Consider the following 72,089-nt stretch of genomic DNA (forward strand, 5'->3'; position numbering starts at 1 on the left):
AGGATATGTCCAAAGTGGGGCTGGTGGAAACATATGAGGAAAATATTCACCCAGTGGAGACATCCCGAGTGAGTCCAAGTTGAAAGACACTGGGTTCAGGACTGAGTGGTTAGGTAAGAGTCTGGTCTAATATTTTCCTCAATTTGGTTACCTCCATTGAATTTTTCAGGATAAAAGTAAAACTCTTATGAGGAAACTTTCAACTCCAAAATTCGGAACATCCTCCTGGCTGGTGACAGCTTTCTCGGGTGACAGAGAGTCTTCCAGGAGTGGTAGAGACAAAGACTTCATGCCACAGAGTTGTCCCTGTGGGAAACCTTACTAGCAAATTTATTTTGAGAACCCGACCTTACAATGGGGAATAGAACTTTCAAAAAAAAAAAAAAGAACAGAAAAAAAAAGAAAAGAAAAAGAAAGAAATGACAGATTGCCAGTCTCCAACTATTACCCCAGCCAGGTTTATGTACATACAAAACTTACAACATTAATTGGGAATAAGGAAAAAAAAACTTACTCTGAAAATAACTAACCAGGCCTGATAAAAGCATTTTTTGGAATTCTGAACTTATAAAAACAAAATCCCCTTTAGGGGGAACTTGGATTTCTCTTCCTGTGTCCTTGAAATGTAAATGTTTTATCTTTCTCTGGGTGTTTTAAGTGTGTGTATGTATGTATATGTATGTTTAGTTTATTTTTTAAAGGAAACCTTGGACTCCGCCATACAAAAGTTTCAAGTATTGTGTACATATGGTGGCCACGCAAATAAATTGGGATTCTAAGGAATTCTTTGATTGTACCAATTTTCAGATATTTTGTCATCTTAAACTTTGTTGCATCAGCTTGGACCACAAAGGCTTTTAGCTTTTGGAGAGTAAACCTTTGAATTTCATTTAGGCAACACCCCGACTCTCATGTGGAAGGGCCTCTTCATCTTATTGGTTTAAAATCAATATATATATATATATTTGTATATATATATATATTTGTATATAATTTGATGGCCATATGATGGATTTTTTAATTTGGAAATACTTTTTAATTGGTGAAAGTTTAAAGTGATCTCATTATAAACAGCTGTTTTATTGGTATCTATTAAAATCAAGTTTAAATGTAGAAAAATATATCTAATGGTTAACCTAAGAACTTAGTTAAAAAAATAAAACTGGTTTGAAAAGCTACATTTGTGTTTTTCCTTCCCGATAAATGTTTCTAGATATGCTAATAAAAATTTAGGATAATTAATGTTAATTAGGTTGAATAACTGGAAAAATGATTGTAAAAATGTCGAAAAAAAATAAGTGGCTTATCCCAAAAGGATAAATATTTTTATATGGTTATTTTGAATCAAATAAATAAAATGGACATTTTTGGATTTACAAACAAGGTTTTGATACTACACAATGTAAAGTTAAAAAGAAAGGGCCAAAGAGTTCACCTACCCCCCCCAAGATTAAAGTTCAAACAAGTCAATTTTATTTACCACAGTTTAAAATATATGTATATATAGACTGAAATACTTGATCAATAATTGGGATAACAGACCAATTAATGAAATTAAAAACTGAGAAGTGCCTAAGCTCTTTGGCTGAAACTTGGGCATCCTAGAGACTGTTCTATAAAATTAGATACAATGCACAAAAAAAAAAAAAAAAGGTTTCTTGCACTCCTTCTAGAAATAAGAATTATTGATTAAACTTAATAAATATAAAAATTAAAGGTATAAGATTTAATAAAATTGAGATAAAAGTTTGTGAAATTGGTATATTTAAATGGTCTTTATACAAAACTTTTGCTTATGTTGTGGGATACATATGTTTCAGAGGAAAAACGCTTCCCCTTCTTGGTATTATAAGGCTGGGCACATATCTGTCCCTCTGAAAATATTAATTGAACAAATTAAAATAAACCAATATAGTTACATAAGCCTTCCAATATAATGTAAAACTAAAAACTAATTTGAGTGGCTAATAAAAAAATACAGGTTTACCCTGGGTTTAACTTATAACACAAGGAAAAGAGACCTTACTAAATGCCTTATGCAAGTTTTGGAAGACATAATTAAGTAAACCTTAAAGTTTTAAAACATGGAATTCTTTGTTTACAGCTCTTCTCACTGATACAAAAATGCCAATTAAGGAGATAAAATACGGCCTGGGTGACAGAGCAGTTATCTGGGGACCTGGAAGTCAGTGTCTTTGTCTTGCAGATCAGAAATATAAATACAACAAACAGTGACCTAGAACTGAGCCTAAATAGCTCAACGAAATAAAACTTAAGGCCAAGAAATTTTTGGCATATTAGAACTCAGAACTCTGACGGGTCCTTCAGACTTTGTGAAGAAATTTTAACTGTCTGTTTCATAAATAGTAAGCCTTAGTGATTTGAGCAAGCAAATTCAGCTTACTCCAACTATTATTATACCTATCTTATAAGTAAGTTTTAAAGTGAAGCTATGAGATCTCTAGCTTTTGTCTGATTATAAGCCTGTGTACACATTATAGAAGTGAGATATTTCTACTGCTAAAGAAAAAAAATTCAAAGTCAAAGAGCTCTGCTTAATTGACATAAAAATATAAGAGCTTAAACATTAAGTATTTTTAAAATAAAAACTGAACAAATTGACTTTCAGAGTCATGTGAATTGGAAAATATTCAATATTAAGATAATATTTGATATTGTTTAGTTTAAGTATGTTCTAATTAATATAGACATCTTTAAAGTCATCAATATTATGTATAATACCTTTACTGCACCTAGGTTTAATGAAAGTCAAATAAGATCCTGTTATATCTGTTTCAGATTTGTCAAAAAAAAAATAAAAGTAATGTGCTGTGGTAAAATTTTAATTAAATTAAATGCAAATGAGCTGAGAGCTTTGGGTAAATATTTAAAATATATTTTTAAAATGTGTGCTTAAGATAATCTCTAAATGTTTGGTATCTTTAAATTCTAGTGTTGTGCTAAATTAAGTTAAATTACAAGATTTTATTAAATAGCTATGCCATTTTCAGATAAAATAACATTGAAATACGAATTACTTAACATTTAACTTCCTCTTACAGTGAAACTAAAGGTGTATAGAAATATTAATATATGGTTGGTGCCACACGGAAATAGTCTCTATTAGTAAGGGAATGATCTCAGTATCCTAGGAAAGTAATATAAATATGTAAAGGAAGATATAAGAATGGAATTATATTTTGTTAATGAAAAATAGTGACTTTCTCCTGAACCTAGTTACTTCTGAATGGAAGAAAAATAAGGGACACACTAATATAAGTATAGAAAGCTGTGGAAGGCTTGTGGAAAAGGAACCCCGAGGAAAGAGTTTTGTACATGGTCAGAATTGGCTAAGTTTAGAAACAAATTGGGCAACGTAAATGAATCTTAGAAGTAAGCTGGTACAAGATTAGAATTGTTTTTCTCTCTGTTAAGAGGAAAAAATTTTCTTAAAATGTTAATCCATCTTCAGTAACAGATTGTAAAACTTCTTATACCACTTAGCTGATCTGTTCTGCCTTTACATTTGACGTATTTTCTTGTTAATGAATTAGTACTACTTTACAGTGATCTATATGTTTATCTGACCACGTGTTCTGAAATCTTTCAAAAAGCTCCCAAATATAAAATTCTAATTAATTAAATAAAAATTAATTTAATTAATTAAAATTCTTTTAATCTCCAGTTAAGTTTGGGATGCTACAGAATGCCCCTGAAATATCCCAAAGAGAGATTTTAAACTATAAATTTTCATTTGGCATTTTAAATAACATGGAATTGTCAAATGAATCATAAAACTTCTAAGGTTATATTGAATGAGACAATATTATTAATATAGATATTGTAGAAATTATATGGACTCCCTAAAATTCTGGTATATCTGAAATGTTACCAATGATAATTATGGGTATAGTGAACATGTTCCTTTATTGATTATAGTGTAATGGTGTTTAACCATGCTTTTAAATCTTTTGTCATTTATAGACAGTTAATTGTTTTCTTCTGATGGTTTTGCAAAATGCTTTCTCTTCAAGGAGATTTACTGATTTCTAATAAATTTCAAACTATAGCACTGAACTAAACTGGGTAAGACATTTTAAAGTTCTAATGAAAACTCTCATTAAAAGAATTAGTTACATGGGACTGAGTAACCTGGTGAATATGGTTATAATTTTTGATATTGTTTGAAATACTACTGGCTTTTAACCTGTTTCCCAGACATAAAGAATCTCTTCTCCTTAAGCTAGTTACGGTTCACAGCAATTTGATAAATTATACCTATGTAATCACACTTGGAACAGTTATCTTTTCTCTCTATCTGATCCCTCAAGAGACTAAAAACACTTAGGTCCCCAGTGGCTTTATCAAACAAATTAGGGAGATCATCTCTTAACAGATATAGGAGTATAAAGGTATTTTAAGGATTTTAAAGAGAAAAGAATTTACCTAAATCTGTAAGGCAGAAACCCATGAAAAGCCTTGACGTGGCTTTCTTGGCCTTAGCAAACCTTAACATTCTACCTTGAGACTCCGTATTAAAACTTCCAACACAGCCAATTTAAAAAAGCCTATATGATCAAATAATCAGACTTAACTTGTAAAAAATTAATCTTGATTTGGCTATATTTGAGAAAACTGAGGGTAACTTAAGAGAGAAGAATAATTATATTTTAGTGGATATTAAATTCTAGTTTTGTTAATTGAGGTCCATATTTACTAAGACACTTCCCAGATCATTCCTTGCTGTTATGTCACATTACTGTACAGTTTAATTGAATTATGAAAAGGATACTCTAGGTTTGTTCTGAAGCTCAGTAATCTATCCTTGGGTAAAGTTCCAATGCCTCATGACCTGCAGCCAGGGGATTATACATACTGCAACAGGCATGACTTAAAGAACTGTCTCCAACCTGAATGGAAGGACCCTTTTTCAGGTACTCTTAACTAGACCATACAAACCAAAGCTGAAGGAAACGGAGTCTCGGATTCATTTCCTATCAGAAACATCCCCTGCAGTGCACTGGCCTATCGAGCGCTGCTCACCTTAAAACAATGCCCAAATGGAGAAAAAGCTACCAGACCAGGATGAGAAGAAGACGACATCTGAGCTAGACAGCTGACCCAAGACACCGGACCAGGCCTGTATACCAATTACTTTGATAATTTCTCCAACCTTTGATTATGAACTACTCCACTTGTTAAGTTTATGATAAATTACCTATGTCTAGTACTTCTGTGTTACCTTGGTGGGTTTCCCTACTCCAAGGCTCTAACTAGATAGCCCTCAGAAACGTTATTCTAAAAAGAAATTATAGTTCTGTTTAGGCCACTGTTGATCTTACAAGGTGGGAGATTTCACCTGGCCAATTAATACCTGCTCTGACCCTGACCATAAATATGAACTTTCTCATAGGATCAAACTCAGAAACACAAGCAAAATTTTTACCCAAAAATACAACTTCTCGACTATTAAATTCTTACTCGTGACTTTATTAACATTACTAGCTGTATTATTTATATCCTGTCTATTTTATAAAATTGTTGTCTGTTACATTTCCCAATGTGTAACTAGGCCCACAAGATTGATGATGGCTAAACATCTTGAAGAAACAGATAAAATTTATAACCCTGAATAAAATAAATATAATAGTGTGATTCTAGGTATGGAAATGAGCAAAGAAGGGTTAACACTTTCTGGATCATAATAGACTAGTAAGACAGGTGATCCAGATAACTTTTAGTTATCAACAGGGCCTGATAAAAAAAATTACACCTTGAATGGCAACTCAGAAGATTCTTCACCTGAACTAGGAATGAGCCATCTTAGCACCGTGGGACAAAATTGGTCATGAAATGTCTCTCAAAATATTGGTCGAATTTAGGACCAAACGGGAGCACTGTGAATGAAAATACTACAATGTGAATGAAAATACTGCATCCATGACAGTAAACAAAAGAATGCTGAATCCAAGTCATCAGCAGCTGCTGCCAATCCCCAGCGAGTACATGCCTGCAGCCCGGCCTCTCAGCCACTCACAGTGGTGCCCTCTGAGCAGACTCAGAGTAAGAAAGGACAGGATACTGGCCCTAGATAGCCAGGTGCTTGCCAAAAAAATGAATTCAATGACCCAGATATTTGCTTCTCACCATACATAGAAAAGCAGTAAATACTTGAACTTGAGATATCTGGTTTTCTTTAGATAACAAGCAATATTTTATTGTTCCAATTACCTGGTCCTTGTTGTATGCTTCTATATATCCTAGCTCCTCCCCTACCTCTTGGGAGCAGTCCCTCAGAGTGATCTGAGAGGCTGTCATCCCGGCTCGAGTCCTCCAGCCAAATTAAAAAAAGCCCTTAACATTTAGGCTGAACGTTTATTTCAATGACGTTCCAGAATAGACACAACTCATCAATTCTGTAATGGAACACACTGAATCAGGAACCAAAAGCGTGTTTTAGTCCGGAAAATCTCCAGGTTCCTCTTTCTTCCTGTCATTATACAATCCCTCCAGAACTCATTAATTTGCTGTCTGCTCCTCTGGCAACCAAACTCATAGAAGACTCAACTCAGCAGAGCGCCCTGCTGGGGAGAACACCCCGCAGAAGCACTGCAGGCTGCCTGCCCTCCTGCACGCTCTGCTCACCCTTGGTGTCCTCCGTGGAGACCAGGCCAACAGAGCTGTTCCTAACAGCTACAAAGTCGCACACGTTAAATAAATCATTTTATTTTATATGATATTTTACGTATATACACATCTCTGAAAACAGCTTTGCAGAAGCTCAAATCTTCAACATCAATCCCCAAAGGCAAATCCGGTCCCCAAGGGGAAACAAGACTTAAGACGACGCTAAGGCCTCCAAAGTCCTCTCAAGGACCGTCAACCAAACTGCCTGCAGGTCTGCAGCTGCAGGCGGTTACATGTCTGCTTTTAAAGCAGCCCCTTCCTGCCCTCGGGTATTACAATGTCCCTCTAAGCCCTCCCGTCTCAGGGTAAAAGCAGCCGTTGCAGAACCTTGCAGGGAAGCACTGACAGGACTGGACAAAGAGGATCAGAGCTAAGCTAATACTTCTGATGACACGACATTGTCACTGTGTCACTTTACAGATGAATATATATAGAGAGAGATATGGGGTGATATTGCTCAAAGTCACACAGCTAATAAGTGGCAAAGTCTATAACTCTGTTCTTCCCTTCGGCGTGACACCCCAGCTGGGACGCCCACAGGGTTCTCTCATGCCTGCCTGAACAGTCCTCTCCTGTCACTCATAACCCACCACAGGGTCTGACCCTAGCCTGCCTTTTCAGCATCTATTCCCTCCAGTCTCTCAGGAACAAGGCCGTTTGGGCCACTGTATGACTTCCGGCTCCCGGAAACCTCATTGCTCAGGCTGGTCTTGCCTGTGCATCCGGCCCGCTGCTCAGAGGCTCTTCCTCCCCTGCAGGTGTAGGTTTCCAATCTCCGCAGGGACACCCCCTCAGGGGAGCCCTCTTCTCGCTCTCAGCACGGCAGGTGTCCCAGGCCACATCCCGAGCTGCCCCATTAGGACAGTGTGCGCCCAGATCTGTTAATCAGACCAACAGCATCAGAGCCAGGGATTATGCCCGGGCCACCCTGCAAAACTACTGCCCGCCTCACAGCCCCCAGCCAGCAGGTCACCTGGAAGTCACAGCAAGTGCCCCACCCAATCCAGAAGCCTCTTCATTTGCCAGCATCGCTGATGACTGGTTTCCAAACTTTGGTCAGTTTCGCACAAAACAGCACCTTCAACTGTGAAGCAGAGGGTTTCGCTTCTGCTCCCCATCCTTACTGGTAATGTCAAGGAAAACAAAGAGGCCTTTTCTCAACACTTTTATAAAGACACCCTCCCACCCACAATACTCATATGCTCAAGAGCTTTGGATCCACGTGATTTTCTTTCTCTTATGATAAACGGCTCAAAACACTGCGGGATTCCTTCTATTTAGAGGGTATTTGTACTCAGTTTATCGGCTTTAATCTGTTTTTGTCTCTCTCTTCAATATCCCTAGCAGTTGCCACCTCTTAATCCCTTCAGCAGCCTCCCTCCCAACATCTACTCTAGGAAATCAGCTGTGATGAAGGGCCCTGGGGCAGTCACAGACGATGCAACTAAGGCAAAGAGAGGGTCCATAATTTGCACGAGAAGATCAGCTTCAACCCCCAACAATGTGTGTCACGTCCCTGTGTTTAACTCTTATGCTAAGCAAGATAACTTTTTGTAGATTATGGTTATACACAGATGAGGTATAAAAATACATACAAGGACACATATCTACTCTAAGATGCTCACTAACTCCACTATTTTGTTTCTACTTATTTCTATTAAAAAATATTAAGAACCTCTGCAGTCAGTATAGCAAAATGTTACTGGGCTTTAAATCCAGAATATAGAGGTGTTAATTGTGTGATTACTCATACTTATTTGTATGTTCACAAGACAGAATTATTTGAAAGTCCCTCTCACCTCCCCCTATTCACTACTGGCTCTCACCTGAGCTCCCAGACCACACATCTAACAACCTTTCACTTTACCCACAGCTGAACCCATCAGTTTTCCGCAGAACTCCCTCTGCAGCTTTCCCTCCTCAGAGCACAGAAGGACCATCATTTAACTCATTAATCCACCCAGAAACCTGGGCCTTACTCCATCCTGCATTCACAGACAGCCTTCATCCTTTCCTTTTTACCATCTAAACATGCCTTCAATATGTTCGCTTTTAAACACTGACCGTCCCACCGCTCAAGTGGAAGCCACCAACACTGCCCACCTGGACTCACGAGTTTCCTAAGTGGCCCCACAGCCACTCTCCCCTACTTGAGACAAATGGGACTGTGTCACTCCCGCGCTTTTTGGACTCTTTTCAGACCCACTCTTTTTAGAAGAAACCCCAAGTTCTTCACCAGGTGAAAGTCTTTGCCATGAAATTGTCACCTCAGGGAGGGCAGGACCCGCCCTCTCCCCTCGGCCCCGCCCTCTGGCAAAGCATCAGCTTGGGAGGACCTGCTGAGCTACACCAGCCTCTATTCTAAACCTGGTCTGAGTTCTTAGCAAACTGCTTCACTTATCCATACAATTCCAAGGTAAATTAGAAAGATTTTAGATGTTGAGCTAGACTATTGATTTTGGGATTTTGCACTGGCAACTTGCAAGTATATGTTCTAAAGATTCTGTCTTCTTAAAACCACACCCAGGTTAAAGGAGTATTTGTGGAATGTCTTCGGAGGAAAAGGGACTGTACTTTTACAGGCTTTATGTTTTATAACATGAACAACCCGGACAGTGTCACAAATGGAACCGCCTCACAAGTGACAGAAGACAGGTGAGAGGCACAAAGCAACAGGTCACAAAGATGATTCTCCAGCCCCCCCAAAAAATTCCTGAAACAACCAAAAATTCTGAATTTTAAAAGTAAAAGAGTATCATATAGAGAAATGAAATAAATAATGCTCTTCATCAGGGTTTCAAGATCTCACTCCAGAGTTTTTAGCAGGCCATACTGAATCCTAGCACAGAAAAATCAAATGGACTTGTAGTGAGAAAGTTCCAGGAAAACTGCAGTAATTCCTCCACTTGTGTAAAGACATACACTCACCTGCTGAAGGTGAATGTAGACCGCATTCTGGATAAATTCGGAAGCTTCCAGGCTCCGCTTCTGGATGCCAAGGACATGGACAGCTTGGAAGCATGCTTCTAACTCAGTCACCGGCATTTTTAGACTGCAGGGGAAACGGAGGCACCCAGTCAAGGGCAGAGATGTTCCTGTCTGTCTCACAGTCCGTGTCTCGGGGATTCAGTGCCCTGCAGCAGCCCGGCCCCAGGCAAGGACCAGCAGCGTTTTCCACCCAAGCAGGAGGGGCACTGTGCTTGAGAAAGCCCTTCTCCGATGGGGGCAAGAGGGGCTGGTGGGGTTGAGTGAACCTATAAATGCCCACAGAAATATGCCTGCATTCATTCAAGTGATGCAAACAACTGTAGCAGGCTATTTAACAAAATTTCAACTGTCAGTGGAAATTTTGCCATTCCTTTCCGCTTGTCCACTGCACTCTGAGACAGGCTTAGGCTCTCTTACACCTGCAGTTCTGTGCAATAGTTGTGAAGTCATTTTACTTTACAGATACCACGGTTTTGCCCAGGGTGATATCCAGCCCAGAGAGGTGGCCCAGGCCAATTTAAAGCTATGTGGCTTGGGCGCGGGGACAATTACAGGAGCTGGTTCCGGAGCCAGGCCCCTCCCCACCTCTGCTCCCCTCTCTCCCGAGGCCCCGCTGCCAAGCACTCAGGCTCCATGATCTTATGTCCTACTCTTCTACTCTACTCCAAACCCTTTTCCTTTTCTTTTTTTCCCTAATTATTCCCAGCTGGAGTGATTTTTCAATCTCAATATCTGAAAAAAAATCCTGCAGCCGAAAAAGAGGTCTCCAGAGGTCAATGCCCATATGCTGGTTCCTGAAGAGAGCCCCTGGCTACGGGGACCCTCACCAACATTCACGGGGCATCAGAGATGTTGCAGGGTCGGCCACCCCCAACAAGAGTTTGCTGTCACCCCAATGCCTGCACAGCATCCCTGCTCACAAAATATAGTTGGTCCACTTATCAGTTATTAAGAAGCAAAAATACAAAATTGCTCATGTTTCTTACTAAAATTATCTATGAAGCTGGAAAGGGAATTGTAATAAAAAATAACTGTTTTTACCCTATGTTAGGTCTGTTCCTTTGGGTTTAAACCTGTGCCCTGTTTCCTAGGCTCAGACTTGGTATCTCTGCACCATTTGAAAAAGAAAGTTGCCTTTAGCCTGAAATCTACAGGAAAGCCTATTCTCCTGGCCCTGATCTTTAAAAATGTTAGCTCATCTGCACTTCTGTAGAGATGGCAAGTTGCATACTAGAGAATAGCCTTTGTTTTTTTGGAGGTTTTACAGGGGTACCATGATTTGATCCACATGGACAGCTGCAAGAACAGCGGATTCAAAGGACAAACAATTCATAAAGCAAGAAGTATGTATGCAACAACCAACCACAACCCCGCCCCTTTTTAGTATAAAAGGAGACTGAATTCTTACTTGGGGAAGATAGTTCTCCAGGACATCAGTCTGCCGTCTTCTGGGTCTGCCAGCATTGCAAGTGAAGTCACTATTCCTTGCTCCAACACCTCATCTCCCGGTTTATTGGCCTGTCATGCGGCTAGCAGAACGAGTTTGGACTCGGTAACAAAATGACTGCATTGGAGGTAGTATGTCTCCAATGTTTCCTTGTTTCCAATATGTAACATGCACATCATTTATGATCTAGTGCAAATAATTCATCAAAGATAACCACAAAAAGAAACTATACTCACCTAGCTATCAACACTGAAGTCACAACCTGTCAATTTTATATGCTGTTGAACAACACAATGGAAAAACCTAACATAGGGAGTTGATTCCACGGAAATAAAATTATTTCTACTCCTTCAATACTTTTTCTTTTCTTTTCTATTTTATTTTGTTTTGCTTATTGAAAGGAAAATAAAAGTCAAGTCATTTTATTTCACGTATTTTTGTTATAGCTACATTCTTTAAATACTACAAAGAGATTTAAATTGCAAAAAAATTGTTCATATATTAGTATAAAGATATATACACAATCAATGGGGATTAGGAAAGGAATGGACATTTACTAAAAATCCACTGCAATCCTGTCTTTTACAAGCATATCCTGGAATATAAGCTGTATGATCCAGGGGCCCCACTCCCATTCTCACTGTTGTGTCCCTTAGTAATCAACTACTAAGGCACCAGCATAGAACCATGTGATCAGTATTTTAGGAATAAATTAGGGAATTAGCTCATTCAATTCTAAAACAAAAACCCTAAAATAAATACTGAACTTATTTACAGATAAAGAAAATTGGAACCAAAAAAGTAGTTATTTCCCCAAGGTCACAAAGCTAATAACTGATAAAGACAAGATTTGAACTCATCTGCCTGATTCTAAAAACTAAGGTGGAAATCCCATTTGACTGGGGAGGGTCCAGCAGCACAGCCTATCACCCTATCTTTGTTCAGATCTAGCCTTAGACAGCCTGAGACAGCACCCCATTCCTATTGAACTTGAGGGCAAATGATAACAATAAGGATTTTATATCCAGTAGTTTGTTAGATCTCATTTATATAAAGTGTCAGCAGGTCAGCAGAAAAACTCTGGAAAATATGAGTGGGTCCAGAGCTTTCTGCTGATTAGTAACTCAGTCTCTCAGGACATAGTGACCTTCCCATGAGAGGCCTCATGGACATAAACTAAAGGCAGCTGAGCAATGAAAACTAACAAGAACCTGGAACTCAAGCAAGAAGGTTCCCTGCCATCCCCCACCCAGTTGCCTCTTCACCCGCATGGACACGTTGGCAGGAGACCCAGGTTCTTGTCCAAGGTACATCATCATGGATTCTCATCCATAAAAATTTATGACTCTATGCTGTCTTATGTCCATTAAAACTCAAATATGATAACACCAATATCTCAGCAGAATATCTATGTCTCCACTTCCTGTCTTCTAATAGGAGAATATTTTTATGGACAAAAAGCAGAAATCCAATTTAAAAAACCATGCACGAAGCCAGGTGAAATTCTGCTTAAGAGACTGCTCTCACGCTCAGTAAATGAAAACTCAGTAAAAGTGGTGCTTCTCCCTCAGCAAATGGGAGGTAGCCTGATGTGTGTGTGTGTGTACGTGTGTGTGTGTAAATCAAATACAATGAATTCTGGGATGTGTACAGTTTTTTTTAAGTCACTGTCATTTCATGGGAATGAGCCAACATTTAAATAATTTGAATCTAGTGTTCTGAGAGAGTCTCAGGCTCTTGGTGGAGGAGGTGAAAGGGGAGAGTGAAGGAGGAAAGAGGTACATGAAGCAAAGAAGTAAGAATACTGCCAGGGAAAGGCAAGACGTTAGTTTTGTTCTTCCTTGCACCACATACAATTTAGGGACTCACTTTCCGCTGATGACTTATCTAGCATTGAGTTGAAGGAGAAGAGGGGTCAGCTCATTGCTCACTGAGCTTGTGACTGTATGTGGCATCTTATAGACACAGATCATTTACCCTGATCAAACACTCTAGCAGCAGGCTGTAATTCTCCTGTTTTGAGAGACAACAAAGCAGGAGTTCAAACAGGTTGCATAACTTGACAAAAGTCAGAGGTCCAGTAAATTAAAGAGGATTAATTCAAACTCAGATCTGAATGCAGAGTCTGATCTTCCCACTCCCAGGACTGGAAAATCCTTAACACAGGCTCCCCAGCTCCCCTGCATTGTTCCTGGCACCAAGCATTTCCCATGGCAATGGTCACCATTTCTCACAGACACAGCGCTCTGTGCACCAAATGACCTTGATCAGACCTTGATCATCTACCTGCCACGCCCACCAGGCTTCACCATACAGGCAGGAAAGCTGGCTTTCAAGTGCATACAAAGCCATTCCTTGTCTAACCTGGGCTCTTCTGTGGTTTCTCCAGCCTAAAGGCAGCCATGACACTGCTCACAGTTTGTACATGAGCCACACTACCTCTCTCCATCTGTCTCCCCACCTATAATGCTTAGCTATGACCATTTTGAGAATCTTTGACACAAATTTTTAAAAACAGAAAAGAAAGGATTCTGGAACAACTACTTAATACTTACAATTTTAAATGACAAATTACAAAGTGAGTATTTACAAACCGAATCTTCCTTTCTAAATTTCAGTTTTAAGCGTTTAAAAATATAATAGCAAAAAATTTTCACTTACAAAATTGACAAAAACAGAAACAATAATCTGGAATAAGTTAAAAAATAATGCCCATGTTCTAAATGGAGAAACTTCAGGACTGTACTGAGGGGTAAAGTAAGAGGTGAGAATGTAGAGACATAAACAAATTGCATGGAGGAAAGCAGTTTTGTAAAGATGTAAGTTCTCATCAGAATAATTCAAAACTTACTAAAAAATCCCATGACAACTCCAATCTGATTTTTTTTAACTTGAACAAAATATTTTGGAATTCTTCAGGAATAATAAAATCATAATACTACACAAGAAAATTTGGGATGGAAGAAAAGAATCAAAAAAAATTCAAACTGCCAATTATTAAATAAATTTTTACAATATGTAAGTTATGGTGCTGGAGTAAGAAAGACAGATTGACAGAAGGGAACCATGAGCTCAAAAAGAGACTCTAGTGTACATAAGTATTTTGTAAAGGTGGGATTTCAAATCAAAGAGAAAAGTATGACTTCAATAATTGTCCTGAGACAATCTGAGAATCACCTGGAAAGAATAAATACTATTCCTCTCATAAGGACCACAAGATAAATTACAGACAGTGATGTAAATATTAAAAAGTACTAATAACAGCAAATACAACACTTTGCTCTTATTAACTCAACTTACCCTTACATTATCAAGCACTATTATCATCTCCATCTTAGAGATTAAAAAAAACCTACAGAGGAGATTTATTCCAGTATAAGAAATTATTTTTAAGAATAATGTCAAAGATAAAACCCATAAGGAATACATTTATTATCATAAGAATATTTTGAGACACTACCAAAATAAAAATCCTCCTAAACAAAATGAAAGGCAAGAAATGACAAGAAAAAGCTCTGTGATACATGTTGTTGAAGACAAGAAGTTAATGTTCATAACATACAAAGAGCTTCACAAAGCAACAAGAAGCTCCCCCACTTAAATGTGTGCAAAGGATAAAAGGAATCATTCATTTTAAAAAAGTCAAATGGCTAATGAGTGAAAAATGCTCAATACCTCACTGGTCATCAAATGCAAACTAAAACAATGAAAAAGCACTTTTGCTCATCATATTGGCAAATATTTTTAAAAGATATTCTAGCTAGTGTCCATCTGTGGGAGAAGAAACCATGAGCGACATTTTCAGAGGATGACATGTCAATGGATATGTAAACTCTGAAAAACATACGTACACACTGACTCAACACCACTTCTAAGAATCGTTTCCTTTAGGAAAAAACAAATTTAGTCCAAAAAGATGTACCCATCAGGGCATTTACACAGCACTGTTTACAATGGTGGGAAGAAAAACTGAAGTGAAATCATATCCAGCAATAGAGAATTCGTTACATAAGTAATTGTGCATCTTTTCATTCCCCTATGGAAGGAATGTCTAGAGTCACTTGAAAGGAGTCTGTGATGAATGCAAATGTCACATCCAGGGACTAAATTTCCAGAAGCCTTAACTAAAGGAATACTCATAAAAGATCACAGGAATGTCTGTACAAGAAGGATGCCAGTCAAATATCCTTTCTGACAGTGGAAAATGGAGAAAACTTAACTGTCCACCATCAAGACAATGATGCGGTAAATCACGACGAGCTGCGAGCAATGAGGGAGCCGGCGTTTCGCCGTGGTCCAGGGCCTTGTCCACAGCATTCTCTCACCAAAGGTGTGCGTGGGAAAGAGACCACACCCGCAAATCAGGAGACCCCTCCACTCTATCTGAAAGGACCGTGTGAGTCTGGAGTGGGAGGACGTCTATGATATACACCTGAGTGATTAAAGCGAGCTGCAGAAAAACATATAGTATGGTCTCATTTTTAAATAAAGCATATATACACACACGTATACATGGAATTCTCATATGTGTGTATATATGTATGTCATAGGCATAAAGGTCATGAAATATATATACCAAATTTTCAACAGCTTTTAATCTTCAGAAATAAGGGGAAGGGAGGTAGGGCCTTCCTGTACCACCACAGTTCCCTTTTCAGTATTTCAGTTAAGTATACTTGGAATTTAAAAGTTTATTTAAGTCCGAAGTAAAATGGACGATGCCTCCACAAGACAGAATGCTATACTGGTCATCAAAAATCATGCCAGAGGAGATAGAATATTGTAGAAAAACATATAAAAAGCCGAATGGAAAATGGAGGTGTCCACACAGTAAACAGTCACAGAGTGCTCTCTGGTTTTTTATGACAGAGGTGATACACACTGACGAAAATATACGTTAACGTGTTAATTATTATCTTTGAATAGCGGGACAAGGATAGCCTCTTTTGCCTACTTTTTCAGACTTATTATTTTAAATGCACATTCTTTTTCATCTGAAAAAAAGCATTTTTAGGTGTGTAGTACTACGCATTGGAGAATAATACAAGAATACTTAGAGGAACAAGTAACTAGGAGACAAGGCAGCAGCATCACACAATGTAGGACGGACGATCCTGATTAACACCATGCAGTTACATAAGGACCCACAAATTGAGAGCACCTGCTGTAACAGGGCGTGATCCCCTTCTATTTGTCAGCAGTGTCTTCAGGCCTGAGGCAGTTCTGAGCACGGCCAGTGTCAGTGCTGGAGTCTGGATTGATGCTACTGGGGGTGAGGGCACCTGCAAGCCGAGAGGAAGAACAGAAATCATCCTCTGCCTTTTCTGTCTTGTTTCTTTGTTACTTTAAAAGAGAGGCATATATAAGATAAACTGTGTATCTACCCAAATGAAATTTCAGTAATGAAACCGTTTTTAAAGACTTCACAGCTTATATTCTGCCTATAACTGTCTTTTCAACAAAGCATCATATTTATTAAATGTTAATTAACTCAGTTAATTAACTCCCTGTTGAAACATTCTAGTAAAGAACATGAAATGCAGTATGTAAAAGAACCACACCTGCAGTGACTAGCTCAGCTGTCTTGACGCAAGTGCAGTCAACCCCCACCATCTTGTGGCCCTGAGCTCCTGATGCTGGTAAGACATCACGCTGCTGCCTCAGATGGAGAGAAATGGTGAAAGCATTTCTTGAACCCTACAGCACTGACAAAACATAACTGACAAATCCCAGGCTCCTTTGAGGCTCTCATTTTCTGTTTCTGGCCAACCCCCGTCAGTGAGCAGAACCACCCAATTCCCGAGCCATGGGACTCACGTGGGAAGCAGTTTTGGAGAAATTTCCAGGTATAGAATGTAACCAACTATACATAGAACTCTGAAAAAAGAAAAGATGCCATACTCTGATTTTGGAAGACACTCAAAATATTCTCCTGAGCCTTAGTAGCTGGAAAGGCTGAGCTTCTCCTAAGCCACTTATTTATTTCACAGCCAGTAAGCATCTCTCACAAACCCTGCTTCCCTGTGTCTGCTGGGAGCTTGAAGCACACTGCTGCTGTCGATCTTATAAGTCACAGGGCAGAGGCGTGTGTCTCACGCCTGCAACCCTCACACAGGCCCGCCTCCTAGCCTCACTGTCTGAACTTGGCTCCATTTTCTCACCTGTTTATTTAGTATCTGTTCTTCTGTAAGCTGCCTGAAATGCGTTTTGGAACATGTCAGAAGAATCAGTGGGTTGAGAAATGGACAGATTGAGAGGTGAGAGATGGGCAGACAGAGAGAGAGACTCCAAGAAAAGGGGAAAAAATAAAATTTCCTATGCAAAACCCTCTTCTAATCAGGGAAGGAAACCACCACGGAAAAGTGTGAAGAGGCAGGTAGCTTAGGACTGTTTCCTGGATTCCATGAAAAGTAACACCAAGAGATGAGAGGGTAGAACTTTAAATAGTAAAAGAAAAAAAGCACGCATGCTTGAAAAATATATCTACAATATGTACTTTCTAAAGAATAGACTCAAATCTACAGGGCCCAATAACACTATACTTGGGTATTTACAGAAGTGAGAATCCCATCTCCAAACCACAAGGCATCCCTTCGGAGCACTGACAGTCTACATGGGGCGGTCATAAAGCCGTCACTGCAAAAGCTATGCTACCCTGCACTTACGAGGAACGAGCAGCTGTGCTCGGGCTGCCCACGCGCGTCATTTACACCCCACAGCACCTCTACGGGGGGGGACGCCTAGCGAGCCCCGTCTCTGCAGGACAGAAAATCAGTTCTGGAGAGGCTAAGCCAACCTACCAGTTCTCCATCACACAGGACTTGTCACTCCAGAGCAGGAATCGAACTCGGTCCCACGAATGTAACCATGGTACTACCGTGCTTTGTGTGCTGTTTGTGTGTATAATACATTTGTTTCTATCATGAAAGGTTATTTAATAAATGATCGGTTGTCTTGTCTATCTCATTAGCTCACAATTAATCTTTATACTGTTGAATAGTACTCTTTTCCCGTGAAGAAATGAACGGAAAGAGCGGAGGTCAGAATGAGGTGGGGCTCCATTCTTTATCTGGGATCTCATCTCATCGAAGTCCCCAAACAGGGAGAAGGAGCAAATGTTCTCTTTATCTTTTAAAGAGAGGGCTCCAGTGATGGTGACTTATTCAATTCCAAAACCAAAGCTGGAGAAAGGGCACATGCAGCAATTAGAGCAGTATCAGCTGTAGGAAGGCGAAAAGAGCTCATGGGAGGGCTCAGGGGGCAGCCTCATTTAATTTCAATCGATAAAACAATAACACACTCTAAAAATATTAGCATACAATGGATTTGCTCTTTCTTGACATCTAGCAAGTTTCCACAGCCCACATGTAACATTATCGTGAACTAGTGAAAGGAAGAGTCCACAAACAGGGAAAATCAATGCCACAGGCAGGCTGAAACCCAGGCTGGAGTTTAGGAAGGGAAAGACCTGAGGAAAGGCTGGGGGAAAAAATCATCACAATGACTCTCAAGCATCATCCAACAATCATATAATCATTCATTCAAGAGAGAGTTACTGAGGTCGTATTCTGTGCAAGATTGTACAGCGGGCGAAGCAAGAGCGCAGCATCCATGGTGGCAGCAAGTTGCGGGGCTCAAATACATTTCTGATCCCGGTAACTTGCACACTTGTCCTCAGTATAAAGGCAAAGATAAAAAAAGTAAAATAGTACTCTGTAAACTCAAAGCATTGTTGAAAAAAAAGTTAAGAAGACCTAAATACAAGGACAGACACTCCACACACTTTCCTCTATCAAAAGACAGTGCTCTTGGAATGGCAGTGCTCCCCAGAGCGATTCGTATATTCAACGTGGTCTCGATCACAATCCCAGCGGGCTCCTCTACAGAAACTGACTATCTGCTGCTACAATTCATTTGGAATTTCGAGGATCTCAGTAAACAAAACGTACTTGAAAAAGAAAAATTTGAGAGGACTTGTAATTCTCAATTTCAAACCTTACAACTGTACCTCCAGGTGAGATTAGAGGCCATTGTGAAGTTATTACTGTGTTTATCCTTATTTACTAAATTCTCTACAATGAATATTACTGTTACAATAAGAAAAATAAAAAATAAGTTATCCTTTAAAACATGCACACAGATTCATTCATTGGGAAAACATTATTTTATCAATAAAGAGATAAACAAATATCTAGTGAAAAAGGACAACTTAAAAACAAGAGTGCATTTGCATTTTTCATAAATTGAAAACTGAAAAGCACTAAGACGTCAAGTTTCTAGGGAGACCAATGCAACATAGTAATAGTTATTTTCAGAAATCCTAATATAACAATGAAAACTCAGGAAAGGGAAAATCGTGACTGACAGCCAGCTGCAAACACATGGAGAGCAAAGGCCTAGAAATCACAGTTCCTTTAACTCTGCTACTAACACAATAGGAGAGGAAATTCCTCACTGAGGGGACAGTGGAATCCCATGCATAAGACAGGATACACAGTACAAACTGCACTAGAATCGGGGGTGATTTTCTTAGAAGAATTCTAAAGTTACAAAATTGCTGAAAAACTATTAAAACACTGACAGAAAGATTAAAACACACAGTCATACATATTATATAGAAACATATGAAGTCTGCTCCCATGTTGCATAGAAATACAAACATATTTTTTCATTTATAGGCACTGATTACTTTATCCCAGGTAGAATATTTCAATTAAAACAAATAATCAATATTACACTCCTCTTGTCAAATCTACTTGATAAGTTACTCTGCTATGTAAACATAATGTGTCTAAGATAGATCTAAAATTAGTGAAAAAAATCTTTTTATGGTTTCTTGAACTATTCTCAAAATTCAAAGCTTAATTTTAAAACAGATCTGAGAAGTAATTCTATACTACCTTTTCCCTCATGAAATAAACAACAGTCTATTGTCAAAATTCTGTCCTTAAAATGATTCACGAGCACCGTATCCTCACAAAACTGCTGGACAGCAAGGCACTATCCAGACACTGTGACCCAACAAATGAAACACAAGGAAGACAGTGACCCTATTCTGGAGGGCTTATAGTCTGTGTCAACACTGGGGTTTTTATTTGATTGATTTGATTGGGTAGCAAAATAAAATCAGTCAAGTACTTTCTTCTTTGAGCATTCTATAAGTCATGACTCTGCTGTTAGTGTCATGAGCAGGAAAGACTTAAACATGACTTGATTAGGTCAACTAGTAGCAATCATCACTGGAGAGTGAGTAATAAAGAAGTTAACTGATAGCAATGCTTCTCCATATATGAGACCTAAAATAAATCTACACTGATATCCAAAAGTAAAATGAGGAGATGAGGTCCCCAATGAGAAAAAAATCTAACAAGAAATCAAAAAAGTAAAGACTTTTTCTTTAACGATTCCTGGAAAGAGTGGAGCATGGTGGTGAAGAGCTCAGATGCTAGGGGAAAATATGAGGGTCTGAATTCCCACAGCACTGGGTAGCTTTGACACTGATATGTCAGTGAAATTCTCTGCATCTCAGTCCCCGATGCATAGACTGGGGACAACAACAGTACCCATCTCCTAGAACGGTCTAAGAATTAAGTTATTTTAAATATACAAGTTTAAATAAAATACATCAGATATTTAATATTACCCCAAAAGCACAAGGAAAAATGAAAACAGACATAAATTGGAGTTCATTAAAATTTAAAACTTTGCTTCAAAAGTCACCATCCAGAAAGTGAAAAAACAACACTCAGGAGAAAATTTTTTCAAATCATTTGTCTGATAAGGAATTTGTGTATCAAAAATAAAATTCCACAGCTCAACAATAAAAAGACAACTCAATTAAAAAATGAATAAAGATCTGAAAATATATTTTTCAAGGAAAATATACAAATGGCCAATAAGCACAATGAAACGATGTTGAATAACATTAGCTCTAAAGGAAATCAAGTCAAAACAACTAGGAGAAACCGCTTCACACTCACTACAATAGATTATAATCAAAAACAGATTAACAAGCATTAATGAGGACACAGAGGAAGCGGAGCTCGCAGCCCTTGCTCATGAGAACGTAACACAGCGTGGCCTCTTTGGAAAACATCCTGGCATGTCCTCAGAGAATTGAATATTTGGTTTCTGAATGATCCAGCAATTCTGCTTCCTGGGCACAGAAGTAAGACAACTGAAAACAAATGTTCACATAAAAACTCCTACAGAAATTTTCACCATTACTTTTCTCCATTACTTTTCAGAGCCAAAAAACAGAAACAACACAAATGTCTATCACGTGATGAATGGGTAAACAGAGGGGCCCAGCCATACAGTGGAATATTATTCAGCAATAGCGAAGCATAGAGTACTGACCCAGGGCCACAACGTGGACAAATATTGAAAACGTTACTCAGTGTGAAAGAAGTCAGTCAAAATAGACGGTTCCACTTACATGAAGTGACTCGATTTGCATGAAATGTTCAGCACACGCAAATCCACAGAGACAGAAGAGTGGCTCCCTGGGGCTTGGGGAGAATGGGGAAGTTGATAATGTCTGCTTATGCGTACTGGGTTTCCTGTTGGGGGGATGAAAATGTTCTAAGATTGACTGGGATGCACATTTCTGGGCATAGAGTAAAATCCGCTGTACATTTTAATGGGTGATTTGTATTAAAACTATTAAGAACAAAAGCACCTTGGGCTAGTACCTTCCATAGTAAATGCAAATTGCTAACATTTATTACAGGAAGAAGAAACTGCCCTCAGCATGAAAGCAGGAGATCAGCAAATATTAGTTAACCGAAATTGGACAAGAGCATTTCACTTGAAACTGTTACTGAGTGTACACGAAATATTCAGACATGACAAGGAAAATCAGTTTGACATCACAAAGAAGCATTCTGCTTCAAATGCAATTCAATGATTCGGCAAACCCAGCTGCTACAAATGACCAGAGAAGAAACCTGGTTCTTAAAACAAGCACCAGAGCCAACAAGGAAATGGTGGTGAGGAAAGCAGGCGGCCTAAAATCTGGAATAGTGTGCTACAAATAATTTCTCCACTGAAAATTCAAAAATAAAATGAAAGTGATGTAATGCTGTGTTGAACCCACGTGAATGGCCTTCCTGCAGTGCTTGACAGTTCTGTAACCCCGAATGACTCAGGAGAATCAGCATGGCTCCTGGGAGTCCCCAAGTAACTGCCCACAAGCACGCTGACCACCATCACATCTGCCAGGGTTGAATTGCAGAGAAGAGACCAACCTCTGAAAGGCACAGGGAATGTTGACAAGGGAATAAAAGGCTGCAGTCAATCCTGGGACAGAGGCCCTGTGAGCAGAGGCCAGAAGGCTGCAGGTGAACTGGAGTGGCCCTGGGGCAGGAAGGGACCACAGGGGAGCATATCTCAATTATCTACTCTCTCTCCCTCGGGTAGGAGGGATAAAGCCTGCATCCTTCTCACCTGGAACTGTGGGTTCTGGCTGGCGGAAGTCTTACCGACAAGGAATGAATTACTCAAGACTGCGGAAAAAGGAAAGAAAGCGAGAGGGATTAGGGAGCCAACTCCACGAGTCTCTCAAATGCTCCCATATTTATTGTGTATAATCAAAGGAAAAAGTCATTAACAGTTGTGAGATAGTAGGCAGGAACTTGGGGAAAGAAGGGATGAGACAGAGATTGTAGACTCCACCATGAGTACTAAGGCTTAGTTTACCTTTAGGGAAGTCATGGGGTGAGGGGAACAAGATACATTTTTTAGACATGTTCATTACAAAGCAGACCACCAGACCAGCCTGGTCCCTGTTTTGGGGATAATAGACTATCTAACACCACGCAGGCCTGGCGTTTATAGCTGAGGGCCTGGGTCATTGCTGTGCAATAAGCAGAGTGCTATCTATACCCTCAAATATGTAAGCAAGGCATTGTCTCTCCTTTTTATGGCAAGGAGACAGAAGTGAGGATGCACAGGTGCTTGCTTTAAAGCAGTTACTAAGCACATTTTTTCTTCTTAAAGTTGACAGTCGGCTGGGATGTGTTACAATTTGTTAACCCAATCATGGGCTCCCACATGGAACCATTATGGAGGACATCCTTGGATGACAAATCCTGGCTCTGGGTCTTTTCCTGCCAGCTTCGGCCACTCCAGCAGCGTCTAGACACATCCCTGAATAACGATCCCACAGAACCACCTAAACTATTAACTCCTGGTGCTTGAAAATTAATTTTAGCTCTACACAACTTTCCGTAGAAAACTTTCAGAAATAAAAGATATTGTATTCTTTTTATATCTCATCATAAGACTGATTTTTCTGATTGCTCTAAGCTGCTTCTACATGGAAAAGCACCTAATTCTGCAGGTGAATTCAGTACTTTCCTTTGGGCATAACTAGACAGTCTGGGCTGTCTGACTTCTATTAGTCAAATACCGATACACTTAATTGATTTCTTTGTTCATCAATTTCAGCCTGGAGGTGAGGGTCTGTCACTATTTTCCTCAGCCCACCCTCTTCTCTTTTCTCATCAGCATCTCAGGCCTCCTGAAAACAAAACAAAGCATTTGTTTCCCTTCATCTACACTTTCCACAAAGGCAACAGGAATCATCATGCCTAGAGAATGAATTCAACACAAATGTTACAACAAAAATCTATAAACCTGAAGCAACTCCATCTCCGAATCATGATACACAATGACATGAGAGTAAGTGTGTCAGGTACAAAGCACGCGTGAGCCTGAACACCTCATTTCTATTCTTCAAAGGAAGGAAGGTTTTCATATTTTTTCTTATCATTCTTTGTCATTGTTTCTGATTAAGCCAAAAAAGTTTTTATGAAATAATTAAGCACTGCAATAACAGATTTTCGCTGTATCAATTACAGAAGGAATTCAGAGGGGATAGGAAAACCCACCTCTGTAAAATATGCAAAATTCCTTCCCCTGTTAAGAACACGAATACAAAATTCAACAGAGAATTCAAATTCTTGTGGAGAGGACAAAAGCCACAGAATCAAAGCAAAGTCATTATTATGACTCAACCCAAAATTCACTGGACAAACATGCTCAATGCATTCAAATAATTTTTAAGGCACACTGCAAACCATTCACTTAATTATCTACAGGCTAGAGGAAGAATTTCCCTCTATAACAGACAACATAAATCAATAGGTTGCCCCACCAAACAAGGAACAAACATCAGATTTTTAGCAGTTTTGATAAATCAGCAAGTTTTAAAGATCAAAATCCAGAAATTTTAAACATTCATTCACACCAGAATGAATCAAGCACTTAAAAAAAAAAAAACCCAAAGAAACTAAACACATTGATCACGTACCTGGATCAATGAGAAATTCTTGTACAGCTGGAAAAAAGAACAGGCTATAGCCTTTTACTTGAAAAATAAAGCTACTTTTAAAGATAACTGCTAAAACACATTTCATCATTCATGTTGCCTTGAAAAATCTGAGGAACTTGTCTCTGATCAGAAAAGCAATTCTGAGTATTACTATTTTACAATTCAGTGCCAGTTTGCTTTAGAAGAAAAAAGAAAAGCTATTGTTTCTCATCTTGCACAAGGTTTAAAGAACCTCCCTGCCTCTATCTCCTCTCATTTTCTAAGCTCATGGTCCCCAACCCTTCTGAAATAATTATGAGAACCTCTTATTCCCACCAATATGCCAAATCACAAAAGAGTATCAATTTATTTGTGTAAACATATACCTACACGTTGAACTGGAGGAGAAAGGTTTCAGAAGGCTATATGGAACTTATTTCTACATTCCTGAAATCACACACATACACGTTCACAGAGACACAGACATATACAAACTGAATTACTGGGCACTTCACAAGCTAAGGACTTACAACTTCTAGAAGATAACTTTGTAGTTAGTTTAAAATACAAAACGGTCAGCTTTTGAAAGCCTTGAACATTGCAAAATCATCCAAATATCAATGAGATCCAATTAGCCTTCTCTGTGGAATGTAATTCCCCATGATGGCAAAGCAGACCCTAAGAAGTAGTGGATCCAAGACTCGTGTTTTTCACTAGCTATGATCGTTCTAAAACACGTTAACAGATTTAGAAAGGTATGTCCCTACGACATTTATTCGTATTGAGATGGCATAAGTATTCAATTGTCTATGCAGAAAATAGGACCCATGAAGGTGTTTAAGAAATATTTTGTGTATTGAAATATTTATTTTAAAGTGCAGACAAGGAGGGTGGGTATTACTCCGTTGTAGAGCACCTGTTGAACATGCAAATGTTCCTGGCTTCAATCCCCAGTACCTTCATGAAAATAAATAAATACAAGTGTTTATTTAAAAATAAGAATAAATTTATATAAAAAAATAAATGCAGACTAAAAACCACTGCAATCTAGGAGCCACAATTATAATAAAAAACAAGTGTTTCTATCAAATATTGACTATACGCCAATCACAGAGACAACCACAAATCACACCTGACAAGCATCACGTGTGATTCTCAGCAACCCTACTAAGTAGACACGGATGAGAAACCAGGCTCTGCGGATGAGGAGACGGAGCTCGGAGGAGCCGGGGATGCTGACCGTCCTGCTCCCCGTGACACCGCATCAGCCCAGGGAAAGCGCTGACAGAGCTGCACTGAGGGGACACCCAGCTGCATGGAACCTTGGGGGATTGGGGAGTCCTAGAAAATACTCTAAAGTGTTCAGTGAAAAACCAGCTCAAATATATTACACTGTGCTCCATCCTCTAAACACGGAACATGACTGAGACCTTTTTGATGCCTCCGTGTCCTTTCTGCCATCATCAGTTACGTGCCCTCTCAGCGCGACCAGTCATGAACTGGACCCCATACGAAGTGCACCCCATATGCAGAGCTTTTAAGGCTGTTTTATGAAGTTTGTAAGACTCAGTCTATTCCTCACAAAGGCGGTCATCCAGCACTAGTCACCGGTGCGGATGTACCACCTGAAATCACACCTTTCTGCTTTTTAAAATCCCTTCATGTAATACAGAGTTTTAAACAGCAAAGAAGCAGCTCAACCACAGACAGTGGACAGCTTTTCACCAAACGGACTCGAACAGCCCATCGGACTACCTGGAAGCCCTTTTCTTCTATTAAACCCACTTCCAGGTACTTCATCTGATTGGTGGACTCGGCCTCTGACTGACCTACTCAGAGAGATCCCATCCTCACATCCGGGGGTGGGAGAGGACCCTGCTGCTGGGAGAAATCAGTGAGGAAGGTGGACATCGTCCAGCCACATCTGCACGGGTAGAAATGCCACATGCTCAGAAATTATACCGTCAGCACCCCTGGGCTCCCATGGACTGGTTTCACATTAACCAAACTTATGACACACTGATGCAAGAAAACCAGAAATTTAATTTATTAATGTAACAGGAGATGTGAAACTACAAAAGAGATTGAAATATCAGAGTTCAACCATGAGTACAGATTCTCCTCCATGGCCCAATCTCGGGCAGGCAGTCACATGGCAAGCTTGGACAGAAGCAGAGCAGGAAGAGTTTCTAGATTAACTCAATGGACTAAATTTCTGTTATAAGAACAGATCTACTGCCTGGAAAACAATTAACGCCAATCACGGGGCACACTCCATGGGCAGTGGCTGAGACACGACTGTGAGCTCCTGTATAACTCCCCTTTCCCTGTCCTTTCTGGTCTAACTGATGCAGAGGTACAGAGATCCGGGATGCAGATACCTCTAAACTCCCAAAGCTCATCCCTGGGAGCCTGGAAACCAGATAGCCAGGGTTTAAACCCCAGCTCTGCCACTTACTAGCTCTGTTACGTTGGCCAAATTACTTACCCTCTGTGTGCCTCAATTTCCACACTGTAAACCTGGGATAACAATCTAATCTTTCTTACTCACTTGTTGTGAAGATTGAAGGATTCATTTCTGTAAAACTCTCAGAAAAGAATGTAGCATATTTTTGGTGCCCAACAAATGTCAATTTAATAAGAAAGTGATTTACAAGTCTCCCATCTAATCATCTTCTGTGTTTCATGGCTAGTCTGAGTCCCAAAGGAAATCCTTATTTCCCCTCTTATAAACTCTTGAGGAGCACCCTTCTCTTTCAAGCCACCACCTGTTTAAACTGAGGGAGGGGATCCCTCCTCCCCACTCCTCTGGTCCATGGGAGACTGCTTCTCCCTTCACACCCCTGACCACTGGCCCACGGCTATCCCTCCTCACACTAAAAGATTGAGGTGTGAGTCCGGGGAGACAAGCAGGGCATATGAAACCTTTCCTTTCCCTCCAGTGTTGGCCACCATTAGGAAGCAGCTGGGATGCTCAGCTCCATGGCAAGACACTCCTGTGCATTATGGGCCAGATCCTCTCAAGGGAATGCTCGCTGTGGCCCAGAGTTACCTGGGACTGCGTGAGTCTCTAATTCTGGGACATAGTGTCATGACACTCACTCTCCCACAGCCCTGAATTTCATGGAGAACGTGGCTTCATCAGTAATAAAGGAGACATTTATCGCCTGCCTGTTCTTCTTTGTCATCTCTCAGTTGGCTGCTGGACACAACATGTGTATAAGTATTGGGTCCCCTTAAGCCCCAACATATATGAAGTAACAAAAAATTCTGTGGCTTAACATTGGTTCAGGGCGACTGTATAACGGTCCTGACTCTGCTGATGCTAAATTATGTGTTTAGGAACTATGGAACTTCCTCAAATATCTTTCATCATAAAACCAGCTTTCCTTATTTTCCTGTTTCTCAGTAATTGCCAAAGACTATCAAATGATGGCTTCACACCAAACAGCAGTTAAGTTTATGAGCCCTCTTGACATATACACTGTGCTAAACACTTTACATAATTTCTTATTCTCACAATTCTACAAAGCAGAAATGAGTGTCCCCATTTCACAGACGAGGGAAAAACTCCGAACGAACTGACTCAGGATCACTTAGCTCAGTGGCAGCGCGTGCACGCAAACCCAAGTCAAAACACTACACCCCTTCGTATATGTACCAAATCTCCTACCACCCATTGACATACAGCGGTGGGGATAATACTTAGAGAACTCAGTACACTTTTCAGCTTTAAGGTGCTCTTGTAGCTCTTTTATAAAATCCCGGCTCACTGGTTTCTAATACTGCAAGAGAAGTCCGATGTTCGGAGCGCCGGCCAGGGCGGAGCACCGGTGGAGAGCACGCAGCCGCACAGAGCAGCGGAGCTACCGGCGGCGCAGGCAGGGGGAGAGCGGCCCCCCCGCCTGTCGGGCAGGAACACAACCCCTGACCGAGGTGCTGGGAGGGGGCACGACCCGCCATCATGCCTGTCCAGTCTGCAACATCTGACTGCGGCATCCGGAGGGGCAGTGACCCGCCCGCCCGCAGCAAAAGAGAGCTGCATCTGACGCCGTGTTAGGAGGAGGCGCGATCTGCTTGCCGACAAGTGCTGGGAGCAGCACAGAAGAGGGCGCCAACGGAGGGCCTATGAAAACAAGCTGAGCTTCCAAAACAGGACGAAGACAGAAGGACTTCACATTAAAAGCACACAGACTCCAGGAGAACAACGACAACAACCCTTTTTTTCGGTTTGTTTTGTTTTGATTTTTGTTTTTCGGTTTTTGGTTTTTGTTTTTGTTTTGTTTTGTTTTTAATCTGTTTTTACCTGTTCTATTTTCAATTACTCTCTTAATTTTTACTTCTTAATTCATTTCTATTTCTCTTGGATTTTGATGTCCTGTTATTGATTAGACACAGGCTTCAAACACATATATTCATCTCCCCACCCCCCTTTTTTATTTTTTAAAGGTTTTAAAAGGACGTCTCCACCCGATTAATACTCTACTTCAACCCGCTCTTCTATTATTCATTATACAATGTTTTCAAACCCTCTTTCTCCCTTCTTTTAAACATATTTCTCTCTCTCTCTTATTTTTTTCTCTTTTTTCTCTTTATTTTCTTTTTTCTTTTTTTTTCTTTTTTTTCTAAGTTGTATTCCTAAATAGGCATTAGATAGATAAAATTCTTAAGATCCAAAATAGAGAACTGATACTCCATAAACCACAATGCCAGAGAGGTATAAGCAAGATGAAGAAGCAGAGAAACCTTTCCCAATTAAAAGAACAAGAGGAATCCCCTGAAAGAAAGCTCAATGAAATAGACTTCAATAGCCAACTAGATCAAGATTTCAAAAAAGGAGTGGTCAAATTGCTGAAGGAATTAAAAGAGATAGTGCTTAGAGAAATAAAATATGTCAAAAATGAAATTGAAGCTATAAAGAAGAGCCAAGCAAAATGGGAAAACTCATTGACAGAGATGAGGAATGATCTAACAGCTGTGCAAAGCCGACTAGTTAATGCAGAGGAACGAATTAGTGATCTAGAAGACAGGGCAACAGAAAGCACCCATTCAGAAGAACTACAAGATAAGCAAATAAAAAATAATGATAATAGCATAAGGGACCTATGGGATAATATAAAGCATCCCAATCTTCGCATAATAGGGGTCCCAGAAGGGGAAGAAGGATCAAAGGGGATTGAAAAGGTTTTTGAAGAAATCATGACTGAAAACTTCCCAAACTTAAAGAAGGAATCAGATATACAAGTACAGGAAGCTCAGAGGGTCCCAAACAGGAAGAACCCAAATAGACCCACACCAAGACATATCATAACCAAGATGGCCAGAGTCAAGGATAAAGAAATGATTATAAAGGCAGCAAGAGCAAAGCAAAGAGTGAATTACAAGGGAACCCCCATAAGGCTCTCAGCTGATTTCTCTACACAAACACTACAGGCCAGAAGGGAGTGGCAAGATATATTCAAAGCCCTGAATGAAAAAAAGATGCAGCCTATGATACTTTATCCAGCAAGGCTACCCTTTAGGATAGAAGGAGAAATAAAGAGTTTCACAGACAAAAAAAAAAAAGCTGCAGGAGTTTAGCAACACTAAACCCATGCTAAAAGAAATATTGAAATGGCTATTCTAAATTGAAAAGCAGCAGGATGCTACAGAAATGAGAAACGTACAGCTGGAAAGGTGATAACCCATGAATTACAAATAAAGAAAACGCGAAATTATAAAAGAAGACATACAAATCACTGAGAGTGGGAGAGGGAGGCAGGGAAATATAGAATCTTTTTTTCTTTCTTTTTTAAATTTTTTTAACAGAAGGATGGGTTTGAGATCATGTTATTATCAGTTTAATAAAAACGGGTAAAGGTTAATAGATTTACAAAAAAGGGTAACCACAAGTCAAAAATTTACAAGGGAGTCACAAAAATTAAATAAAATCCATGATAATACAAAGGAAAATTACCAAACCACAAAAGGAAGAAGAAAGGAACAAAGAGGATATATCAATTCAACTGCAAAGATAAGTTCAAAATGGCAATAAACACACATCTATCATTAATTACTGTAAATGTTAATGGACTAAATGCTCCAGTCAAAAGACATAGAGTGGCAGAGTGGATAATAAAGCAAGAACCTTCAATATGCTGCATACAAGAGACCCACTTTAGGGAGGACACATATAGATTGAGAGTGAAAGGATGGAAAAGGATATTCCATGCAAATGGAAAAGCCAAAAAAGCAGGTGTTGCAGTACTGATTTCAGACAAAATAGACTTTAAAACAAAGGCCATAAATAAAGATAAAGAGGCACATTTTATAATGATTAAAGGAGTGATACAAGATGAAGACATTACACTCGTTAATATATATGCACCCAATATAGGAACACCTAAGTACATACAAGAATTACTAACAGAGATAAAGGGGGATATTGATGGGGATACAATCATAGTTGGAGATTTTAACACTGCATTAACATCACTAGACAGATCTTCCAGACAGAAAATACACAAGGCAACAGAGAAATTAAATACTACAATAGAAAAACTAGATTTGGTGGATATTTTCAGAGCTTTACACCCCCCAAAAATAGAATATACATTCTTTTCAAGTGCACATGGAACATTTTCCAGGATCAATCATGTACTTGGGCACAAAAGAAACCTCAACAATATTAAGAAGATAGAAATTATCTCAAGCATCTTTACTGACCACAATGCCATGAAACTGGAAATCAACAACAGAGAAACAAAAGATTAAAAAAGAAAAGCATGGACATTAAACAATATGTTATTGAAAAAACAATGGATCAATGAGGAAATCAAAGCTGAAATTAAAAAATACCTTGAGAAAAATGATAATGAAAGCACAACCACTCAAAACCTATGGGACAGCAAAGGCAGTGCTAAGAGGGAAGATTATAGCAATACAGGCCTTCCTCAAAAAAGAACAATCTCAAATAAACAAGTTAACCCAACACCTGAATGAATTAGAAAAAGAAAGAAAAGCCCCAAAAAGCAGCAGAAGGAAGGAAATAATAAAGATCAGAGAGGAATTAAATACAATAGAGATTAACAAGACCATAGGAAAAATCAACAGAATCAAAAGCTGTTTTTTTGGGAAAGTAAATAAAGTCCACAAACCTCTGGCCAAACTCACAAAGAAGAAAAAAGAGAGAGCACAAATTAGCAAAATAAGAAAGGAAAATGGAGAAATTACAACAAACAAAATAGAAATATAGAATATCATATGAAAATATTATGAAAAAGAATATGGAACCAAACTGGATAACCTAGAGGAGATGGACAAATTTCTGGAAACATACTGTCCACCAAAACTGAATCAAGAAGAAACTGAACACTTGAACAATCCGATCACTAGAAAGGAAATAGAAATAGCAATTAAAAACCTCCCAACAAATAAAACTCCAGGACCGGATGGCTTCATCAGGGAATTCTACCAAACATAAAAGAAGAACTCACACCAGCCCTTCTCAAACTCTTCCAGATGATTGAAAAGGAGGGAATTCTCCCAAACTCATTCTATGAAGCCACCATCACCCTGATACCAAAACCAGGCAAAGACACTACAAAAAAAAAAAGAGAATTATAGGCCAATATCACTGACGAACATAAACGCCAAAATCCTCACCAAAATTTTAGCAAATAGAATTCAACAACACATAAAAAAGATTATACGTCATGACCAAGTGAGGTTCATCGCAGGGACACAAGGCTGGTTCAACATACGCAAATCAATCAATGTAATACATCACATCAACAAGAGAAAGGACAAAAACCACATGATCATCTCAATCGATGCAGAAAAAGCATTTTATAAAATTCAACATCCATTTATGATAAAAACTCTCGCCAAAGTGGGTATAGAGGGAACATATCTCAACATAATAAAAGCTATATATGACAAACCTACAGCCAGCATAGTACTCAACGGTGAAAATCTCAAAAGCTTCCCACTAAAATCTGGACAAGACAAGGATGCCCACTATCACCACTCCTATTCAAAATAGTCCTGGAAGTCCTAGCCACAGCAGTCAGGCAAGAGAAAGAAATAAAAGGGATCCAAATTGGAAAAGAAGAGTTAAAAGTGTCATTATATGCTGATGACATGTTACTATATATAGAAAACCCTAAAAGGTCCACACAAAAGTTTCTAGAGCTGATTGAAGAATTCAGCAAGGTAGCAGGTTACACATTTAACGTTCAAAAATCAGTTGCATTTCTTTACACTAACGATAAATCAACTGAAAAAGAAAGTAAAGAAACACTCCCCTTTAAAATAGCACCCAAAGTAATAAAATATCTGGGGATAAATCTAACCAAGGAGGTGAAAGAATTATACACAGAAAACTATAAACCATTGATGAAGGAAATTAAAGAAGACTTTAAAAAATGGAAAGATATTCCATGCTCCTGGATTGGAAGAATCAATATTGTTAAAATGGTCACATGGCCCAAGGCAATCTACAGATTTAATGCAATCCCTATCCAATTACCCAGGACATATTTCACAGAACTAGAACAAATCATAATAAAATTTATATGGAACCATCAAAGACCTAGAATTGCCAAAGAATTACTGAAGAGAAAGAAAGAGGCTGAAGGAATAACTCTCCCAGACTTCAGACAATACTATAGAGCTACAGTCATCAAGACAGCATGGTATTGGTACCAAAACAGACATATAGATCAATGGAACAGAATAGAGAGCCCAGAAATGAACCCACAAACTTTTGGTCAACACATCTCGACAAAGGAGGCAAGAATATACAATGGAATAAAGACAGTCTCTTCAGCAAATGGTGTTGGGAAAACTGGACAGCAGCATGTAAAACAATGAAGCTAGAACACTCCCTTACACCATATACAAAAATCAACTCAAAATGGATTAAAGACTTTAACATAAGAAAAGATACAATGAACCTCCTGGAGGAATACATAGGCAAAACATTATCTGACATACATTTCAAAAATTTTCTCCTAGAAGAAATAAAAGCAAGAATAAACAAATGGGACCTAATGAAACTTACAAGCTTCTGCAGAGCAAAGGAAACCAGAAGTAAAGGAAGAAGAAAACCTATGGAATGGGAGAAAATTTTTGCAAATGTAACCGACAAAGGCTTGATCTCCAGAATATATAAGCAGCTCATACATCTCAATAAGAAAAAAATAAACAACCCAATCCAAAAATGGGCAGAAGACCTAAACAAGCAATTCTCCAAGGAAGACATACAAATGATCAAAAAGCACATGAAAAAGTGCTCAATGTCACTAATTATCGAGAAATGCAAATCAAAACTACAATGAGGTATCACCTCACACCAGGCAGAATGGCCGTCATTCAAATATCCACAAATGACAAATGCTGGAGAGGCTGTGGAGAAAGGGGAACCCTCCTGCACTGCTGGTGGGAATGCAGTTTGGTGCAGCCACTATGGAAAACAGTGTGGAGATTCCTCAAAAGACAAGGAATAGACTTACCATATGGCCGAGGAATCCCACTCCTGGGCTTGTATCCAGAAGGAAATCTACTTCAGGATGACACCTGCACTCCAATGTTCATAGCAGCACTATTTACAATAGCCAAAACATGGAAACAGCCTAAATGTCCATCAACAGGTGACTGGATAAAGAAGATATGGTATTTTTATACAATGGAATATTACTCAGCCATAAAAACCAACAACATAACACCATTTGCAGCAACATAGATGCTCTTTGAGAATGTCATTCTAAGTGAAGTAAGCCAGAAAGAGAAAGAAAAATACCATATGAGATCGCTATTGTGTGGAATCTAAAAAACCAAAACAAACAAACAAACAAAAACAAAGCATAAATACAGGACAGAAATAGACTCATGGACAGAGAATACAGACTTGTGGTTACCGGGGAGGGGGTAGAGGGTAGGAAGGGATAGACTGGTATTTCAAAGTTGTATAATAGATAAACAAGATTACACTGTATAGCACAGGGAAATATACACAAAATGTTATGATAAATCACAGAGAAAAAAATGTGACAATGAGTGTGTATATGTCCATGAATGACTGAAAAATTGTGCTGAACACTGGAATTTGACACAACACTGTAAAATGATTATGAATCAATAAAAAATGTAAAAAAAAAAAAGAAAAGTCCGATGTTGCCACTGTTTGCACAGGAAGTCTGAAATGTTCACAGCGAGATCACAGAATAAAACTAAGACATAAGCAGAATAATATTTCCAGGTAGTCAGACATAATGGACAATTTGCTACCCTGAAGCACTAAGCAAAGGAATAAAAAAAAATAACGTTGTTTAAGACTTCCTTTACAAACAGGAAAGTTAAGACTGTAAGAAAGTGCAACAGCGCCACCTATGACTTAAAAGCCCTTCCAGGTTGCCTGGAAAGATGCAACACAAAAATTGTCTGTGGATCAGAAACAAGAATCAGATAACTAAATGCTTATGTAGCACATACTGCACTTCGCTTCAGGAAAGGGAGGGGTATTCAGTACTTAATCAGATATTGCTAATACTCCTGAATATATACAAAAAACACAGGCTCATGGAAACTCATCTTTGAAGAGGAACGAATCCAGTCCAGACACTTCATTTTACAGGAGGGGAGACTGAGATCTGGGATCTGTCCTCCTGGCCATCAGCAGCAAAGCTCTCCTAGTCCTCATGTCTTGCACTGTAGCAAAAACCAACAGACCTGTACTAGCCCTATATTCATAAATGTCATGTCTGTATTTTTTCCAACAGTAGGTAATCTAAGTATCTTGCAAAATACTTCTCAAAGAGCCAGGAAGTCATAGAAGTGTATTGAAATACAAAAACACTTATTTACATATTAAAACAGCATGAGCTTTTTTCTATTAAAAAAGCTGACATGTCAAATCAATGTTTTGATATTTTAAAACCTATTAAGAGTGCAGAAAAATAAATCAAAATTTTCTTTAATCACAAAAGAGAGAAGCTTATTCCCTGAAAATGATCAATGTGGATTTTTCTAAACTTAATGCTTCTGGTCAGATTCCTACGAATTTAAATGTCTGAGTGTACAGTTACACGGCAGCATGTACACTGAGTTGTAACAATACACATTCTGTGTAAATAATCTTCAAGGTCGTCTGCTTAAGTCAATTTAACTAGTCCCTGTCTCAATAGAATGATACAGATTTCATTAAAACTTCATACTGCACGCACACACACACACACAAAACCCTGATTCCTTGTTACTTTAAGCCATATTCATATATATCCATATTGAATATGCATCAGAAACAAGCCACCCTCTTTAGTATTCACAGTTGATCCTTCTAAACTATCTGTCATTGTGACAGCACATTTTTACTAAGCAGCTCTTGGATGCTTTGTATACAAGGCATCTACTTCTCACAGTCAGACACGGTAAACGGCATCACTCAAATTTCACAAATGAGGAAATATACTTAAGCCATGGAAACAACGTACATATTTATCATCAGGAAAGAAAAGAGTAAAGATTTTACTTTCAATATTCACTGACAAACTTTTCCTCCATACTAAGACTACATACATAAAATAAATTCAGTCACTGTAAATTATTCTGTCAAAAAGCACCACTAGAGAAAAACAAGCAACATCATTAGCAATGATTGGACTTTCAAAGCCCACTCCTATTTTGCAGTATAATCATTTTTAATGTTCTGTTTTTAGTGCTTACATAGCACTAAAATAAAGAAAACATAAACTATTTAAGTCATTACCTGAGAATACAACATTTGTGAAAATGTACAATTTTAATTTATGCCACTCTGTCTCACATTCTCAATGGTGTCTCTCCTCTGAAGGCCTCATCAGGCTGAGATCACCAAAATCGGTCATTTATGGACTCACAGGTGTTCTGGAAACCACTCAACGGGAGGCTGATCAGAGGAGAAATTGAGAATGCATCCTGTGCAGCCTGGGTTCCAGCACCGAGCTAGGCACCGCCAGCTGCGTTTGATTTGGGACAAGCTGCCCACCTCTCAATCCCTCAGCTGCAAAAAGGAGACATTTATACCTATCGTCAAATACCTGCTTTGAAGTAAAACATGAGAAAAACAGTTTAGCCTTTGGTAGGTGTCCACTCACAGCAAGCTTGATCATGATGATGATGAGGATTACTTTTAATAAGTTAAGCTAGACCAAAAATTAGAAATCACCATAAAGGAGAAACATTTTAACTCAATAAGCATTTCCTTTTGAATGGATTGAAGAAAGTTCTAATGATTTTTTTAATAAACCAAATTTTGTCCATTAATTTTAGATTTACAGGTTTATAGACAAGTCTCCAAAAAAAGAATTAGAGGCCTCTAACCTCTGCATACTAAGAAAGTAAAGTTTAAAAAAATTATGGGGGAGAGTATACCTCAGTTGAGATAGTATGTGCTCAGCACGCGTGAGGCCCTCAGTTCAGTCCCCAGTAACTCCATTTAAAACCTTTTTTTTTAAAAAAAAAAGGAGAATTAAAGGAAAAAGATGGAGGACTACGGAATTTTTTTAGAGAATCCACTCAGATTTAAGATGGGGAAAAAATATCCATTTCTCACAGGAAATCTTGAGAACTATGTAAACCGGATCTGAGTTGCCTAGTCTTCTTTAACATTATTCATGAATTCATATTACCAAGTCTTAAAACTACCTGATAACCCACAGTGGTGATAGTGATCATAAAACCTGCCTATGCGGATCGAACTCCAGCTAGGGCTGCTCTGTTCTGACATCTCTGTCCCTGAGGCCTCACCAGGCTGACAGCACTAAATTTTGTCATTCATGAGCATCTCGTGTAAGTCTTCCATTTGTGCTTCTCAGTCTCCTCTCACCAGCCCCTCTGAGGGAAGCACTGTTATAAACTTCCCCACCCGCAGATAAGGCCACTGAGGCACAGAAACTAAACCTGCTCCAGGTCGCATCGGCATTAAAGGACGTCTGTATTTCTGCTGTTTTGTGATTGACAAAGGAATTTGAGATATCAATACAAGATAGACTGTTAAATAATCAAGTCTGTCAGGTCTTCACCTCAAAGAGCAGATACTATAAATTCCTGATGTAGGAAGAGTCTGCCGCCACAAAATGACTCAGCTAGAAATTAATATCCAAGATGAAGCAGCGGATACACATAAATATTCACGACTGTCAACTTCACTCACGGGTCTTGGCCCTTCACTGCCTGAACCGGGGTGAAATCCCCACCCGTGTCTGGGAGGGAAGAGCGGCTCTTCCAGGTCTCACCCAGGCTTCACGGGCTGTTTCCCCCTACAGACTGTCCTAAACGATTAAAAAGCTCTCAAGATTTTTACACCAGGCAAAACTGAAAGACATTTCTGCATATGGAGCACTTTCTCAGGCTTAAACCCTTTTTGTCTACACTCAGCAAGGGGGAAAAAAGAAACATGACTCTGCAAAGTCTCTTAGCCTTACCACTCACAGGAGTTGAATGATCTCAGCACAAGATGACACTTCACATTACAGGATGAGAACAAAATAAAGCCGCCCCAACAATAGGCACTCCCAGAGACAGTGCTCAGTAGTCTTCTGCACACTCACGGTTGTGCAGCCCTCACCACCATCTATTTCCAGAACACTTCATCACCCCAATAGAACACACCTGTCACTAGCAGTCACTCCACAACCCTCCTCCACCCAGCCCCTTGCAACCATCATCTGCTCTCTGCCACTGCATGAGCCTATTCTGGGCATTTCAGATCACTGAAATCAACAATATGCGGCCGTTTGTGTCTGGTTCCTTTCAATTAACGTGCTGTTATCAAGGCTTTCCCATGTTGAAGTGGTATCAGCATGTCTCTTTTCTTTTGAAAATGTTAAACTTTATTAGAAGGTGGTAAATACTATCAAAAATAGTAGAGAGGGGTATAAGGGATGGGGTTTCAAAGGGAAAAGGCCGGGTTGAGCAGTCAGGGTGGACTTCCCAGAGCAGATGGATTTTTCATATTCCCCTTTATTTATTTTTTCTTTTTTATTCACTCTTATGTCTGAATAATGTTCCGCTAAATGGAGATACTACATTTTGTTCATCCATTCAGCAGCTATATATGGACGAGGTCCAGAAGAATGAGTGTAAGTGGTGGCTAGCAAGGCCGGCATTTAAGCAAAGGGCAAGATGTGCTTTCAAAAAAAAAAAAAAGCGAACAATCAGAGGCACAAGGAAATTCAGCGCGTTTCTGAGAAAGTGCATGGTTGCTTCAGTAGGACTGCCGTGCAGGGCTGTGGGGGAGAGTGACAGGAGACACAGTGAGGGAGTCACCTGAGAATATTCCCCACTGCAAGCAGCTCAGCCAATTCTCCTCCCTCATCCTGTATTTTAAAGACATTTTTGCTAGCTTTTCTCTTATTTCAAGTAACAGTACTTTAGTTACACATCTGATCATCTGCATCAGACCACATTAGCTCCAAGCCACAGAAAATCATTCACTGACCGGAGCAGCTCCAAGACATAACATTGATGGACCAGGGAGTCCTGCAACATCGCATCCTGCAGGCACAAACCACACATGTTCCCTGGTGATGTCCGGAAAGTAAAAGGCATGGAAATATCTCACTGCTGCTGCACGACATCTGCCCCCAAATTGCCCCCAAATCATGCTGGCACAGCACTACTCAACCCTCACACTACCAAAAAAAAAAAAAGAGAGAGAGAAAAGGAAAGGAAAGGAAAGGAAAGGAAAGGAAAGGAAAGGAAAGGAAAGAAAAGAAAAGAAAAAGAAAAGAATAAAGCTAAGAAAGCAAATTTAGGTTCTTCCATTGAAAACCAGCAACCATCACTGCCAGTATCTGAGCTGGAATGATCCTGACTTCAAAAACCACTGTGCAGTTACTATTCAAACGTGACAGACATATATGTATTTCACGTAGATGATATTACAGTGGGATTTTTCTTTTCGAAATTTCCAGTTGCAACATTAGCACAAGAAAGTTTATGTTTCAGTTTTTAAAAAAATCAATTATTTTCCACTTTCTTAATTTTGAACCTATTATTATTTTATAAAGGGAGCTATGCTGCAGATTATAAACCAAATATCTGGCTTCTGCAAAAAAGACCTATATGACTTCACTATTTCAGAGCAAGCTTTAATGATGCTTTCAAAAGTGGGGTCTAGGGCGCTCACTAACAGCTCTTTAAATACTGACAAAGATGTGCTATTATGTAATGCAAAGGGTCTACCTACACATCAACTCAGAAACCAAAGAAACTACACGAAATCCTTAGTTTATCATTTTAAAATATTCCTATTATTTTGAATATTAAATTTCTTAAAAGATAAGATTTTTTTTGAGAAAGACATCAGTTGTATTAAATTTCCTCTCACCAAGAAAGCAATCTTTATCAAGAATTAATACCCCTATGGAAATCCAAAAGACGGGACGTTTCTAGCTAAGTTAACCTACAGATCTCAACACAAGACTAAATCCTATCAAATCTCACTTGAACGAGCTCAGCAAAGTCCTGGGCTACTCTGGAACTTAGCTCTTCTTTTCCATATGTTGGCAGAGCTAAGATCATCACACAAGGCAGGGAAGGAGAGAAGAGTTAAGTCCACCTGGCGGCCTCCATCTGTTTACTTCCAGCCACAAGGTGTCGCTAGAGCGACCCTGCTAACAAGCCCTCCCCATAAGGAAATCCGGCATCCACACTGCCCCTGCGGTCCCCAAGCAGTCCCAACGCCCCTCTCCCACTGGTGGCCTCCGAGCCTGTGAATGGTCTTCTAATGACCCTCCCAGTTGGTGACACCCTCCCCCTCTTCCCTGCTACACACACACACACACACACACACACACACAGCCAAGGCAGCCTTCCCAAAGCACAAATTTGATTACATCTCCCCCCTTCAAACCCTTCAGAGGCTCCCTGGTAGAGTTCTAGCCCCACCCCCGACCCTGCTTGCCTATCATCACCTCAGTACCAGGTCCCCAGTGACCTCAGGGGCCCCGTGACCTGCTGCTACTTCCCACTAGCCTCCAGGTTCATTTTGACTGTTTGTCAAGGAAGCCTTCCTTCCCTCCAACCTCCGCACTTTGGATTAGGTGCCCTGCTGTGTTAATAGAACATTTTAATCTAAATCAACTTCTGACACTGCTAAGCTCTCAAGAAGCAAGTACATTTTGCTTACTACTGTGGGTCCACCCCCTCTCCCCTAGGCACTCAGAATTGCGTGTCTTATGAATAAAAGAATGAAGGGGTGGGACTCAAACGGACAGGCAGAGCTGCTCTCCTAAGGGTCACTTCCTGCTGACACCATTCACTGCCTCCTCTGTGTCAGTTCTAGTAAAAACCAAGCTCCTCCAAAGCCCTCCACCGCTAGGCCCTCTCCAGTGTCCTTCAAAGCAGGGTCACCCACCACCCTGGACCACACAGGGCAGTCTCCCCGAGTCCCCACCCCACAAGCCTCCAGGCCTCTACCCGGGCTGCTCCTGCCTCCTGAGTCACCCTCTTGATTCCTTCTCATGGCTGACTCTTACTCTGTCGTCAGAACTGAATGTAGAGCCAATTTCTTCCAGGAAGTCCTCCCTGATGATGTCCTTTCGCTCTTGGCTGGGCTCCGTCTACAGCAGCACTTCTTGGCGACCAACTGGTATTTGTCCACCTGTTCCTTTGAGACCATGAACTCTTGGAGGCCACGTGGGAAAAAGGAGTGAGGTGACAAGAGGGGTGGGAAGAGCAAACAGCAAAATCACAGCTCAAGTCCCAAATTCAAGGATTCTGTCTCAGATAAAAAGAATAAAATGTTTCATACGTGTGTCATTTGGCTATGATTTTTGTGGCTCATGGAAAACAAGAGCTTGGTGTTCAAGCCTAAAATCCAAGTTACATGCAAAGAAATGTATATATTCATATCCAAAGGAAACCAGAGTTGCTCAACAACACTTTGCAGTTAAAATCCAAAGGAACTTTGATAAAGGCAATCTCCCTCTCTCTCTTTATTTTTATTTATTTTCTTTTGGTATCATATAGTTTTAGAAGTATTTGTATAACTAAGTGTTGGCTGCAGCCTATGATTCTGCACTGGAGTGTTTGGGGCTAAGGAAGCCCAGATTACATGCACTGTGTAAATGCAATAACACCAACACAACGACAGGCGCCCTAGTGGCAGAGCTGAAGTTCCAAAGCAGAGAATCTTATGTTGGAAGACATCTCTCAGTAGAAAGTAAGAAATGCAATGTTCTGTACTCAATTTCATTCACTTTATGGGCCATTAACAGATAGTATATCTTGTCTAATGAAACCCGAAAATATATTGTCATCTTCGATTTTCTCCATCTGACTGTTTTATGTTAAATTTGGATATCAAACCCTCACTCCATACGGAAAGCTCAGGCCTACGCTGCAGCACAGTTACATCCCGTGGAAGAAAGCGGATCAAGGGAGAACTGGAGAGTTTCCCTTCAGAAGCTGCTAAGTGTGGTTTTGCACCTGTACGTCATTTACAACCACACCATCGTCAAAAGAGTAAGACCTTACATCTGTGGAGCAAAAAGCACTGCGGTGCTTCCGAACCATCAAAGAACACTGAGCTTTGTGCAACAGTCCTGAGGCACTTAAAGCGTACTTTCTCTGAAAGGCTCCGAAACTGACTCACTTCACCATTTCAGGTACAACGGGGAGGTACCGGAATTAGTAGAGAGAACATGCCCTTGAAGTCTGACAAGGCCCTGCTTGAATTCTGCTACAGCATTTACTAGCCGCTAAACGGACCAATTCCTTAACCCCTCTGAGAAGGCTTCCCAATCTTCAAAACAGGGCTGCCACCGCCCATTTGGGAGGCATGGATGTGAATGCAACACGCAAGTAGGGCGGCCGACTGGTACGTGACACGGGGCCTGGCTAGTTTCCCTCAGCTGCCCTTCTCCCCCTTTAAACTTGCACTTTTCCCCCTGGTACGGGTGAAGCCCCCGGAACAGACTGCCCAATTCTTCTGTGTATCCCTGGATACATACCTTATCCTTAGGAGGCCAGAAAAACAACTGCCTCCTCCCCAGTCACTATCAATATTCTTAAGAGTCTGGGTTTTTTTTAACTCTATGTTTCAGGGAGACTATTCCAGAATTGTTCAACCACCTTTCTCCAGGTTGGCTCCTCTCCCAGCGCCCATCCCTTCTCACTTCAAATCTTCTGTCTGATTGCCTTTTGTTCGTGGGAAAGAGAGTCCGCTAGGGTGCGGACTCCCGAGGCCTGCCTCCCTTCCTCACAGGAGAGTGTGACTACATTCTTCCAACTCCCCACTGCGACTCCAGCTTCTGAGGAGTTTCCCCTTGTGGACCCTGCAGCCTCTGGATCGTCCCAAGATGCGCACACGTGGCCAAAACCCTCCCTTCAGATTTCTTCCTGGGTGGCCCTGCCCACCCCCCAGAACCTTAAGGATAAATGCCATTCCTCTGAAAATCACAAACGCCGCTGACTGACACACCAAAGCTGCATGGTCTGGGCTTTCCTCCAAACCAGGCACAGCCCTGCCCCCACCAGCCACAGTCTGCACCTCTTGAGATGAGCTGATCCACTTGCACGGCTGTGAACACCAGCTAAGAATGACGAATCCTAACGTGTATCTCTAGTCCGGCTCCTTCACCTGAGCCCCAGGCTCATAGACCCGAGTGCCTCTTGGAAGTCCTAACTTGGATGACAAATGGCATCTTAAAAATGCCTTATGTCAAAAAAAAAAAAAGCCTTATGACCACCATTTACTCTAGACTTCGATTCCTGGCAGGTACCTCCCAGGATCCCCATTTTAGTAACAGCCCCATCACCCACCTAGGTTTTTGAGGTCACATTCAATTTCCACTGTTCCCTCCACCTGGCCCTGCCCTGGAATCAGTCTTGTCATTTCTGTCGCTAAGCCAGTCTCAAGTCTGGTTCTGCAGGGAGCACGGATGGAAAACGTTAAGCTCACAGCAAGGTGCACTGAGTCACAGTCCTCCGACGGGAGTTCCCTGGAGGGATAGGCATCTCCTGCTGCCGGTCACCTCAGAAGGCACTGGATTCTCACAAAGAAGGACCAGGAGAAGGGACTCAAGGATCTCCCGTGGTCTGAGCTTTGAAGGGCCTGAGGTTTGGGGGAGCTCCTAGTTAGCTGACACTCATGTCAGTGAGTAGATGAGGATGGTAGGAACCCAGGCAAGTCTGTTCTCGCTCCGACCCCTTTTCTCTCGGGAGCCACGGGAAAGGCCTGTTTCCAGGGCACAGACCAGACATCACAGATCCCAGCCTGCATTTGCCTACCCAGACAGCCTAGACTCCTACTTGCGACTCTTACTTTTGTTCTGTTCCCCCCCCCCAGAATGTGATGGACTCTTTCAGAAAGTCTGGACTGTCTCAAGCGAGACCAAGTCAGTGAAGGATGAAGTGTCCACATTTGGACCAGAGCATGAAAGGAGAAACAAGGCCTCATGTCCAGTATGACAGTGGTGGCCAAACCCTTCCCCTGGGTGAGATGAAACAGGGTCGGGGTGAGAATGCAAGGTCCCTTCACGGCTGACAGGGGTGTTGGAGACTCACTACCGCAAAATAACGACATGGCCGTCAGTGGTGGACATCAGCTGCAACAGACACAGAGTCAGCTATTAACTGCCAAAAAGGGGTAAAAGTAAAGGCCGGTGCAGGGAGGCCTGCATGGCTGCTGAGGCAAACCACAGACCCGGCTCTGAATACCCACTGGCTGAAGAAGAGAGGAAGCTACGGTCACCTTTAGCGGTCCCTGTGTCCACCAGATCCAAGTGAACCAGCTCCTTAGGACAAGGCAATGTTTTCCTGATACTTAGAAAAACCAGCCTCATAAAGGGAACAAAGGAGTGGCATGGTTTTAGACCCGCTTCTGCCCCTCTATGAATGCAAAATAAAGTAAATGGCTCTGGGAAGGTGAATGCAAAAATAAAACCAAAAAAACAAAAAACTGGTGACTGCTTCCTCCAACAGAGTCCACTGCAGCTGCTCACCCCCGAGCCGGCCACTTCCTCACCAGTGACCGCCGGCCAGGAAGCGCCGTCACGCACGTCACACAGCGACAGCCAGGAACCGCGTGCCGAGCACGTTTGTGTAAAAGCCAGAATCAAGCAAGGTGCTGCAGATTTTGACTTTCCAAGTTTAAATACTCCATGAAAAAAATCCCTCAGCAGCCGCCTAAATCAATTCGCATCTCTCTTCTTCAAAACAAATAAACAAAATTAGTAAGAGAGCATTTGTTACCAAATATAAGGAGGAACAAACAGGTTCCTCAAAGCAAGGACTTTAACAGGTATCAAACTCCAGTGGGTGATGTGCTAACAGAGCAAAAATTTCAAAAAACTAGAAAATAAGAAGATGACTAGGATAATATATGAATCATGGCAACTGTTATGTTTTTGCTTTTTAAAGCGATGGAGACAGCACAGAGGGCGATCTGGCTATTCCAATGCAGGGTGTGCACAGCCCACATTTTCAGACCCAACAACATGCTCACAGGGTGGTATAAGAGAAAAAGGAAAATAGAAAAAGGAAAAGAGGAAAAGCGAAAATAAGAAACACACAAGAACAAAAATAACTGACAGCATTTGCAAGAAATTACGTGAGTGTGATGAGGACAGAGACGCGGGGACGGTGAGACCCACCCTCACCTCCTGATCCAGGGAAGGCAGGGGCCTGAGGGGAGCGGTGTTGCTGGGGGACCCCAACGTGGTCAGCGCCCCAAGCCAAAACTTCACCTAGTTGCGTGTAGACAGCTTTTGGGCTACAAAATGTGTTCACATTTCAAGCTGGACAATGTTACTCACTCCCACCAAGAGGAACAGGGGAGAATTAGGTTCTGCTCCTGAACCAAAGCATTGTTTAAAAAATTAATGACTGTGCAATAGTAAAAGTAACTATGGAGTAAAAGTGACTGGAGGAGAACGTGCTTGACCCGAGCTCACTGGCCGCATTATCTCACTGACGTTCAGATGCTGGCTGAGCCCTTGTGGTACCAAAACAGACAGACCCACAAGGAGGGAGGTTTAATGCGCTGCTGTATTTTGATGCCTGGAGCCATGCCTGGTACACGAGGTTCTGGGTAAACAATGGTGACAGTGTCAACCACTATGGGCTAAGCACACATCCAGCTACTCCACCAAATCCCAAGGGCAGACTTCAAAAGGCAAAAACAATCTGGCATTCTCTGGTGGGTCTGCAGACTCAAAGCCAAGCAGTTGCTGAGCAAAAATGTCACCAGTGCCTCCTTTGACAAAAGAGGAGGCACTGGCCTGGGGGCTGGTGCAGGGCTCCGGGCTTCCACTGCTCACCCACCAGTCTGTCCAGGGCGAGAAGGTGGTCCCTGCTTACATTGCACCGATGCACCTACCTTGAATGACGCCTTGGGACTCAACAGGAGGTGACAGGTGAGGTGAACGGAGCCAGCCTTGGTGTAGCACGGTTCTGGCAGCTATGCCCTCAGCAGTGCCCAGTTTCCTAAACCTGACACCTCATCTCCAAGGAGCAGAAGGGTAGTGTGGGCATGTAGATCACAGGACCATGTGAGGACAAGTACAGATCGTGGCCACGACATGCCTCTCCCCTTCCTTAAGCCATAAAGGAATGTCCGGGGAGGAAGTGAAAATTAATCCAGAGCCCGCCAGGCACCACACGCAGGTGGGACACGGATCCCCTGTGTCTGTCATTCACAGGACTGGTGTGGATTTTCTTTTTATCAATTCTCTGGCATCTTCTCCTCCATCTTACCAACAACAAGAAAGGAGAATCTGACCTTAGAATCAGACAATCACAGAGCCCCTCCTGCACAGCGGGCCCGGCAGCACGTGTCATGTCCTCCGACCGTCACCTGTGGGACCGCCATGAATGCTCTCGAGACTCAAGGCCCGAGACCGCAGGCCGGGGGGGACACAGCTCCCCTCAATCTCCCCAGTAAAGGGGGACCACCTCTCGGCAAAGACATCTCACCCTCTTCTGCCCGAGGGACAGCTTGAAAGATACACAGGGAAACATAGTAGAGGGTGAGGGGGTAGGCAGCCCAGAAGAGCTCGTCTGCCCTTCCAAGGCAGAGTGGGGCCTTTGACATAATCACAGGGACAAAGTGAGGACGAATTTTTCCCTGCTCTGTTCCATTCTCCGTGACACGCCTTTCCCTGCATAAGGAGCTCATTCGGATGCCCCTGGCAGTGTTTCTGATGTCCTAAATTGGCATGGTGGCTGTCAGGCAGGGGAGAGGGCCTGAGCCGTGCTGGTGCTGGGCCTGGGAGGCAGGAGACACCGGCTCCACCCCGAGCTCAACCAGCACCTCGTTCTGCGTCTCGGGAATCAGAGTCTCATCTATAAGCAAAGGGATGAAACTGTCCCAGGACAGGCTGTCCAACAGGAATGAAATGAGAGTCATGTAAATAACGTTTCCCAGTTGCCACGTTTAAAATGTAAAAAAAAAACAAAAAACAAGTAACTGATTTTAAGAGCAGACCTTACTTATTCTACTGTATGTAAAATACTATCATTTTGACATGTAATCAATATAGAAAGTAACAAGATAGTTTATATTCTTTTTACTAGACAAGTTTCAGCGTCTGATGTGCATTTGACCTACAGCACATCTCAGCTCAGACCAGCCTCCTCCCCAGCACTCCTAACATCAGTGGCTGTGGCTACTCTATTGGACAGCAACTCCAGGGGTCCCACCAAGTTTCCTGGCTGGAAAGGGGGAGTAAGTGTCCACACTAACCCTAAAAGTATCTCTCTGAAACAAAAGCAGATTTACTTTTAAACGTCTGAAAGCCGGCGGGCTGCACCTCCTTCCCGCCTTGGCTACAAGACAGCCCTCCTCCTTGCTGATCCCATTCTGGATGTAGGGAAGCAATCTTTCACACAGCCAGGGTGGCCCGGCCTTCAGGTTGACTTGCCTGCTGTCTGTGTCCAGTCCCACGATGTCCTCCTACTCAAATAGGATGTAGAGGAGGGGGGTCTTCTCCCCAGAATTTTCGGGGGCCCCATCCAGCCACTTGGACTTGGGCAAGATGAAGAGTGACTCAGTGACGTTGTCGATCCTCTTCTCCACCACCCTGCAGTCCTCGTAGATTGAAGGCCACGTCGGTGCGCGGCTGCTCGGCCACCTCCCCATGCAGCACAAAAGACAAAGAGCTGAGAGTCGTAGAGCGTGGTGCCATACAGCTCCTCTGTGCGTGGAGCTTCTAGAAGGTCTCGGCCAAGAGGCAGTTGGTAATGGTGACAAGGCCCACGACATTGCGGTGGGTCTGGGAGTCACTCCATCCATTCTCGGGCACATAGTGATACCTATAGTAGATACAGAGTGCCCACTGGGAGCCGCACGGGCTGATTTGGCTCACCAAGGGGATTCCATTATAGATGCAAAAGAAATTCTCTAAGATGATCCCCACGGGTTGGACCACAACGGGGAGAGTCTGGTGGTCCTCAGTACACTGCACGTAGTCAGGGGCGCTCATGTTGCAGTCCCTGCCGAGAAGGGAGTGTAAATCGATGTACATACTGTGCTGTGGGCTGCGGGCCTCACTGGGTTGCAGCGACCTGGTGTGCACCATCCAGAAGGCAAGGGAAGTCCAAGCGAATCGTGGATAAGTTTGTCCTCAGAGTCTGCACATGGCTACTGAAGCTCAGATCACATTACCCAGCTTTTGGTCTAGGCTTCCATCCCCTGCAGAAAAGGGTCATTTCTTATTTTCTGTTTCCAACCACCTAGGCAGGCCCTGATGCAGTCGGTGCTCAAAACTGCTGAATAAAGGAATGAATAAAGGAACTGCTTCCCCACCCCTCAGCAGGATATAATGCAAAGAACCATAGTAGGATCAAAATATCTGGATTTCAACTCCAATTTATTTGAACTCCTAAGGTGCAGAATAATGGGTAAGAAAACTTGCTTTGGGGAGGAGGGTACAGTTCAGTGGTAGAGCATGTGCTTAGCATGTTCAAGGACCTAGGCTCAATCCTCAGTACCTCATTTTAGAACAATGAAACAAATAAATAAACTTAATTAACCCCCTCAAAAAATATTTTCTCAACTCAAAATTCAAAAAAAAAAACCCACCTTGCAATTGACACAACATTGTAAACTTGACTATAATTCAATTAAAAAAAAACTCCTTGCCTTACAAGAATATATCTGGATTATGGAATTATGCAGATGTAAAATGCCTAGGGTACCACCTGCATAAGAAGAAGGAACTGTACAAGTGTACTATCCCTCATTTATGAGCTATTTTTCCTTTGGGGAGGTTATAACCTCTCAGAGATATTTTTCTCATATTAAAAAAAAAAAAAGAAAATATTACCTGATTCTCCATACTGCTGAAGAATCAGATAACCCTATGAAAGCATCTGAACCACAGAGTTTATTCAATAAATGTTTGTTGAATGAATGAATAAACAAGCAAAGTGAATGCTGCTCCCTGCCACAGACCATCATAATGGTACTGCTTGGAAATGCCAAGCCCACGTTCCACCCAAATCTACACTAACCACGTGGTTGACCTGGGCAGACCTGTGTGCTTCTCTAAACACCAGTTTATTCATAAATAGAAATGAGGGCAATAACACAAACCTAAAAGGGTTAGTGAGTCACGAATGAATAGTACCCCAACTTTGCAAGATGGAACCATTAAAGAAAATTGGACAAAGAGTCCATAGGCCCTCTCCATATTATCTCTTACAACTACATGGGAATCTACATTACATCTAAAAATAAAAAGTCTAATATTTTAAAGAGGCTATTGTGTTTAAATGAGCTCACTGTCTCAAATAAGGAACACACAGTACAATTAAGACAATGCGCAGCCCATGAGATGCACTCAGTAAATAGTCCCACTGAACCCACTGGTCCCTCCAACTTCAGAGCATGAGGATGTGTCCTCGTGGCCAGAGGCCACTGCACCTGAAGCTAACAAAGCTAATGGTCCCCACTTTCAAAAGCCCCTGCCACCAACCTAGGTCTAATTTTGTATTTGTAATTATTTTTCTTTTTATTAAATAGAAATCCCCAATTGCATAGCCTTCAGGTCACCAAAACCTGACCACAGAGATCATGATGGCAACCCTCCTTGGTGAAACAATAAAATGAAGAGCCATTTCCACAAGACCTCTGTGTAAATCTACTAGGGAACTTCATCCTGGACTGAGAGGAAGAGGACTGGGGAGGAGGGGGAAATCTGACGCACACAGACCCATGGGCCACCTGTCCCACAATGGACATTACACTCAACCCTCACCCTCCAGGAACATCAAAATACACACAGACAGAGTGCTGTGGACAATATATATGTATTTTTAAAGAAATTCCGACTCTCTAGCAGGTCTTGAATCTACAGAGACACAAATGGCTTATGTGTATAATGTTTCACAAAAGCCTTAAAATATTACCACCCCAACTTGACACATTAAGAAACTAGGGATAGAGGTTTATCACATTGTGCAAGATTAGAGAGATGCCACATCAGACACCGTATTTAAACCCAACCTTTGCTCCAGTGCTCACACAAGAAAGTGTGACATACTGCCCCTTTCCTGCCCTCTCCCTGCAATCAATCTCTGAAGAGTCTTTTCTGTGCCACGTGGAATCACAATCACATCAATTTACCACAAAGAGCTATGTGACTCCTTGGAGGACGTGTCAAAATCTAAAGGGTTGGGATGGGAGGAGAGATTTGCATTTTCTGTTTCTCAAAGGAAACATGGCTTTAAAAGAAACTGAAAAGCACTTATCTAGTCTAAGCCCTCATTGTGCAGAGAAGGAAATGGAGGCTCAGAAGAGATGAGGAAAGGGACTTATTAACAAATATTGCCTAAGTGCAGCACCAAGCCAGCCCTGGGCCCTTCTGGGGGAGTACCTGGAAGGCCCAGGAGAATGACTGTTAGAAAAAGGAAAGAGAAGAAGCATACAAGGCCCTGTCTCTATACCACCATACCATGAAGTTCCACCAAATTATCCAGTATGGGTGCAGCCAACATTTAGGTGGGCTAAACAGGTTATAGAAACCTGGAAGTCTCAACCATAGTGGAAATTCCAACTTTTACTGTTTTCTTCCAAGTTCAAGCATCAGTTCAGTGGGCGCTCCATACGAGGGACTACACAAGGCCTGGAGTCCTCCCAAATACAGATCTCTATTATCACGTGTGCACACCACACACAGGCCCACCAGAAGAAAAACGCCCACACATAAGATGGAATTACTGAAACAGAAAAGAGCCAACCAGCATATATTGCTAGCAAAAACGGTGCTGCTAGAAATAGACTCATGGACATAGAAAGCAAACTGTTGTTAGCAGGCAGGAAAGGGAGGATTAACAGATACACATTAATAAATATAAAATAAATGACAAGGACCTACTATATAGCACAGGGTACTATTTTCAATTACTTGTAATGAGTTGTACTAAAAACAATCTGAAAAACATTTATATACATATGCATAAGCTTATAACTGAATCTCTGCTGTAAATCTGAAGCTAACATGGTAAATTGACTACACTTCAATAAAAAATAATTTTATATAATAAGTAAAAATAAAAGCAACGCCATAAAAAAAAAGTAAAAGAACACGGTAATCCCCTTAGCTGTAGGTGGTGGAGAACTCTGCAAGCACCAAGTCCACTCGAACACTCCAGCACTGGCGGTCACTCATCCTAACCATCAGAGAATCACTTGGCTTCTACGAGGTTACTTTTCTCTTCAGTGAAAGGCTACAGTTGCATCTAATGATGTATTGAACCTCATCATTCACAAACCCAAGAATTAATGAGGATTTCCCATAGGCCTGGCTCTGGATAGATGAAAAGATAGGGTCCCAGATATATTCATGTGTAGAAGAAGTTTATGCCATAAAGACATTAATTCTTCCTGCTTTGATAGACAGATACATTGCAATTCTGATTAGAATTCCTTCTAGATATTTCATGGAATGTAACAAGTTAATTTATGGTCAGGAACAGCCAAGAAACTTCTTTAGAACCACCACTGGGAAGGGGTGGATAGGTCATGCATTTCAACTGGTCTTTCTGATGTGATGAAAACGTTCTGGAATAATAATGGTTGCACAAATGTGAATATGCTAAAAGCTGCTGAATTGTAACATTTAAGTGGGTGGACTTCATGGTGTGTGAACAATATCACAATAAAGCTGTTATATGAAAAAATCCTTCTTGCCAATTATTTTTCCCTCTATACTACTAGTCTGTCCCACAATTTAAGAAAAACAAAGAAAAACAAAACAAAACAAAACAAACCAGATTTTGCCAGGAGCTCTTTAGGAGTGCAGTGTCACTGGGTCTCCAACGCCTCGGGTTGTGCTGTTCCTGTTAACACACAATAGCTGGGCTGGACTAGTTAGGGACTATAAGTATCTTTTTAAGATCAACGGTCTCACGTTTCACCCTGGGAGAGTGAAGGATGGAGGATGAGACAGCCTCATGCCTTCAGCTCATTTTTAACTGAACAAAGCCCTGCTTTCACCACTGTAATTCCTCTCAGTATAAAAACACGTTACATCAACAAGCACCGCCATCATAACACCTGAAAGAGTTCAAGGTACTTACCTGGGGCAGAAATACTGATCAAGGAGACAGACGCTCCCTCAGCACTGCTGCTCCATTTTCCCGACTCCATCAGGAGAAGCTGGGCGTTAGAGCCGCGGGCTCTCAGCCCAGGGAGCAGCACCCACGCCGCTAATCTCGACCTCAGGGATCGGGAAACGGAGAGGAAGGCAGCCCCGGTGTCGCGGGGCAGGGAGAGCGGGGTGGGGGACGCGGGCTGCAGCCCCGCTCGGAGGCCAGCCCCAGCCCCAGCCCAAGCCGCCCGCCCCGTCCGGGTGTGCAGACCTCGCCCACCCGGGACACAGCCCGCCCAGTGGTGGGGACGGGTCGGCGGCCAAGGAGAGGAAGCCCGGGAGGAGAGGACTCGCGGGCGGGAGAGGGGAAGGGGACGCCAGCCGCGGACTGAGGGGAGCCCGGCTGGGCCAGAGGCGGCAGGGGCACACCTGGCCCTGGAAAGCTGTGGCCGGGGCGCCGGGGCAGGTGACGCGGGCAGAGGGGCCTGGCCCGAGCAATCCAGCTGAACACACGCTGACTGGCGCCCTGGGGGGCTGCGACACGCCGACCGCCCTCCCGCAGCCGCCTCACCCCTTTCCCGATATCCCCTCACCTTGCACTTCCACAGCCAGAGGCCCCGGCCCCAGGCAGGAGCCAAAGGCCTACAGGGCGACAGAGCTGAGAAGCCATTGGGGCCGATCCCCGGCTCGGAGCTGGAACTTCCAACCCGCGGTCCAGCTGGCAGCGACTGCGCATGCGCAGGAGGGCCATCGATCTGCTCTGGGTCCTGAGAGAGAAGGGGAACCGAGGGAGGGAGAAGAGGGGAGGAGAAGGGGAGGAGGGGAAAAGTGGAGGGAGACACATGGACAGGAGGAGCAGAGAGAAGGCAGTTATCTGTAATTGGGAGGGGAGTAGCAGAGATGGGGAGAAAGCGTTTTACCTCTTGGGGCATCCCGAAGAAGGCAGCAGTCCTGCCTATACACCCTTCTCTAACCCGTCATTGCCCACAGCTCATATTTTACGTCCCTGGCCCAGCCCTCCAGCTAAGGTCTCTGCAGAAACCTTACGGGTATCACACCCGTTGCCCCCACAAGGAGCTAGGTTTACTGTTGCTCCGGGAACCAAGCACCCGCAGGTGTTGTTTCTCAGAACTACCTTGGGAAGAGTACATATTCCCCTTTTACACGCTGGGAAACAGGCAGGCACGATCTCTGCCTTAGCTCCACTGTCCCAAGTGTTGGGCTGGCAGGGAGCGGGAGGTAAAATGTCAGAGCCCCAGAAGGAGCAGACTGCCTGAGTGTTGGTGTATAGTCCCCATCCCTCCTGGGTAAACCACACCCCAACCTCTGGGAATAATCAAGGGCTCACGGTAGGCCCCTGTGTGTGGGAGAGCTGCCCTCAGTCCCAGTACCCAGCTTGCTAGGTAGGTGGAAGTGTTATTGAGTCCAAATTCATTCTCCTCAGTGCAGGACAGGCCAGTAAGTTGGGAGACCAAGTGTTGGGGCATGGAATAGCAAGTTTCTGTAGACCTAGATGGCAAACTAATGTCCTAGAAAACCATCTCCCCAAGTCAGAATTCAGGCTGCTTTCCTATGTGCTTGGTTTTTGCAAACTTCTTGGTGTAGGAATTCCTTCTTTTTAGAATCCTTTGTTCTTGCAGCTATCTCCCGGGGTCAGATCCCTGTAAACCTCCAACAAAACAAACGTTATTTTCTATTCTGCAACTTGTTATCTTTATATGATTGGAAAAGTGTTAAATACCCTTAAAGGTCAGAGCCTTCCGAATAGGCTCTCCTGTATATTTTAGGCTCTAGGCAACATTGTTTTACAAGCAAGATGAAGCCTAGGAGACAGAGCACAGGGTTAAAGTCAAAGGAACAGATCTAATATGGAGTCAGATTTCTTCTTTTCTATTACTGTGGCAGAAGCCACTTGAGGATTTAAGTCCCTTTAAGTTAAAAATAAGTAAAACTTTAAAGGAATTTACATACATTGGTGGGAACGTGCATAGAATATCTGGAACAGCACACAAAGGATTGTAAACATTGGCATCTCCAGGGAGGCGTGTAAGAACAGAGGATGAGGGAAAACTTCTTTCACTTGAGTATTTTTTGCTCTGTTTGAATTTTTTATCCATATGCATATATTTCTTTTTCAGTTAAAATAAATGTGTAATGGAGCAATGGAGTAACTAGCTCAGCAAATACAGCAGCCATAGACTCACTGAGTCATCACTTTTGATTTAAGCCAGGAAGCATTGTTTGTCTCTCTCCTATGTGTCCAGTGTTGTTTTAAAACTTCTTTTATATATTTTTTTTTATAAAATAATAACATGCTATCCCTCACCCCTGCCCAGGGCTGGTGGAAAACCAACTGAGTCTTTATTGAGTTGTTTTCCAAGGAGTAGAGATGAGTTATAAACAGAACACAACTTCAGGGCAAAACAGGCGGAGTGGTTTTCCAGCAGGCCAATAGCGCTGACCGGTTTTCAATAGAGGTGCACAGAGGCTGAGAGAGAAAGCCTCCAGGACCCTACAGAAAGCTGCCCAAAGTGCCTTCCCCATGGCACTACTGAAATAGGAAAGAAGAAATCTGAATCCATATTAGATCTGTTCCTTTGACTTTAACCCTGTGCCCTGTGTCCTAGGCTTAGTCTTGTTGTTTCTGCACCTTTTGTGAAACAATGTAGCCTAGATCCTGAAATATACAGGAGACCCTATTCTCAAGGCTCTGACTTTGAAGGATATTAACACTTTTCCATTCGTATAAAGATAACAAGATACAAAATAGAAAATAACATTTGCTTGTTGGAGGTTTACAAGGATCTGACCCAGGTGAAGAGCTGCAAGAACAAAGGATTCTAACAACAAAGAATTCATACACCAAGATTGCAACAACCAAGCATTCCCGCTTCCCCTTTTTAATATAAGAGCCTGAATTCAGATTTGGGATGATGGTTCTCCAGGACATTGGTCTACCATCTTCTCCGCTGGCTTTACAAATTTAAGCCGCTCTTTCTTGCCCCAAATCCTTGTCTCCTGTTGTGTTGGCCTGTAATACACGAGTAGAACAAGCCTGGACTCGGAAACACAAACATACATTGAAAGTACGCATTTGGTATATTAAATGACATGCTTCCACTCGTATTCCTGAGGTTATCTTCTCTTGACCACTCCTACTATATTTTTGAAAAACCTGTCATGTGGACACAATTCCATCTCTAGCCACTACCCTTCCAGGTAAGAACTGATGCCAAGAAGGTAATGAAAGTTGCTAGAAGGTATTACCTCGCCAAAAAAGAGCAGAAGTGGGTTCTGGCTGATGTTCAGGAGCAGGCCGGGGCACCTGACCAGATGTCATAAGTACGGATAGACATCTGGGCACCAAAGGAGAAGCTTCTAAACTTCCATGAGGGACTTGTTGGATAGGAAGGAACAGTCCCAGACTATAGTTCTGATCCCACCACGAGCTTCCTGGGCAAGGCTGGGCAAGTTATTTAAATTCTCTAGACCCGTGCTGTCCAACACGGGAGCCACCAGCCACATGCAGGATTATGATGTTATTCTGTAGCCAGACAGAATTATAAATAAACACTTTATTGCAAAGGGTCAGCAGGTATAATATTTAAAAACATTATTGGTTATCTTGCCCTAACAAGTTATTTTTGTATGTCTAGATTTCTGTGGTTTGTAATGCCTGCAACTAATGATTCCCTTACAGTGAGGTATTTTGAAATTATAAGTTACTGGACACAGTACACTCATATCACAGTTGAAAAAACTGATCCAAATAAGCAAGGTGATCTGACTTATTAGTTATGAGCAGGGGCTCTGGGGCCAGCCTGCATAAGTATTAATTCTCACTCTCCCTCCAGGGAGTTCTGTGTGAATCTTGGACAAATTATTGTTGTTGTTGTTGTCGTTGTCGTTGTCGTTGTTATTATTTGTGCCTCTTTTTCCTTACCTTTTAAATAGCGAGGAATATGTTGACTCTATCCCCTACAGTGTTGGCAGGATTAAATGAGTAAACGTCTGTGCTGCCCACTTCCTGGGTTTCAGCATTCTCCAGGCAATCAGTGCCAAACGCAGTGGCATTCTCCACTGTCTTCGTCAGTCTGGGATTCTGTAACAAATTACCGTGGGTCGGGTGGCTTAAACAACCAGCATATTCCTTACGGTTTGGAGGCTGAGGCTTTCAAGGTCAGTGTATCTGGGAGAGGATTGCCAGCTCGAAGATGGCTGTCTTCCCACTATCTTCATGGCCCAGAGAGGAGAGAGAAGCAAGCACTTTGGGGCCCTGTATAAGAACACTAATACCATTCATGAGGGCTCTACTCTCATGACCTCATTTTATCCTACTAATCACCTCCCAAAGGCCCCGCCTCCCTGTACCATCACCCTGGGAAATGAGGTTTCGACAGATGGATTTTGAGGGGATGCATTCAGTCCACACATCGGCTAACTCTCCCAAATATGCAGTCATCAAACCTGTAGCTAATTTCAAAATAATGTTTATATCTCTCTACCCATTTCCATTCCTACATCTACTAACACTGAAGCCCTGTTACATTTTATTTCTTATTTTCCTTGTAGAGGTTTAATTGATTCCTCTAACTCCAAGGCTTCACTCGCTCCAGTCTGCTTGACAGCCCTGCCAGGTAGGTCTTCCTTAAATCACCTTCCCACTTCACCTGGTTGTTTTTTAGCGGTAAATGTCAGAATTCTCTCCACACCCGATCCTACACCTTTAATCCCTTACACTACCGCTCACTATGTTATTTTCCTATTACCACTGTAACAAATTCCCATAAGCTTAATAGCTTAAACTAGCACAGAATTTTCAGCTTATGGGTGTGTAGGTCAGAGATCCAACACAGTTCTCATTGGGCTAAATTCAAGGTACCAGCAGGATTCCTTCCTTCTAGAGGGTCTAGAAGAGAATGTTTCCTTTTTTTTTCCCCCAGTTTACAGAGGTCACCCACCTTCCATAGCTTGTGCCCCTCAACTTCCTCCATTTTCATGGTCAGCAGCCTTTCTGAACATTGCTCCATCGCTACACCTCCCTCTGATTTTAAACTCAGCTGGGAAATATCCTCCATTTTAAGGACACCTGTGATTACATTGGGCCCACTTGGACAATCCGGGCTACTCACCCTATTGTCTCATCTCAGGATCCCCTTGTCCCATCCCACTCAGGCAGTATGTATGTGGCTGTGACATTCACCTTGTGTAACATTTTCTCTCATGAGCAATTTATGGTTCAAGGCACTTATAAGTGCCTTTTTGTTTTTCTTCCTTATCCTTTCTACATTCAGTATGTCTGGTGAGATTATATGAATCCTTTTTATTTGTGCCCCTGCACTAATCTTTAATAATGTATCATGGGTTTAAAAGGCTAACTAATAGACAATTTAGGAGACAGAAATCCTCTAAGATTTTTATCCTAAAATATCTGTCATCCCTTTTGCCATGTACAGTAACATGGCACAGGTGGCTACCCTGTGGCCGGGGAGGGACATGATTCTGCCATCACACTCCTCTCATTCTCACCAATGTGCTGATCAACTAACCAAGGACCTATGCTCTCCACTTCACTCACTTCCTCCTCCTTTCCATTGACTATCCTGTTCCCACCGCTTCCTTCATTCACCACATCAGGATTTCATGACCACATTCTTCTCTAAATGAAATGGGTATCTTGCATCTAATGTCTGACAGCTGTTCTTATTGTATATGCACACACTGTCCTACACATAATCCCGTCCATCTCTTTATTTTCCTTGAATCATCCAGAAGAATCAGTTCCATGATGATGATGACGATAGTGACAGTGATGACAGGGGCCTCTCAAGGATTCTGATAAAGAGGGAATCGATAAAGGGAGGGAATCATTGCAAAATTGCCCCAGAAACAGGCTTAAAGGTAAATAACTCTTATAGTGTTTAATGAAATTGACTAATATTTAACTATTTTTAAGACTTTATATCACTGAATTTAAAATTTTAACGGGAATTTTCATTCACCACTAACCAAGATTCAACTCTAGGACCAAAATCTAAGGATTTCTGTCTTCTAAAAAATTGCCCACTAGCCTTTTAAACACGTGATCCTTTTAAAAAGTTTAGTGCTGGGCTGACAATAAGCAGGATTCATATAATCTCACGAGACACAGTGAATGTGGAAAGACTAAGAAATAAAAACAAAAAGCCATTCATAACGTCTTGAACTTTACGTTGCTCATAGGAGAAAATGTTTGCCAATGTGAGTGTCACATCAACATGATGACTGAGTGGGATGGGGAAGCTGATCTTCCTCATCAGTCATTTATGCTGATTTGTTAGATGCCAAAACAGTTTCCTCATTGAAATTGCTTCTAACAAATATGGAAGAATTTAGGTTCTACCAAAAGCAGGCTAAACATTTTCCCCTGCTTTCAGGTCTCTGGACTGAATGTCCCCACAAGAAGGACATGATTATGTTTCATAGGGAAGTCTTCCTGAGAAGCAACAGGCTTTCCTAGGGCAGAACTGCAGGGCCCCCCATGGAGGGCTGGAGGAGGGCTAGAGGGGACACTGGAAAAACAGCAGGAGTGAGTTCAGATACTGCTGCTCAGGTCGCCAAAGTCAGCATTGCTATCTCTAAGGATATGACATTCTCCCAAATGTTCCATGAGTGAAGGAGCCTGTGAACACTAAGCAGGTTGTTAAGACACAGCAGCACATAACTTGCGTGACAACACAATTAGAGTATGATTTGATATTTGGAAAATAATTAGCCCATTGTTCTTTGAAACTGCAGCAGTAGCAATAGAAATAAAAAAGACTGAGCCGTCTTGGAGACAACAATCAATAAACAATTCTAAATCTGCAGAATTCCTTGACAATATTCAAGCAATGAGCTAGATGTGTGCTGCAGATACCTCTTACTGCAGGGCTCACTCCTGCAAAGCATAGAACTAGTTTCTCAGCACACAGAGGGAACCAAGTCAAGATTCCTAATCTTTTGAGATTTACTATATGGCTGGAAAGATCAGACAAGTACATACAGCCAAATATGATTAAATGTAATCAAATATTATCAAATGTGATTTGAGCACAGACAAAAGTGAAATTCCTTTCACCTGGGATGTAGAGAGACTTCTTCAGAAAATGTGGCTTTGGAGACGGCCAAAGACATGGGTGGAATTTTGGCAGAACAGGATGTAAGGAATTTAAAAACTTATTCTAAAATTCATATAAAAATTCAAAGGATCCAAATATCCAAAACAACTTTGAACAAGAAAAACAAAGTTGGAAGACTTGCACTATCTGATTTTCAGACTTTATTTTATAAAGCTACAGTAATCAGAAATTATGGTGTTGGTGTAAAACAGGAAAATAGAATAATGGAACACAATAGAATGTTCAGAACTAAACCAACACTTATACAGACAATTGATTCTCAAAAAGGATGCTGTGGAGAAAGGGTCTTTTCAACATGTAGTGCTGGAACAATTAGATAGTGATACACAAAAAAAAAATGAACTTTGATCCACACCTCACAAAATATACAAAATTTACCTCAAAATGGATCATAGATCTTAATAGGAAATCTAAAACTATAAAAGAGCTAGGAGAACAAGCATAGGCTTAAGCTTTATGGCCTTGGGTTTGGCAAATATTTCTTTGCTATGACACCAAAAGTATCATCTATTTTAAAAAGAAACTGATAGAGTGAACTTTGTCAACATGAAGACTCTTCAAAGCTCTTCTAAACACTGCTAAGCAAATGAAAAGACAAGCCATAGACAGAAGCTATTTGCAGATCATAAATCTGATAAAGGTCTCTCTTTGTATCTGATCCAGAATAAAGAGGTCTCAAAATTCAATAATAATTCTAACACCTGAATGAATGAATGAGGCCAGAAAACACACTTCAGTAAAGATATCCAGATGGATAATAAGCATATGAAAAGATGCTGATTAAAGATGTCATTAGTCATTAGAGAAATACTTTTAAAAGCCACAGTAAGATACTAGTTCACATACATACTAGAAAGAATACGATTAGAAAGACTGACCTTACAAGGCGCTGGCAAGGAAGTAGAGCAACCAGAACTGATACACACCACGAGGAATTTACAATAGTACAACCATTTTAGAAAAGTCTTTAACAGATTCTTTTAAAAAGGTAAACACCTATGTATCATATAACCCAGACATTCCTCATCTGGTGCTTTAGAAAGGAAACTCATATGTCCATACAAAGACTTGTAACCAAATATTCACTGCTATTTTATTTATAACAGCTCAAGTTGTAAATAACCCATGCATCCATCAAGAAGTAAATGCAGAAAGAAATGATGGTCTATACAAACACTGCTCACAATAAACTCTTCAGTAAAAACTCAGCACTAAACAATACTCTACTATAAGACAAATAAGCTATTAATACAGCAACACAGATGATTCTCAAAATAATTACACTGAATGAAAGAAGTCAGACAACATAGAGTAGATAATGCATGAATCCATTCATATAAGGATCTTGAAAATGCAAACCAATATGTTGTGATAGAAAGCAGATCAATGGTTCCCAGGGGAAGAGACGGGGAGGGAGGGAGGGACAACAAAAGGCAGGAGAGAAGCTTTGTGGGTGATGGGTATGTTCACTGTCTTGAGTGTGGTCATGGTTTCTTGGGGATATTCTTATGTCAAAATGTATTAAGCTGTACACTTTAAACGTGTGAAAATTATTTTGCCAAGTATACCTCAAAGCTGTTTTAAGAAAAAAGGCACTTTAGTCCTGATCCACCTCAGCGCCTGATTGGAGTGACATGATCAGTCCCTCACACTGTCTGCCTAACGGGAAGGTAGAAAAGCTCTCACGGAAGATAACATGGATTTTTCATTTGCAATGTCTGCCATGTAATAAAGAATTTCTAGACATGCAACATGTCCAGACTATATGACAGATAACATGAGAATAAGGAGCATTAGACAAAGGATGCAAACCCCCAGGTGATGTAGGCATCAGAGCTACCAATAAAGGCTATAGAATACTTTTAATATATTCAGGAAAATAAGGAAATGATGGGAGAATAGATAACAGGGTAGAGACTTTCACCAGAGAAATATACTGGAATGTATTTTTAAGAAAAATCAAACAGATACTCTAGAACTGAAGCTTTCAGCTCTGGAAACAGGTAAACAGAGCTAATTAGGATCTCTTTTAAGTAAAACTTTCAGTAATTCCGGGTAAAATATAACAACAATGTAACACAGAGCTAACTATGGAGAGAGAAGTTCCCTGATGACAAAACAAAGAGGACATTTAAAGCCCAGAGTGGTCATCTTGTGAGCTGATGCCACCGCACCCTGGAGGGAAGGGGTTTTTATCTGCACATAAATAGGGATACAATGTCCATTTAGGAAAAAGGGTCCATACCAGATGTAGAAGACTCTTCCTCTATATCTATATAGTCAGAGACAGAGATGTAAAGTGGCAGCAGAGGTCACAGTGACACAGGGCCCTGGGCCAAGGAGTGTGAGCACCTCTGCAAGCTGGGAAAGGTAGGAAGACGAATCCCTCCCAAGAGCCTCGGTGTGGAACTTAGCCTTGGCCACTCGTTGGTTTTAGCAACTGACATTGACCTTGCACTTCTGCACCCTAGAACAGTGGGAAGATGAATGTGTATTGCTTTAAGCCACTGAGTCTGTGGTCCTTTGTTACAACAGCAATAGGAAAGGAACTCAGGAACCAATATGAACTTGAACCACAGGCTGCCTGCTGTGCTGGCTGGAAGTCCTTTGTCTCTGATCCTGGGGGAGTGTCCTGTCCTCTGGCAGCATCCACAAACTACCTCATGCTAACTTGGCAGTTTGCAGAGGGTTAAATCTTAACCCTGCACAGTTCTTGATATTTAGTTAATAAAAATGATGGTGTCATCATGGGTATTTTTCCATCTTTTAAATACCCTTCAGTCTTCTAATAAAGCTACTTCTAATTAAGAGACTGTGTAAATAGTTTTCAATCTTCATAATAAATAACTGTGGTTTTATCTGGTTACTTAAATTATGAATAATAATGTTCACATTTGTAAAAGTTATTAAAATCAACATTGTTTAATGAAAAGATCATTTCTTTTTGCATGAACATGTATTAACTACAAGAAATGTTCCATGCTTTGTTCTACGATTTACTGTTAGAGCCTTAAAGAATAATATTTTCCTCAAAAGATATTACGACAAAGGGATTTCTTTTGGTGGAACAGTTCCGGCATCAAATCTGGTGCATGTCTCAGGCCACTGGCAACACAGAGATGATAGAAATTAGGAGGCATTATAAACACAGAATCATTTTTAAAGGAATTAAAAAAACTGGATGTGTGTAAACAAAGAATCAGAGGATATTCTGGTGAAATAAATGTATTTTTCAGCTTAAGCAAGACACGGGGTGAATAAATCTGAAATGAAAAAAACACCCAGAGATTAGCAGCGAGTCATGCATGCAGTGTGAATGATCAAAACCAAGTTGTTTCCAAACCAGTGTGCAGGCTTGATGCCTTCATGAATCAAATCTGTGTGGCAACAGGCCACCTCGAATACATGTTGATGAGGTATTTATAAGCCCTTCACCATCCCAAATCAAAGCCCACGCACGAGCCACAAGACCATCACCTACACATTTGGAAAACACACAACATGGTGAATAGCACTTTTCTTGTTCAGTAGCCGGTGGCCGCGAACTGTGAGCAGACAGAGATACAGGGACACAGAGGCACCTCCCCTCACTCAGCTGATAAACTTCCGTGCATTCCTGGGGACAGGATTGTCATAAAATGCACCATGGATTGATCCTCCTCCTAGGAAAGGAACCGTAGGGCTGTCATTAGGTTTGAGCAGGGGTGGGTGGAGGATCTCGGAAGAGTTGTTTCAGAACAACCAATAGAATTCTTGGCCACCGTGACCACGAAAGACAAGTCCCCTGCCATCCCGGTAGGCACTTGGGCTCCTGACAAAAGCTGGGCTCAGTAAAGGATTAAGTAGAAGGCACAGGCCTGAGGGATGCCCCAGCAATAGGCAGGAGGTAGGGCCTGGTTTATACTGCTCTAGGTGTATCCCAGCCTCATCTGAATACGAAATCAGAAATTTGCAAAACAGCAGAGTTGGGGTGGATCATCCACTCCAGACTCCTCACCTTACAGTTAAAAGGGTGGCAACCCTGACAGGCAAAGCAACGTGCTAAAGGCAGAGCGTGGAAGTGGCAGCGCCAGATGAAACGCAGCGTGAAACCCCCGTTCAAGGCCGCTGACTCTGACGACGGGGCCAAGGTTTCCAACGAGGAGAATAAGACAGTGTAAATACTTTGTTCCCCCTAAAACCCCAAATGTTTTTTAAAGGCACAAAAACTCACCTTAACTAGCTCTCTTCTGAGGGGGCTCTCTTCTGCTTCTTCGTCTTTCTGTCTCCATTTCCCTCTCTCAGACACAAACACATTCAGTTTTGTGAAAGGGGACTTCCTGCCATACAAAGACAGACTTCACATCTTCAGAAAGATACCTGACAAAGCACGTTTCTCAATTCAAGTCTTTGTGTGAGTTCTGGGCAACTGGCTTATTTTCTAGAACAATCGGTAGTTACAAAATCAGGAAATCATTTTCCACAAAGGAAGAGTTCAGGTCCGTGTTGATAAAGCTGGGGATGTCACATTTCATGAGTCTGTTCGGCTCCTCCTCTGGCCACCTACTGCTTCTGATGGCTTCCTGGAGCGGAATATCACTGTAAAGGGCTATGGTAGGGATACCAGCTTTGGCCTTGTCCAAGTGGTCCACTCCATTGATGTAGCAGTGGAAGAGGGACCTAGATTCGTGATTGCACTGCCAGAGAACACCTTGGGCAGCAGCCATCTTCCAAAGTCTGACACAAAGCTGTTCAGTCTGAATCTCTTCTCGGGAGACTCTGCATTGCTATAAAGAAAACCAAAAATAAAATATCGTTCACACTTTAGCTCGGTGACCTGAAGAATCAGTTTTTGCCATCTGCTGAGAGTAAATCCCTGCACAGAGCATACTGACATGCACTGGAAGTGAAAGACATCACTTCTGAACACATACAATTAAACCTAAGGCAAAAGTCTAAAGTGAGGGCCCTTGGACCAACCTGAAAAGACATCGTTCCCTGAGAATCCTCAATATTGGTGTCTCGTACACCAGTGTTTCTCCGTGGGACACTCAGATCTCTTCATCAGGATTCGTTAAAGTGCTTCTTAAAATGCAGTATTCTGGGGTGCACACCCTCAGAGTCTCCAGAGGTAGAGACTGGTAGTCTGTATTTTCATAGCCACCAGGATCACTAAACATGCTCAGGTTTAGCACCGTGGTCTACATCGGGTCACCTGAGCATCGACAATTCTGTCTCACGGGGTGGGGGGTGCCATGTGTGTCAGGGTGCTGTCCTACCCACGTGTCTCCCCTGATTCTCAGAACTGACAGTGCTGCCCCATTGGGCACGAAATACCACCATTTCACAATGCATACGCAGGGCGCCCGACTGACAGATACAATCAGTGATAGGACAGGGGACAAAACTCAGCTTCCTGATACCTACTTTCAGAAGAGTGATCAATTCAAGGGTAATAAATCAGTGAATGAGTGAATAACATGACTCTCGTTAGTCCCACGAGTGCCTGGAAGAGCAAGCCTGGGCACACTGAGAACCATAACAGCCCATCTACTTAAATGTCATCCTCCACAGATCTATGTAAAGGTTACTTCCATCCAGGCAGTGACTCCAGAAGGGCAAGAATCATGTATGAACACACTCTCAAATCCAGAACAGAACCTGACAACAATTAGGCTCTGGAGTCTGTGTTTAGCGAGTGTGGAATCTCAGTGATTCCAGCTCTTACACATTGTCTTCCCATCCCACCCCTCACGATATGGCCCCTATGACCAGTTCTCCCAGTGCTGGGGCCACGGAACCCATTTATAGGACTGGAAGAATCTGATTATATAAACCATCCCCCAGATTATCATCAAGAGTCACCTGCATTTCAGGGATCAGTAATCCCAGAAGCTTTGCAGTTCAGGCAGCTGAGGGATTTTTATATCAGCTCTGTCTTCTACTGTGACTGCCTGGGTGACATCAGACAAGGAATTCTGAAAAGCCTGAACTTTTCCTTTCAGGAATAATCTAATTAACAAATCTCGTTGACCACTCAAGAAATGTGATGTGAAGATCAATGATTTACACAGGAGTACAACATTCACTAGGTCGTGGATTTAGAATCAGAGAAAAATCATTTGAGAAAGATTGACAGAATGTAGCTTTAATGCGAATTTAAGTAGTCTTACCTTTCAGTAAATCATCTTCCCCTACTTATCACTTCACCCAAGTTTAAAAATGTTTGAGAACAGGGATGAGTGTGCCAGCAATCTGAGACCCAATAACCTAAAATGTCACCTAGGAAAAAGAGGGGAGTAACATATTTTTAAAAAGCATGATGAGGATGGCGGGGCCATCACCAACCCCAGACTAAGAAGCTCTGAGTAATAGCTTTCCTGCCTGCCTGGGACATCAGCTGATATGAAAATCCACCCAGAAAACTCACTGTCCAGCAGCTCTTCCGTAACACAGGATACACTTTCTCAGAATTAAGAATTGCGTCCAGTAACCACTTCGCTGAAGAATAAAGACAAAGGAGAACAAGAGATTTCTGCCCCTCCCAAGGGAGAGCCCAGACCTCGGGCTGCATGCACTGCGTCCACCTCCCTGGAGAAGAATAAACTGGACAAGGGCGTTCTGCGAAACTGGGGCAACAAATGTTGAGATGGGAACAAATTGATCAGCTGACCAGGGACAGCCCCCTCCGTCGCTGCCTTGGCGGCTGCCTCAGTGCTCTCAGCCCATCCTGCCCACCTCTGGTGGCTAAGCTGTCAGGGAAACTGCTTTGCGACCTGGAGCAAGAGAGGCTGCCCTCAGGCCAAGCTGCGGAAAAGATGGGAGCTAAACCCCCTGCTCCCAAGCAGCAGGCTCCATACCCCCGCCAACACCCCGCGGCCCCCGCACCCTACTGCAACCCCGGGGAAATATGACCTGAAGAAGTGTGACCTGGGAACGAGGGGCAGCAGAGGCCGCCCCCACGTCAGGCCTCCAGAGAGATTGGTGCTTATCCTCCAGCTGTCCAGGGGCAGCCCCCTGTCCTCTCCACCTCCTGATCTCACTGCGCCCACCTCCCAGGAGCAATCAGACCGGGTGTGGGGTGTCAGGCGAATCTTGCGCTGGAGAGGACGTCCCCAGGCCAGGTCAGGGGAGAGGAGAAGAAGTGGCCCCATTAGGCGGGGCAGCAGGCCGTCGCAACTGCTTCTGCCCCTCGACCTCATCGGGCCCGTCTCCCAGGAGCAAGCTGACCTGGAGACGGGCATCCGGCTTCTTGGGCAGCAGAGGACGCCCCCAGGATTGGTCGTGGGGAAGACGAGAGCAAATTGACAGGCCCTGCGCTGCAGGTCTTCTACCTCCGCCATCGCCACCCCCGCACCTTAAAGTCACCGCCCAGGGCGCCCCTCCCCAAGCAGGCTGATTGGGACAGGTGCGTCTGGTGATCTGGGGCAGGAGAGGCCACTCCCACACCAGGCCATCGGGAAGACGGGAGCCAATCCACCAGCTCCCCAAGGCAGCCCCTACCCCCGCAGCAGCCACCACTCTTGCCCATGACCTCACAGTGGCCTCCTCTCGGGAGCAGGCTGACCTGGAGATGGACGTCCGGCGAACTTGGGACAACAGGGACCGTCCCCAGGGCAAACCATGAGGGGAAGTGGGAGCAAATGGACAAGCTCCATGGGAAAACCTGCCGCTGCTGCCACCACCCCCAAAGTACCAAGTCCAACTCCCGGGGTCAGGCCGACTAGGATACACGGGTCTCGTAACACAGGGCAACAGCGACAGCCCCCAGGGCAAGACGCGGGGAAGATGGGAGCAAATGGGCCGCTCCCCCGCTGCAGGCCGCCGACCACCGCCACCCCTGCACCCTGACTACCCTGCCTCCCGCCCCCAGCAGGCAAAGTGGGACAGGGGTGTCCCGGGACCTGGAGCAGCAGAGGCCGCCTTCAGGCCACGCGGTGCAGACATGGAGCTAATCCACAAGATCCTCCGGGGCAGCCTCCCTATGCCCGCAGCCACCACCTTACCAGCCCCCTGACCGCACCGCACCCATCTCCCAGGAGCAAGCTCACCTGGAGTCGGACCTCAGGCAAATCTCCGGCGGCAGAGGTCGCCCCCAAGCCAGGCCACGGGGGAGAGAAGAAATGGAGCAGCTCCCTGGAACACATCCCCTGCCCCTGCCGCCTCCGCCGCCGCCTCCCAGGAGCAAGCTCATCTGGAGAACCGCGTCCCGCCTCTAGGGCAGCAGAAGCCGCCCCTCGCTCCGCCGCTGGGGAGAGCGGAGCGAATTGACCGGCTCCCCCGCGGCAGCCCCCCTCCCCCCGTGGGCCCCGCACCTTAACGGCCCCGCCCCCACTCCGCACTCAGCAAGCTGAGTGGGACAGGAGTGTCCGGCGACCTGGGGAAGCAGAGGCCGCTCCCAGGCCCAGCAGCCGGGAAATGGCAGCTATTCCACCCGTTCGCCAGGGGTAGCCCCGCTCCGCCCCTCTGCGGCTGCCGCCGCCCGCTGACCTAACCGCCCCACCTCCCAGGAGCAGGCTTACCTGGAGTCCAACATCTGGCGAATCTCCGGCGGCCAAGCCCCACCCCAGGCCAGGCTGCAGGGAAGAGAAGAAATCGACCGGCTTGCCCGGGCAGCCTCCCAACCGCCACCGCCGCCGCCGCCGCCCCAAAGCATTGCAATAGCCTCCCGGGGTCAGGCTGACGGCAAGGATATGCACTTGCCTTCTAATCCTGGCCACGTCCCTGAGCACCTCCCTGCATCCCTACACTCCCTGCACCTCTGAACCCCTGCTACACTCTGCAATTCTGCATCCCTCCACCCCCACATCCCCTGAAATGCCTGCGCCCTCCACAGCCCCTGCACCCCTGTCACCAGTTACACTTTTGCACTGCTTACACTCCTGCACCCCTGCATGTCCCACACACCACCTGTTGGGCCTTTGGCAGAGTCTCTGCTGTTAGACCAATGCACAGGGACTCACTCTTTGCCAGTACATGATGCATCAGTGGACGTCAGGGGTTGCCTGCAGGAAGGTACATGTTCCCGGTCACTAGCCTGGGCCACTAGGGTGATCTCTGTGAGGTCACCCAGGATGGGTTCAGAGATGCTGTTCTCTGGGAAGAGAGGAGTTGAAACCGGTCTTGAGGGCAGAGCTGTGCTCACCAGGCAGTCCACGCTTCATGTTTTACACAGGGCTTCGGAGAAGTGAAATGGATCCGGCCAAGTAAGACCGGCCTGCTGTGCGCCCACCTCAGTCCTGGGCTCTGAGTCAGACCGACTGGCTCCCACACTCAGGGCCCAGTTTGGGCACCTGAATTGTCCCTTTGAGGCATCCCATCAGTTCTCAGGATGAAGCCTGGCTGCTTCCACCCCATGGCCCCCCCTCCTACTGTGCTGGCCTCAGGAAGGTTCCTTATTTGGGGAAGAAGGCAGCCCACACCCTACCCCACCCCTCACGTTTCTCTAACCCAGGCTGGTGCTCTCTCTGCTCCTCAGAGTCTGGGAAGCCATCCCTCTTCAGTTATGTCCCTTCTGAGATGGACTTGCTTCCACTCAATTCTAGGCGAGGATGCACCATGGAATGCACTGGGTAAGAGAACCAAAATAAATAATTTCTTCTGTGAGGTTGTCTGTTTATCTACTGGGGCTGGGCTGTGTGTAGTTTGCTACAGCTATTGGTGTGAGAGGCTAAAACAGCCTGTGTGTCCTTGTTTTCATCTCCCCGCTGTCTTTGGGTTTTCCCTAGACACTCCTGAGACATTTACTTCTTTTAGTTTTACTCCTGTTATTACACACGGGCCCTACTGACATGGAGGTAAGGTGTTGGGGGAGCGGGACAGAGCAGGGCATCTGCAGTCCTGTGATTAGTTCTTATTGAGCCTGTGCCCTGAGCTGTGACCTCCACAAGTGTGTCTCTTTCCCCCCACCCCAATTTGGGTGACACAGAAGGGATTTCCCTTCTCCCAGGTTGGTTAGGCTCTGGTAAAATTATTTCTCATTAAAAAAACAAACAAACAAAAAACAACTTCCCCCAATGAAACGGAATGTTCTGGGTGTATTTCAATACAGTTATTTTCTCCTTTCCAGGCAGGAAGAATGAGGAGTTATCCTCTGACCTTCATTCTGAGAACAGGACACGGTCCTGGATGTAAAATACATGTAAAAGAGCATGGGGCCCCTCTGACTGGCCCCCTGGAGTTGTCACACTCTGATTTCCCCACACTGAGCCTCCTGCTGGCCTCAGGGACCTGTTAAATCTACCTGCCCCCAGGGTTCTTACAAAAGCAGGTTCTGCCTTGGGAGCTGTGTCTCTCCAAGCCTGCCCGCTGTTCCCTTTGCAACCTCTCTGGGTTGGGAGCATCTTTCCCCCTCAGTTTTCTGGGATCTAAGAAGAGCAGTGGGTTTGCAGCTCCCTCAGATCTGGTGTTATTTTCAGGACAGGAGGAAGAACTTCTGAGCTGCACACGAGCTGGACCAGAGGCTGGAATCCTCCCTTCCTCTGCCACTGTGCAATCAGTGGCTGTGGTTCTAGCCGAGTTTCTGAAGATGTGGACTTAAACACACATATCCCAGCCCCCACAGGAGCACACAGTCTCATAAATCCACCTAGTTTCCACTGGTAACTATGGAGCCGATGGGGACACGGGTTTCGGGACCACAGAGGCCTGACTGCACGACTTGCTCCGTGGCCTATTTACGTGGTTGCTCCGGGCCTTGTCTGAAGTGGCTTGTTTACCACACCTGGTACGTGGGAAACACAAAATAAGTACTAGAACCTTCACTTTTTCTCCCTCCAGGGCCTTCAAACATAGAAAGTAATAAGTGAACTCAGACAGCCTAGTCACCACAATGAGGTCCGTCCAGCCTGGCTCTCCTGAGTGACGGGCACTGACTTGCACCTTAACTCGGAACAGTAGGGGAACCGCCTTCCTCTAACTGGGCCTCTCCCCACACCAGGCACGCCCGCAGCTCACACGGGGCCAGCTGCCCCACTGAGGTGTGTGCTGGTGGCTTCAGTGTGACCTGGCCCTGCCGGGACATGAACCTGCAGTGAGTGAGGTGGAGGGTCGGGTGGAGGGGGGTCCCTTCTGGGGTGGCAGAGGGCCCGGTAGCACCCCTCCCAGCCTGGTGCCTGGGGCTCCCTAACACCTCCTACAGCTCCTTGGTTGGCTCCGGTCCTGGCCACTCCACACACCCTCCGAGTATCTTTTCATTATGTCCCTTTTCTGCTTTTATCAGCGAGAAGTGGCTTCTGTTGCTTGTTCAGTGAAACAGTACATCGGGAAACCAGACTACTTCTAACATCAGTAAAATACCAACCTCGGTCAGCTCGCCGGGCAGACCGTGCAGCACAAAGGCTTGAACAGGGCTGTGCGAACGGCTTACGTGAAGGGCCCTCAGCATCTGTCTTCAGAGATACAGAAGCTGATGGTTCAGGTAAAACCTCAGGGTGGGATTGAGGAATCCAAAGCTGGTTGGTTTCAAAGGCTAACTGGTCAGAACAGACCCCTGAGCTGTGGTCAGAAGCCTGGCTCAACGTCATGCAGACTCAGCGCCCTAAGTGCCGGGTGGGGCCGGTGCTGTTCCCTTTGCAGGCTCTCGTTGGGGATTCACTGTAGCCCCTTAAATACAGCAGAAATTCCAGCCCCATTAGCCCCCACCCTGAGTGTTCCATGACACAAATCCCGGGAGTGTTTAATTTTCATCTTTGTTTAGGAGGATGAAGGTGGTTCAAGAGAAGACATAAATTCACACTTAGTGACACAAGGTCACAGCCAGTACTTCCTCCACGGAGAGCTATGTGCTCCCACAGTGGTGGCTGGGGGCTGGGCAGAGACTATCTGCTGGTCCCAGAGGGACTCGCTCCTCTGGCCACAACTCATGGGTTGGACAACAGATCCAGAGGGTGACAGAGCATCTTTCCTGGGAATTTGGAACTGACACATAGAAATCAAGTTCACTCATCTGGGGATTGGCGGAGGGGAGGGGCGGTGGTTGGAAATCAAATGAAACCAGAGCATGAGAGAAAGTTAGAAGTGAAAGAGCGAGAGACAGATAGACTGAGCTTGTGAGAGCAAAGAGTCAGAAAGAAGGCAAACAATCAGGGGACAGAGGAATTCCAGCTCCTGACTGTCCAGTCTGTCCCAGCCCATCAACGACCCCGTGAGATGTTTAAAAACATTCCAGTTTTGCAGATTAGGAAACAGGCTGAAAGAGGTGGGGGCTGGGTTTGGGTGCACAGTTAATTCAATTGCCGCTGGACCCCACACTTCCCATTGCCTGAAGGCACCCTAATCCTCACTGGGACCCCTGTGGTCCTCTGACAGCCCAGCACCCTGATCAAAGGGCCCCTGCGGGAGTGGGAACCCCTCTTGAGTGTGGAGAGTTCCCTGCCCCGAGATGCCATGCATCAGCAGGCTCCCGCTCACCCCAGGTTAACATCAGCCCAGCTGTACAGTCTCCCGACCCGCTTCCCTCCCTGCCAGGCACCCCCATCCTTACCACCGAGTGTACTGCAGGAATTCAGGCACAGGGATGCCCAAATCAACTCGAGCCCACCGGCTATAGAAACAGCAGACTCCCAGCCCCACCTGGGTTGCGAGGGGACAGAAGGTGTCCTCAACTTTCATGTGTCTAAGACAATCTTCTTCAGCTGGAGGTTCTAGAGAAAAATAAAAGGTCCAAAACATAGTTCAGTGAGGAATTCCTCCAAGGACCTGACTCCAGTGTCTACAACCATGTGTACCTACCCCCGGACTTGGGGTGAAGGAGGATTTATTGATCAGCACAACCCCTGGTGGCCCAGCTCCTTGGCTTGGCTGCCCAGAGGGGGCTGGGGGAATGGGTAAGGCCAGGGCACTCAGGAAAAGCACAGAGGACCTGACCTCTCCCTTCTGCACTCGTAAACCCTTCCCCAAATCTCAAGGCATTGGACAGAGAGCCGCCACAATAATGAGATGCTCCCATCTCTTCA

The 72,089-nt window shown here is 43.0% G+C and overlaps 2 long non-coding RNA genes across 2 annotated transcripts; both read right to left on the reverse strand.

Moving 5' to 3' along the window:
- Positions 1-16,722: 16,722 nt before the first annotated feature.
- Positions 16,723-52,724, reverse strand: LOC140694312 (uncharacterized). The gene is made up of 4 exons (XR_012070042.1): positions 52,588-52,724; positions 22,221-22,373; positions 21,561-21,684; positions 16,723-16,777 (listed from the first exon to the last, which is right to left on the reverse strand). It is a non-coding gene; the product is annotated as an uncharacterized lncRNA (long non-coding RNA).
- An 11,083-nt stretch (positions 52,725-63,807) lies between these two features.
- On the reverse strand, positions 63,808-67,384 carry LOC140694527 (uncharacterized). Its single transcript, XR_012070143.1, has 3 exons — positions 67,185-67,384; positions 65,307-65,415; positions 63,808-63,920 (listed from the first exon to the last, which is right to left on the reverse strand). It is a non-coding gene; the product is annotated as an uncharacterized lncRNA (long non-coding RNA).
- Between the last annotated feature and the right edge of the window lie 4,705 nt (positions 67,385-72,089).

Source organism: Vicugna pacos, unplaced genomic scaffold (genome assembly GCF_048564905.1).
Source record: "Vicugna pacos unplaced genomic scaffold, VicPac4 scaffold_21, whole genome shotgun sequence".
Classification (NCBI taxonomy): domain Eukaryota; kingdom Metazoa; phylum Chordata; class Mammalia; order Artiodactyla; family Camelidae; genus Vicugna; species Vicugna pacos.